Source organism: Molossus molossus, unplaced genomic scaffold (assembly GCF_014108415.1).
Source record: "Molossus molossus isolate mMolMol1 unplaced genomic scaffold, mMolMol1.p scaffold_m16_p_9, whole genome shotgun sequence".
Classification (NCBI taxonomy): domain Eukaryota; kingdom Metazoa; phylum Chordata; class Mammalia; order Chiroptera; family Molossidae; genus Molossus; species Molossus molossus.
The window spans coordinates 70,534,402-70,606,490 of NW_023425403.1; the positions used below are offsets into that span (position 1 = coordinate 70,534,402).

The 72,089-nt window shown below is 34.2% G+C and overlaps 2 pseudogenes; both read right to left on the bottom strand.

The window, feature by feature from the left end:
• Positions 1 to 35,352: 35,352 nt before the first annotated feature.
• On the bottom strand, positions 35,353 to 41,460 carry LOC118622405 (annotated as a pseudogene).
• Positions 41,461 to 44,246: 2,786 nt separating this feature from the next.
• On the bottom strand, positions 44,247 to 44,318 carry LOC118623142 (annotated as a pseudogene).
• Between the last annotated feature and the right edge of the window lie 27,771 nt (positions 44,319 to 72,089).

A 72,089-nucleotide genomic window follows, 5' to 3' on the forward strand; every position in this document is an offset into this window, starting at 1 on the left:
TTTATGTTGCTTTACTTTGATTTATGAGATGTGATTTGAGGAAACTTGCTTCTGTGTCAATAATTTTAATTGTACAATTTTTAACTAAATTTAGGTATTATTATGAATGTAATGCACTACTGTAAGTATTCTAAGTAACAGAAAAAAAATAGATTCAAGAGCATTATGAATAGAAGGTGACAAATTCTAAAATAAATAAAAGATAAAGGGATATTTGATATTGAAGGATTCCAGAGAAGAATTTGGTAACAAAGTTCTCATCACTCTGTTAAACAAGGGAATATCTTTTTTTAAGCTGTAGCATAAATAAGGGTTGAAATAAAGGGAAATAAAGAATAAAAGAGAAGAAATACATTTTTAAGCTCCTATATTAATTTTCTAAGAGCTTTCAGCTTTTCGTAGGAGTAAAATTAGACTAGAAAACAAACAAACAAAAAAAATCCAGACTGTTCTAGAATGTGGTTTAAGTTAAAATTTGTCTAGAAATTATGGCAATGTACCTACATAGAGTTAAGGAATCTTGAAGAGTAGTTATTTCTTAATAGGGACATGTATTATATCATTATGAGAGCAAGAAAAGTTCTACCCCAAGGGAAATATAAATGAGCTGACAATCAGAACAATGTCATTAATTTACCCCCTTTAAAAAGTATTATTAACCATGTCAAGAGTTATATACCTAATTTTACTCTTGGGAAGTATACATTTCTCAATCTATTTGCATCAATGTACTTCTTAATTGGTTTTAGCATATCTGTGGAATGTCAATTTTAAGTAAAACAAGAGCTAAAAAAGATAGATTATTCCCATATTTAATAATAAAATACATATGATGATTAAATAAGTAATAATTGCAAATTCTCAAGCAAGTGACGCCATTACCACCTTTGGGGGAGGAGTCCCATTACATGGAGTATAGCCAAGAGCATAATTTTGCCCTCCACTGGGGGGCAGCAGTCCCAGGATGTCAGCCTGTTGCATAGTTCGCAGGCCTCAGAGGGACCGAGAAAGACATAACTTACGCAGGGACTGGCTAGAACTAGGCTTTACTCACAGAGAGAAGAGAGAGAAGAGGACCAGCTCCGATAGTGATAATGAGCACTGGTTATGTTGTAGGTGGCGAGACAGGCACCAGGTGTTAGAGTGGTGGGGTCACACGAGATCTGGGTTCAGCAACCTCAGTGCTTGATTTCTGGCTAGAAAAGAATTTGGAGCCAATATTCCAACTATAAGAGAACATTTATTTGAAAAATCACGAGGTAGAAGTAACTTGTAGAAGAAATGGACTTAGGAAACTAGTGATAGGGGTAAAGGAAGGACCCTTGAAGCAAAGGAGTGAGGAAGGTAATGATAATATGTCTGGGGGGAGGGGGAGGGAACGCAATGGGAGTGCGCAGGCTGGGTCCCCTGTTCTAAGGGCTTTAAGAGTGGAAATTTTCTGGGAGGTCTTAGGGGAAGATCTTAATAGAATATTCATCAGCTTTCCAGGTGTGTTCTTTCAGTGTCTAGGTCTCCACTGATTGGTTGGTGCCAGGGCAGGGAGTCATTATTCAATGCAGCTGGTTTTGGGGTCAGTCACAACATTGCTTATCTGGTTTCTAGGCCTGGAGTTAAAACACAACTGAGGCCTAGATGTTATCTCTAGGGAGAAAAGCTCAGGTGGTCCAAACTGCATAACCAGTATATGCTAGGGGAGGAAAAGTCACCAGGTGGGTGAGGTCCCACCCTACATTTCTTCTTTGCTGTATTCCCATGATTTTCTACCTGGTGAACTTCTGTACCTGGCCCATTGTCCTTGCTCTGATCATGTCTATTTAACTACCTACCACAGTTCTCCTTGGCCAGGGGGTCTCCCCTGGGCAGCTACTGCTGAGAGAGGTGGTATGCATGCACCCCTGCTCAGGCAAAGGATCCATTTCTTCTCAACTGGAAAGGAATACGCAAAATAAAAAGTCCACATCAACTACAAAACAGGGGCAGATATTAAATAATCCAATATACCCAATACAGGCTCCTTATCTTCATATAAGAAAATGTTCTAGACCCAAGGTACACTTTCTTGCAACCAAACACACTCTTTTTGCAAGGGTCAACAGTCTGTCCACCATGCCTTACCCAACATTCCATTCCTGTGTCCCTTGCTTTGCCAATGGAAATGAAACTGCATAGAAACTTCATTTGTTTCTTTCTTTTTTTTTTCTTTAGATAGAGCAAGAGAGAGAGAGAGGAGGGAAGAGAGAGAGAGAAACATCGAAGTGAGAGAGACCCATCGACTGGCTGCCACCCACACAACTCCAACCAGGGCTGGGGACAAACTGCAACCAAGGTACACACCATTAGCGGGAACCAAACTCGGGTCTCTCTGGTCAATGGGCCAACGCTCTAACTGCTGAGCCAAACCAGCCAAGGCAAAACTTCATTTCATTAATATGACCTTTTCTCCTTTTTCTTTGACTAAAACTGGCCTCATCCAGCACCCTGACTCATCTGCCTCCTTCTCCCTTGCAGGACCACTCCCATAGTCATTAAGCCCTTAGGACCATTAGCTTCTAATCTGCATCAAATAATCTTAGTTTTGGCTAGAATTAACATCTAGTGTGTTTTAGTTCCAGGTCCACAAAATATGGCAAAACCAGATGAAATGACATCATGGCTGCCTTAAGGTCCAGATTCACTGATCAACTACCCCCTACCCTAGAACCAACCAATCAGTGGAGACCACTACCCTGACCACACCCTAACTCCCTTGGTCACCATGATTGGTTTTCCTCTACATAACCCATCCCCTGAAAGCTATCCAGAAGCCAAGTCTCTGAGCACTAGCTCACCTATGTCTCCAGGAGTGGGCCACTTTCTGGAAAAAACCCTTTCTTTGTTGCAAACTCCTGCTTTTGTCTTACTCAGCTTTGAGGCATGCAAGCAAAGGAACCTCTTTTAGTCTGGTAACAAAAATAGCAGATAAAGCACATCAAATTTGGCAAGAATAATACAATAATGTTGATCTATTTAATGGGTATCTTAAAGCAAAAGTCTTATTTTATATTTAGCAAGTAGATTAATTTTCTTGCTCATTATTTCCATTAAATTGGAAAATAATTTAGGTCAGTAAGTCTAGCAATACATATTTGGTAGCTTGTTCAAGTAATGCTCTTTATCTTAAAGTATGTTGTGATTTTTCTTTGAATACCACTCTCTCAGCCAGCCAATATATAATACACAAAAGCTGTAATTTTAAGAGATAGAAGAAAATGGATTCCAAACATACATACCAAAGACATGCTAAAATATTTCTTAAAGTTCTGTTGTACTGCTTGAGCATGATTTTTTGATATTGTGATTTATAAGAATCATAGACAGTTGACCCTTGAAACACACAGATATGAACTACAAGGGTTGACTTATATGTGGAATTTCTCAATAAGTATTATAGAAGTATTTTGTCTTATGATTTTCTTAATTACACATTCTTTTCTCTAGCCTACTTTATAGAGTACAGTATACAGTGATACCTCGGTTCTCGAACGCCTCGGTTTTCGACCAAATGGAGATTCGAGAAACTTTTGTCTCGGAATCCGAACAAATATTTGGAACTCGAACTTCCGAGATGAGCCGAGTTGAGCCGAATGGCGTTCATTCGGCCCAGCGCACCTTGCTTGCGTCATCAGTGTGAGTGCAGAGAGAGAGTCACGCTTTGTGGAGTCACGCTTTCCTATTGGGTTTCATTGCTTCGGTTCTCGACCGTCCTCCTGGAACGAATTATGTTCGAGAACTGAGGTATCACTGTATAACATACAAAATATGGGTTAATTGACTATTTATGTTGTTGGTAAGACTTCTAGTCAACGGTAGACTGGTAGTAGTTAAGTTTGGGGAGAGTCAAAAGTTATACGCAAATCTTTTACTGTGGCCTCACCCCTCCTTTGTTCAAGAGTCAACTGTATTTTGTTTTTGTTTCATTTCTCGAACAATGCTCCTAAAACCCTCAGCATTTACTAAGTGATGGAATAATGAAGGTGTCTTTTGTTAAATTAATGAAATGGCTTTTGAATCCCCACCCTATGGCTGGTCATCAGAAGAACCAATCACTTGATTAGAGGGTTATAACTTTCAGTCCTATATTCTTCCTCTGAGCTCTGGGGAGGGGAGAGGGAGTAGAGGACGAATAAATTGCCAGTGGCCAAGGATTTAATCAATTATTCCTATGTCTTCCTGCTGGTGTGGCTCAGTCCTTGAGCATCGACCCATGCACTAAGAGGTCACCAGTTTGATTCCCAGTCACCACACATGCCAAGGTTGTGGGCCAGATCCCCAGTGGGGAGTGTGTAGGAGGCAGCCAGTCGGGATTCTCTCTCATTGATATTTCTATCTCTCTTTCCCTCTCACTTCCTCTCTCTTTAAAATCAATAAAGGAAAAAAAAAATGTTAAAAAAAAAATCATTCCTATGTAAAACCCAAGAGGACAGGGTTCAGAGAATTTCCAGGCTGGTGAACATGTGGATATTTAGGGCAAGTGGGGGTTCAGGCAGAGTGGAAGCTCCACCCTTTCCCCATACCTTGCTATAAACCAAAATTAATTTTAGACTGTTATAACGAATAGAAAGAATTTATTTGAGCAAAAGATGCTACAGCCTGGAAAACACAGATTCAGGCAGAAGACTGCTGCTGCTGCTAAATATCATAATTAAAACAGTGACTCTTTTCCTGTAAAAAGACTTTGTTATAGGACTAATTTCACGAACTTGGCAGACCTGTCCACCGGTCACCCACAGAACTGCAAGAGCCAATTCCATTCAACATGGGTTCATTTCCTCAGGCTGTGTTCTGTATCTCCACATGTAACAACTTAGGCTGTTTTCATTCTCTGTTCTTCCACTGTATACTTTAAAATTGCTCTTTGCTTTCTTACACTTATGAAATTCTGGCTTTCCTTTGAGATTTCCACCTGTCAAGCATGATGATCTCTACCTGTCGGTCTCTTCTGAAGGGAAGCCTATTTTTTTCAAAGGGCAGGATTACACTTCTGGCCTTTTCTAGAAGAGGACGGCTGTGAGCTGGGTGGTGCATCTGGCAAACTGGCTTTTAGTTCACCATCCTAATCAACAGTCGGGAACCTGAGGGGTTTTGTGTTTTTTTTTTTTGGTTACTTGCAACATGGTAGACAAGGAAACATGTAGGTAGACTTTCCCCAAAGACAAGAAGTTCCAGGAAAGTATATCAAAACATCATGTGAATGCAAAACAAAGTTTCCTAAAGAATATAACAGGTTTCTCACCCCTATCAAATGGTAACAAGCAGTGGATCCCTGTTTTGGGGACTTGAGGGAGCTAGCTACTCTAATCAGAAGAATTGTATTATACCTTATAATAGTATAATATGATGGCCTCTTCACAGTTAATTCTTGTATCATTTACTCAAATTTAAAAATTATGTAACATTTTGATTGAAAATAGATCCAGAGACATGGAAGTAGAGAACAGACAGACAACCTCAGAGGGAAGAAGAGAAGGGGGGATGGTTGGGAAGAGATAGACCAAAGAATGTTTATACATATATGCATAATCAATGGACACAAGCAATAGTTTGGGGAAAGCAGGAGGTGGGTGGGAGCTGGGAGGAGAGGGTCTATGGGGGGAAAAGGAGGGACATCTCTAGTACTTTCAACAGTAAAGATAAAAAGAATAAAATTAAAATAATTAAAACCCTGTTTTAGAAATAAATGAAGTATGTAACATTTACATGTGTAAATCTCGTTGTTAAAATTAAAGTCTGTGAAAAAGAGCTAGATTATTTGGAAGTGGTCTGAGGAAGCAGAAGGAGTGGGAATAGGACTATGGGCAGCAAATGTGGAACAGCTACAGAAAGATGTCTGCATATGAAGTTAGCACCGCAGACTCCTGGGACTCAACACACCGGAGCCCTCCCAGCCTTTATACAGGCTTGTCTAAAGGACGAGAGGCTCTGTCATTTGTTTCCCCAACACTCATGTCTCTCCTCCCATCCCCCATTAGTTGAAGGCTATTGCTGGATGTGTTCATTGTCCCAAATATCAGAGAAAGCCTTAAGGAAGAAAAAGAGAAAAATAGAGTCATGAAGGACATGTGAGGTTAGGTTCTGTTTCCCTGCACAAAACAGTCCATCATAGGTAGTGGTGTCAGAGGTGTGTTGAGGGAAGAAGCCATAAAGAACAGAAAACGACTGCTCCACTCAATACTTTCCCATTCATCGCTGTCATCCCTTTGCAACTGTTCACATGCCGCCCATACTAAAAAGCTTGGAGGTGTGTGATTTTGAATCATTCACATTGATTTTACCTTTAAGAATACCAATTCTGTTTTAGCTCTTGCTAAATAAATAATATTATTCATTAGCTATCTCACTTCATGTGTAATGTCTACCCAAGTTTAGATTATTGTTTCCCATTCACAGATAAATTTAGTAGCCAGTTCGTCCTCTGTTCTATCTTCACTTCTGTCACTGTTATCACTGTTGTAATAATGTTGCCTCTTCTCACAGGTATTCATTTCCATGGTAACACTTTGCTCATCATAACAACTGCACCAATTTCAATATATTACATTCAGAAATCCTCATTCAGGTGGTACCACTTATATCACCAGGTCACGTATTATAATTTTATTAATTTCAATAATTCTTGGAGATATTGATGTATCAAATACATTAACCCCACAATTATTTCTTGGTTCATCACCCCCTTTATGTATTCAAAAATGTTAATGTTCTGTCTATTGCTCACTTGATCTCACTTTTAAATATCCCTATATTCACTTTTTTTCTTATTATACTCACCTAGTGATAACAAATCCAAGTTAAACCACAGCCTGAAACAAAGGAATTAAATGTTGATTTGGGTGTTAACATAGTACTTCCGGTATTTCTATTTTATAATCATATACTAAATCTTAACATATATTTATCATTTTTATTTAGCTTTTCCACTTTCCTGATTAACTATTTTATCTTTTTCTTTTCTCTGAAGAACTGTAACAGACTTTCTTCCTGCCCATAATCTCAGCTGATTTATGTTTCAATTTAGAGAAAATATGGAATAAATTAACTGGACACTCACTGAGGTTCTGAAGGCCAATATATAAACTGCCCCATGTCTGTCCTCCTATTTTCCATTTTCTTTCATATAGATGGAAAATATGTCACTGCCCCTTTCAAAGGAAAATGAATTCATTAGTGTCTGGATTCCACTGCTCTTGTTTTAATTTTCTTGCATTATCATTTTTTTCTCTCCCACATGAATAATTATCAGCAACATTCAACATTCTCTAGTATGTCCCATCTTGAATTAAAGAAAAATAATTAAATCCAGTAGTTATCCTTAAAGCCTTACCCACTTCTAGCTATTAGTTTCTTTCTCTCCTATCATTGACAGAATTGTTATTGGGAATTTTCTTTACTTATTGACTACTTTATTTAAATTTTCTTGATTTTAATATTCAACAGGTAAACTTTACTCCTTCAGTGAAATAGCTTCTTTTAAGATCAACAAAAACATAAAAGTTGTAGGTCCCTTAGCTGAAAGACTTATTATTAATTACAGTTAAATAACTATAAAATAGGATTTAAAGATAAATTTACATTTTTAGCAGCAACATTGCTAGGATAGATGGTTGTTTGGAGGAACACAAATTATATAAATATTAAAATGTATATAAATGTATATTTATAAAATATTAAATCAAGATACATTTTAATGTAAAACCATATTGCTTCACTATACTGACTCTTCATGGAAAGCTTATGTATATTTTTTAATTAATTTTTTTTTTTTAGAGAGAGAGAGGAAGACAGGGAGAGATAGAAATGTTGATGTGAGAGAGAAACATGGATCAGCCCCTCTTGTATGCTCCCTACAGGGGATTGAGCCTGCAACCCAGGCATGTGCTCTGACCAGGAATCAAACCAGGACCTCCCAGTTCATGGGATGATGCCAAATCCACTGAGACACACAAGCCAGGCAATATTTTTTTTTTTTAATTCTGATTTGATTACTAATAGGACATCACAATGTAAATGATCAAAAAGAGTAATTTTAACTATTGTCTTAAAATTAAAATGACAACTCAAACTGGTGTTACAATGTTGGCCTATGCAAGAGAAATGAGCCAGACAGAGAAATCTGAGTATCATATATTCTCACTTATGTAGAATCTAGTGATGGACAAAATAGATCCAGAGACATGGAAGCAGGAATAGACAAATGTCCTCAGAGGGAAGTGGAGAGGTGGTAGTGGTGGGAAGAGATAAACCAAAGAACATATATGCATAAACAATGGACACAGACAATGGTGGGGTGAAGGCGAGGGGGGGCAGGAGTGGGGAGGAGGGCATCGATGGGGGAAAAAGAAGGGGACATCTGTAATATATTCAACATTAAAGATAAATGAAAAATAAATAAATAAATAAATGAAAATTAAATTACAGCCATTCTGGCAGGTGTAAGGTGATATCTCATAGTAGTTTTAAATGGCATCTCTCTGATGATTAGTGACATTGAGCATTTTTTCATATGTCTGTTGGCCATCTGTGTGTCTTCTTTGGAGAGGTGCCTATTTAGGTCCTGTGCCCATTTTTTAAATTGGTTATTTGTCTTCCTTTTGTTGAGTTGTATGAGTTCTTTATATATTTTGGAAATCAACCCCTTATCGGATGTGATTTAGCAATCTTACTTCTAGAAACATGTCCTAAGAAGCCTGCAAAAACAATCAGAAAGTGTAGGTGCATCTCTATATTCACAACAACATTGTTTACAACAGCCAAGATCCAGAAACAGCTCAAGTGCCCATCAGTAGATGAGTGGATAAAAAAGCTGTGGTACATTTATACAATGGAATACTATGCAGCTGTAAAAATTAAGAATTTCTTACCCTTTGCTACAGTATGAATCGACTTGAAGAATATTATGCTGGGTTAAATAAGCTGTTCAGAGAAAGACAAATATCACATGATTTCACTTATAAATTGAATCTAACTAACATAATAGCCTGATGAACAAAATAGGTCCAGAGGCATGGAGATATGAAACAGACTGACATATCTCAGTGGGTGGAGGGGAGAGAGAAACTAAAGAAAGTATATGTACATATGCATAACCATTAGACACAGATAATAGTGTGGTGAAGGCCTGGGGTGGAGTAGGGCTTGGGAGGAGAGGGGTAAAGGGGGAGGAGATTGGGGGACATGCATAATATTGCCAACAGTGAAAAGAAAAAAGAAACATAAACCCTAACCAACATTACCAAAAATCAGAATGCTGAAGGAGAGCAAAATATTTACGTATTAAGATTTGTAAATTCCATAACAAAAATAAATAAATAAATAAATGACAGTTCATTTCTTGTTTGTTTTGGTTTATTTTTATTTATTTATTTATTTTTACTTGCCATATACTCCCCAAATGCTGCCAACACTCCTCAGTTATTTTGGAAATTTATCATAAATTTATTTAAAAAAATACAATATTTTCCTGTATATCTTCTAAAGTGAAATATTAACAGTATATTTATATTACACTTAAGATTGTAATTTGTTCTTCAATAATTGAAAAAGCATTCAAGTTTTTTTCTATCTAGGCAAATTGATGTGAGGCTATATATTGCAAAGTGTGTGTGTGTTTTTTTTTTTTTTTTTTTACAGAGTTGGTTGTCCTATATACACATATAATGAAATTCTTTAAAATAAGATACCGTGCACTTTTCAAAAAGTATTATAAGAAATTTAAAAACACACTATATTAATACTTCAATGTCATTTATAATATATTTTCTTAATGAAAGATTTAAATGTTAACCTTTTAAAAAGATATATGATAAAATATTTCACAGAAATGAAATGTTACTACATAGATTTTCTTCATGTTCTTAAAAAATTACTGGACATGTACTATATACTAACTTGACTAATGTATACCTGTCTTTGGAACACCAAGTATAAATTAACTTAATTGCTTAAAATATAAATTATTAAGAAATGAAACAGAAATCATAAAGACATAAAGAAAGTTACCCATCTTTATAACCTGAGCAGAAATTGCTCAATATTGCATTTTAGTAAATTGAGTGTAGGGCGTTGAAGGGACATTCATTGGAGCTGTTTGTAAAATCCCACATTTTTAAGATATCTTTATAGAGTGCTCAGATAGTTTGAATTTTATATACTAATAATACTGTCATATACAACATTTTTTATCCCTTTTGGTTTAGAGTTTACAATACTATGAATTTCAAATAATTTTTGACGCAAGGATACTATGGTAAATGATCTAGCTGCCATCAAAATGAGAAAAGAAGCAAACATGTGAACATGCTGATACTGACTTTCCAGCATCTGATCCTTTATGGATGAGCCAGTTCTTTTCCAGACTGATTACTCTGTCATTCACAAGAGCATATCTTTTCTGGGGCTGTCACACTTGCTCTTTGACATTAACAATAAGATTAGCAGCAGCACTGACTGTCACAACACCAGCCAGAGTCTAGAAAGATAGTAAGAAGCTCACTCTTATACAATTACATTTAAAGGGAGACCAGTAAATCCGTGAGTCCAATCATTCTCTAGCTATACCTGGGGGAAAAAAGATTGCTGAATTTATACATACTGTGAGTTCCCTGATCAAGGAAGTAATATCTTATTCTATTCATTAGAAGCAATTCACAGTTTCCCCCTTAAGTCAGGGATGTGGCCCATTGAGGATCACTCTAGGCTTGGTGCTACACACTAATTTTGAAGTCGTGTTTTTTTTGAAAGTTACTATGCTTTTAAAATAGTAAGAAAGATGAACAAACAGATTGATATGACAGTTCAATTTTACTCAGGATATAAGCAAGTTTTTAGAACAGAAGAATGTCTAGTTCAGGGAATTTCAGAGGGTAAAATTCAGCCCTACTTTATAGTTGGAACTTTGTGTGTATGAAAAAAAAAAAAAAAGTGTTTTAAACATTAAGTATACTGTGAAGGGTAGAAACTGTGCTTTATTCCATTTGCTCTTCAAGTTTGACTCTCCATTTTTCTCCATAATATTGTGCATCTCAGGAAGCTAAACATCATGAAATGCATCAATGGACACATTGGTCATCTGGCTTCCGGTTGGATTGGGTGAAAGGGAGGTCCATGAGAAAGATCAGAGTGAAGAAGGACAGTGAATCAGAAAGAATAACTGACTTTAAAAATCCCTTCCTATTGTCAGCCTGTTTTACAATGACCACTCCCTCTTTCTGCCTCTACAGACCATGGGTTGGTTTCCTGTGATTGTTAACTATGCCCTAAGCCCTTATTAATTTCCAATATCTTTGGAAATAATCCTGACAGGAAGTATTAAATTTCTGAATTAGATTGTTTATTACTCACATATCATCTTAGATTCAGTTTCCCATCCCCCAATTCTCGATGGAGTGACTTGATAAGATTGACATGTCCACCTGTTCCTTCAGTGGGGTTATACCACAGAAAGGGGATCCAAAATTATGAGACTCAGATTTTACTTGTGATGCTTGACATACTGGCCCAGCCTCCCTTCAGGAGAGAGATTTTCAGGATATGATTGTCATATCATAATTTTTAACAATGTTTTTTAGTGCTCTTACAAAAGAATGTTTAGAGATATTTGTCTTCTAACCTCCTTTATTCAATTTTTAGCACTTACAACTTTTCTATTTCCTGCTGGAGCCTTGTCTAATATAACTAATAAGTAGTTGAATTTAGACTTTAAGCCATACAACCTGGCTCCAAGGACTGAGTTATTAATCCCAATGGTTTATATCCTGAATCCATAAACATTATTCTGGCACCTACAACAAGTGAACTATTCACTTAAAAATTTTCTAGCTGGGACACTAGCAGGATTCTGTAATTGAGTATTATATTCAACATCCTTTTAACAAAATAATCTTTAAAAATGGGCATAAAATGAGAGATATAAATAAGTTAGAAACAAAATTATAATTCTTAACTTGAAATGAGATCAGTAAATTCAGTATTCTTTTATGGTTCCAAAACATTTAGTGTGACCCAGGGTCAAAGACGTCTTGTTAGTCTCTAACCTTCTATTGTGTTTGTTATAGGTGATTTTCTTCAATTCACTTTGCCTTCATTTAGACTTTAATAATAACATATAAATTATTTTACAAATAAAATGACTTTGTATTTTTCTGTTTAAGAATATTAAATAAAAATTTAAATGAATGGTAATAAGAAGAGTATTACTCATTTGTCTATCCTTTGGATAATCTTGTCTAGATTAGTTATCTCATTTCTTCCTTTTAGCACATGGAATGAATACTTTTTACAGCCTCCATGCATTTACTTTGGGGCCTAATGACTAGGTCCTGCCAGTGCAATGTGGTTGCAATTAATGTGCACCACCTCTAGATTTGGTCCATAAAAACACTTTGTCCTATGCTCAACGTGTCTCCAGCCAGCTCTCTATTATGGCAGTCTCAAAAGTTGGGTGGAGAATAAATCCCTAGGTCAATATTTGGAGGATATATGCCAGACTAGATTTCCCGACAGCCTGAAATATAACACAGTAAGAAAAAAATTATTGTGAAGCCAATGATGTTTGAGAGTTGCTTTTTAAAGTAAAAGTAAAACAAATTACTCTAGTTAGGCATCTCATTTCTTTTTTTACTATATTCCATTTAATAAAACACAAATATTTTGGTAACAGCTATAAATTAATAGTAGATAATGACAAATTAGGTCAGGTATTCTTTTTGTTTCAAAACACCCTTGAATCTGTATCATCATCATCATCATCATCAGAGGTAACATACTAGACCTCCCGAACAGCCAAATGTTCTACCTAATAATATCATATAGCTTCTTTGTCAATTGAAAGAACTGCAATATCCTGAGGTATCTCTTGTGTCATTCTAAACAAAGTTTACTGAGATCTCTTGAGATGAATAGTCCAGATGGAATCTATATAATTCATCTGGACTATTAGCCACAGTTAAATAGTCATTTTCTCTTCCTCATGTAACTCTTCCTCATCAATTGATTTCTCTCTTGACATTCCTTCACAACTGGCTCATTTAATGTTTATATTATTGAACCATCAGAAACATAATCATAATAAATTGAATTTTTTAATAAAAAATAAAGCTTATGGTTGTATATAAACCATTAATACAAGCACTCTAAATATTTTTAAACAAATGAAATGTTATATTTTCCCCTGAGGTAGTTAAATATTAGCCAATCTTCAAATATGTTAAACATTAACATTTCGATCAGTAGCTGTTATTCATGAATGAACATATTTGTATATTAAGAAAACTATGGTATGTGTTTTTGTATGTGTTCTTGCTTTTACATAAAGAACAATAACCTTTGGGAAAGACAAAGTCCTAAACACAAACAGACAATTACAAAAATTCAGTGAACTATATGCTGTACTTATAGGAGAAAGAAATGAATGTGGAGATTTTAACAGATATGCAAAATATCAAAATTAAAATAGAATGTTTATTGATGAAAACAAAATGTGTTGGCTGCAATAATGAACAAAGATTACACATAAACTAGTAGAAATAGAGTAAAGGGAAATTTAAGAGGTCTCATTGGAAAACTACTCTATGCTGAGATACTCTATTAAGTGATGAAGGGATTTTCTGAAGGATATGCAGAACCGTTATTTAAATCCTTTGAAGATAGACAAGAAAAACTTCCAAATAATTCTCTAAATAGAGCCCTGCTCAACTGCATATTGACAACAGTATAATTCTGAGTAAAGCTCTGAAAAAAAATGCTCTGAATATTTTTTCTCCCTTTCTTCAGTGACATTATTGGCATTTAACCCACTTCAAAGACATTATCCTTCCAAAATAAATGAGGTTAAGTGTGGTTTTGTTTTAATGAGTACTCCTAATTTCTTCCCAATGATTATGGGAATTTGGGGGAAATAGCAATCATTGAGTTAATTAATATGCTTTATAAAATCTGTATGAAGTTTTAAATGATACATCATTTTGTTTAACAACTGTGAAGCTCAGCCTATCACTCTACACTTGAACATATTTTGGATATAATTTATTATTTCTGATGAGGTAACGTATTTATGAGCAGATATCCCAGTGAAGGTATGTTCCAAATAAATACTTGGGCAAGAGCATTTTAGAAGAAACAGAAATTTGAAGTCTCAGTGATATTTGAGGTATGGACCTGCTTAACTTTCCCAAAGAACTGGGATAAAACGAAGCCAGAGTGATTACAACCAAGTGAGTGAGTGGGTGAATCAGGAACTAAATAGGGTCAGTTCCGGTTTCAAAATCTAAATCACGGTAAAAATACTAGGTTGTATTATGAGATAGTAAAGTTAGTAAGATTTGAGCAGACATATACTAAAAGATTACTCTGGTGTCTGTAAGAATAGGAGAGACTTGAAAGGCACGAATGGATACACGGAGGGCAGATAAGATGATGATATTATTCAGAAGAGAGATGATAGTTTTTCGGGACTCAGATGGCTGTGGTGAAGGTGAAAGGAGAAATGGTCAGAATATGGATATTATCAAAAGACGAGGCAATAGAATTTCCTTATAGACAAATCATGCATGTCGAGAAAGTAAAGAATACTTTTGTGTTTTGGGGCCTGAGAAGTGGATGAATGCAATCAAAAGTAATTGAGATGGAGAAATTGAGGCAAAGCAGATATAGAAGAAAAAAAAATTATCTTTGTACATGTTGATTTTATCAGACATCCAAGACAAAATTTTTGTAGGCAGTTGGATATATGTATCTGGAATTTAGGGAAATGGACAAAGTTGGAGATATAAATTTTGTAGTTATTCCCATATAGATGCTATTTAAAGATTTCTGTAAAGATAATATCAACTAGAAGATGGGTATAGATCTATAGATAGAGCAGAAGCAAAGTCTAGGACTAAGCCTATGAAAAGGAAAAGGAAAAGGAATAGTCAGTATTTGGGGAATACTTATAAGGAAAGTTATTCTCCTTTGATTGCTTCAATTCTTCAGTAAATTCAGTAAAAAGCAGCTGAAAGTGTGTATCTGGGAAGGCTACTAAAGATTTAGTAGAGTGTGAAATGAATGAAATATTGGAGTGTAGGAGAGTATAGAGTAAGGAAATGTAAAGTGATTGGATAGCAGCACTGAGATACCCCCTTAGATTGTGTAATGAATGTAACGTCAGCATGGTTTTGTGTGTGTGTGCATGTGTGTGTGACTGTGTGCATGTGCATGTGTGTGTCTGTGTTTGCCAGTGTTATCCAACTATTTAGCAACAGATAAAGAAAATAGGAAAATTTAAATTATTGTTGCTGCTTTGTCCAAAGTGTTTAACAGACAGTAAGGGGTAAGATAGTTGCTTATGTATTTACATGAGTAATTAGAATGATAGTTTTTGAGAGAAGAAAATGAATGATGTAGTGGGTGTGGAGGAGGAGAGTGGAGAGTGATGGGCGAGAGGAAGGACAGAGAATGTAAGGACAATGGATTTGAGGTCTTGGTAGAATTAAAAATTGTTTAAGGGGGATTCTATAGTAAGTAAGTTGGAAAGTTAATATGTGGAACTCTAAATGACAAATTCTTGAAGCTGAAATTTAAGACCTTGCAGATATAAAGTTCTAGAGTTTGACCATGGTAGTGGATTAAAAGATAAGACACTGAAGGGAGAAGACATCTCAGACATAAAAAAATAGGATATTGAATAGAAACATCTATAGCAATTGATATTTTAATAATAATGCAGGATAAATGGTTGGAAAGGAAACGTGACCCCTAGTAGATGGTGGTGGTGGGTAGAATCGATTGGTACTATATACTTCACAGTGAGTAGATGAAAAGGTTAGAAATCAGGAGAAACCAACATTGAAATGACAATAAGGAGTAAGGAGGACTTGTATTCTATCTCCATGCTTTGCCATATGTAAGCTATGGGAGAGAAGGGAAAATAACAGACCACTTATGGAGGTTGCATAGGACACACTAATGTTAAATAGCAACCTGTTTTGGGTAAGGCAATAAAATGACAGTAACATGAGAAACCTATAGAGTATATTTTAAAAATTTGCTGTTGATAGAGTTCAGAGGGATAATGAATGCTTTTCAAAAATTCATTAATTTATTTTTTAATTAAATTTATTTTGATGATGTTGGGTAATAATATTATATAGGTTTCATGAGTACAATTCCACAATACATCATTTGTATATTGCATTGTGTAACTTTGTAAAATGTGACATGGGGGCACAAAAGTGTATAGATATAAGAGTGGTTCAACTCTTGAATTTTTTTATGAAAACTGAAGTGAACAGAGGTAAAGCTTGATTGGGTTAATCTTGATGGTCTCTATGAGGGGCATGAATAATCAGTTAACATTAGGTCTTCTTTGTTGGCATTAATCCCTTAGGCTAAACATCAAAACTAAATTGTGTTGTGTTTTTTTTTTAACCTATCTTTGTTAAATTCCTTTCTTTCTACTTACAACTAATTTGCATACATTATTTTTATCTTTCTTAAACAGTAGCTGAATAACACTACTTAAATCAATGGAAGTGCCCTTTATTAAATTACAGTTCAGTTTCTAATGTACTCTTTGTTAAATCATATTTCCGCACAAAATATTACTACTCAAGTATTTTCTCAACTAACTAAAAATTCTAAGGTTTATTCATATGAGAGAAAGAGAGCAAGAAGTCCTTGCCTTTAAGAGAGTTACAGTATCTTTTTGTATAAAGAACTAGCAACTAGTATCAACTGTATCCCTAGCTGTTTTTTCTCTTTGTATATTTTCTTACTTTTAAAATGTTTTTTCTTGTTTCATGTTGTAGACCCTGTTTATTAATCATTTTCCAAGATTCATACTTTTGTTTTATTTGACTATGCTACATTTTCCTGTTCCCTTCTTTGAAGTTTTTTGTTCTTATTTTTATCATTTCCTTTCATCTTTTTATTTGGCTCTACTCTATTGCTCAAGCTTCTAGAGTTGAATACTTAGACTATTTTTAAAACTTTGTTCTTTATTTCTGATATACATAACTAAAATATTAAAGAAGCGACACTGTCACACAGAATGTTTTTGCAGTATTTTAATTGCCCTTACACTTTAATTATTTTGTAATTTCCCTATGCTTTCTTATTTAGTTCAAGTGATTTTTATATTACACTTTTAAGATAAATGTTTTCAACTAATTATGTTTCTTGAGTTTTAATTTAATCAGATTTACCGTCAGAGAATAATCCTCTATGGATAGTTTTGAGGCTTCCCCCAAGACCTAATACATGGTTGACTCTTTAAAACATACATTTATGATCTAAATATTGTGTATATATATATATATATATGATTGTTTGGTTGGAGTTACATACAACATGAATACATCTTATAAAACATTGTGGAGTAAATTAAAAAAACAATACAAATTAGATTAGCAAACAGATAAAAATACAACAAAACAACTATAAGAAAGGGGCATTGGATGGATTGTCATAAATCGTTAATAACTTCACCTGTATTATTTACTAATTATTGATTGAAAACTGGGAAGTGTAAAACCAAATTCAAAGATGCATAGACACTAAGTGTTCTAATCAGGATTCTAATGCTTATACATTTTGTTTTACAGCATACTTTAGGAAATACACTAAAATTTTAATACTATCTATATGACGGTTATGAATAAATGCAGTTGTTACTGCATAAATTTGCATGTGTACCCGTGTGAATCACTATTCAGAAAATTTTACATAGCTATTCCATAGTGGGATTCACTTACTTTTCTGTTGACAACATTTTTTAGCATTATATACTATTAAGAAAAAGAATATTTTTAGAGATTGTGAACCAGGACCGGAGAAATCAAATTGACAATGGCAATCAAGAATCATTTTGCTAAAATGCATGATGAACTTGGTTCCCAAGTTCCTCAGGGTAATGCCAAAACACAAAAGGAAATGCATGTCATGTATCAGGACCACAGGAACACTAGGGGATGTTTTAGATTTTTATTAGTGATTATTTTCCTTAAAAATAATATAAGTAGTTTAATGCTTACATAAGTTTAAGAACTGGACTGTATCTCAGCATGTGCCCAGCAAGCTCCACATTACTTTGAGCTGTTGGGGAATACAGTTGGCTTGACTGGCCCTCAAATTCTTCTTCTGTGTAATGTGTAGCTTGGTGGGCACACACTGAGATACAATCTAGTTCTTAAATCCTTGTTCAGTAAATTTATGTGAGCAATAATTAGTTCTAATAGGAAACCCAGACTTATGTCCAGAACCTTTTTATGGTAATATTAAGCCATACAAATAATAATTACCCTTGCAAATGTTTAGACTCTTTCCAATACAGAGTTCATGCCCTGGATCTAAAGACATAACATCCAATTGCCAAGTGAATTTATGCAGCTTTTCTTATTTTTTATTCTATAATTTTGTATTGATATTTAGAGAGAGGAAGAAGAGAGAGAGGGATTCATTCATATTCCACCCATATATGCATTCATTAGTTGCTTCTTGTATGAGCGCTCAAAGGAGATCGATTCCTAGCACTTTGAGACGATGCTCTAACAAACTGAGCTACCTGGCCAGGACCTATGGCAAAGTTTTTAATATTCACTGGCCTTCCACATTTGTATTTGGAGTCAGAACAATACCCCAACAAATTATGTTATTTAATTTATTCTTCCCTTTTAACTGTGATTTTTTTTTTTAGTAAAATTTAAAAAAAAATTTAAATATGTGAAAATGGTTCCTATACAAATTCAAGACCTTAAAAGCTTTTGAAAACTGTTGTTATGGGTTCATTCACTATAGATATTAAATTTATAGAAAAACTCACCACTTAAGTAATTACATTTTATTTAATATTAGTTCTGAATGCTACTATCTACTTCAGTAATTTTAAAGCACTTAATTTTAACCAGAACAATTTTATGTGTAAAAATCTGTATAATATTAAAATGACAAAAAAATCTACCAGTTGAAAAACAAGTAGGAAAAAAAAATAAACAAAATTGCTATATAATACAGGGTGGAGCAGAAGTAAGTTTACAGTGTTTGTATGGAAAATAATATAATAATTCAAGAACAAAACTTTTTTGCATACTCACAACTGTAATCCTACTTATACCCCAACCTGTATATTAGTTAAAATACGGGATTATAGCCCAGCTGGTATGGCTCGTGGCTGAGAATCAACCCATGCACCAAGAGGTCGCCAGTTCAGTTCCCATCTGGGCACATGACCAGGTTGTGGGCCAAATCTCCGGGGGGCGGGGGGGTGCATGCAGAAGGCAGTCAATCGATGTTCTCTCTTCTCATGTTTCTATCTCTCCCTCTCCCTTCCTCTCTCTCTAAAATCAATAAAGAAAAAATATTATTTAAAAATTATATATATATGCATATGTGTATATATATATATATATATATGAGATTATGTATACTAATATAGACAGCTAGTATTGGTATTTCTTTAAAAGATATATTTTTTTCTAAATTGCTAAAAAAGTTGAAAAAAAAAACTTTTAAATTTTATTCTAGTAATTATGTCACCCAATATTTAGACTCATAAATCGTGAAACATAAGTTTAACCTTGACCAAGTAGCTCAGTGGGTTAGAGTGTCATCCTGATATGCCGAGGTTGTGGGTTCAATCTCAGATCAGGGTACATGCAAAAATCAACCAATAAATTGCATAAATAAGTGGAACAACAAATCAATTTTCTCCTTCTTGCTATCTCTCTCTAAAAAAGAAGAAAAAAAAAAAGCATATGTTTATATCTCATTATAGCTTATTATAAAAAATATTCAAACTGTTTTGAGATATGTTTTGTGCATATACATTTTACTATGGTACCTACAAATTATAACTCAGAAAAATTATAATTATCTTATTAATTATATAAATTATTACAATAATTTTCAAGTATACTGTTTTTACACAGTGAAGTAGAAAAGATAGATATTTTATAAACCTCACTGTATTTACTTTTCATGTATAAGCTACAATTTCTACAGCTAGTTAAAACTCAAACCCTTTAATTAAAATTAAAAAAAAAAAAAACATTTAAAAAAATTTTGGGGGGTATGTGCCTCTAGCAGAAACTGAACCCAGGACTCTCTGGTCTGCAGGCTAATGCTCCAACCACTGAACCAAACCAGCAAGGGCAATTTTAAATTTTTTTTTTTTATCCTCACCTGAGGACATTTAAGCATTTATCTTGAGATAGAGTGGGAGGAAGAGGAGAGAGAGAAAAACATCTATGTAAGACACATTAAGTGGTTGCCACCCACCCGACTTATTTTTGTTGTTGTTAATCCTACTCAGGATATTTCTTTTTATTGCTATTTAGAGAGAATGGAAAGGAGGGAGGAAGAAAGAAATATCGAAGTGAGAGAGACACATTGATTGGTTGCCTCTCACACTTGCCCAGCCAAGGCCTACCGGGGATGAAACCTACAATCCAGGTACCTCCTCTTGACCAGGAATCAAACCTGAGACCCTTAGATACTTGGGCCAATGCTCTAACTGCTGAGCCACACTGGTGAGGGCTAATTTATAATTGGATATTTTTAAGTGCTGAAACATTAATTTATGGTGATTTTAATACTTATGCGTAGAGCTGCTTTTTGGGTCATCATTCAGTACATTAGATGTCTTGAAATGCTATATGACTCAACTTTAAGATCAATTCCCACATTATTGCTGATCCTTTTCAATGCAAACACTCTGAAGCTATATGTTCTGTTGAACAGTGTAGACCATTTTCTACCTAGAGAAATAATCACTGCCCACATTTTCTAAATTCAGTATCATTTAATTGCTAGTAAGTGTTCCTCAAAAGTGCCATTTCCTGATTAGTAGTAGGTAAATACAAAATGGTAATGTTTTATTTGCGTGTATAGATGGCTAAAAATATAAATAATTAACCAATGCATCTTTATCTCCAGACACATACTGTGTTGCATATGATAAGATGTATATGTTTTGTCAAAATATCTCAAAGGAAATACAGGAAGTGCTAACACTTCAAGGCACTCACCGTAAATTCCCATCCAAGGACCCTCTTTAATCATTATGGGCAAGGAAACTCTCCCTCTCTTCATTTCTACTGGGTTCTCTTTTGCTACCTTGGTTGACAAATATTCTCTTGCTCATTTTTAAATAGACAAAAAGTTTGTTAAAATTATCAACCTGTCACGAGCCTAATTTAATAGAATTTTGGAGGGGGCAAAGCCCCACCCCACTGCCACAAGCTTTGAAATATCAGAAACCAAAAGGTTGGAAGGTGGGTGAAAGCCACACTGACCTTAAGGTAAGAGAGTGTGAAGGGTAATAACTATAAATGGTGAGATTTGGAAAGTCTAGTAAAGAAAAAAAAAAATCCACTATCTCATTTTCTCAGCATCAGTGATATTGAAAGATTTTTTTTTTTTTCTGGGGAGTGGATTATATTACAAACTTCTCATATCTTCGTCTTTAGTCTCCCATTCTCTGATATGAACAATTAAAAATTTTAAATCTTAAGTAAAATTTAATCAAAAGCGGCTTTTAGACAATCCCCCTCACCATCCCTCTTCTCATTCACACTTTCAAAATATTTGTCAATTTTAGAATGTCCCTTCTGTAGACATTTGCTTCTGAAAGGCAGGCTCTAGGTTTCCATGTGGTAAGTTTGAAGTCACATCATCTGCTACCCGAACTTTCAGTCTAACACAATGATGTTTATATATTCTAATTAAGTAAATTGTATTATTATCATGTTATAGCATGCCTTGTTCTCAAATACTTCCATGAAATTGCCCTACTTGCAACTGAACTAATCTGCTATTTCCTAGGAGAGTATAAACAGGTGCAGACACCGGGGACTGGTCCAGACAACCCAACAGAGTACAGACTAATAAATCTATCCAAGTATTGAGTCCCCATAAAATTCAATAACTTTAATATAATTGGATATGGTCTTCAGCATACTTCGTTTCCTGGCTTGATAGATTAAAATGCGTTGTGAATGAGTGTCTGCATGCGTGTGGGTGGTGCGTGTGTGTAAACAGAGAGAGAGAAAAAAGAATGTTGGAACTGAATTTTTTCAACTTCAAATTTAAGATGGTGCTGTAAATTTCCTATGCATCCAAAATGTATTATTTTACCAGCAAAAAAAGAATTCGTGCAAGTAGGGAAAGTGGCTTCTTCTGCATAGAACAAGTCCTGCTCTAGCACCTCAGGTCCAGATTTGCATTAAGCCTGAGTGGCTAGTACATATACCATCCTCAATGATAGGGATGCCTTCTGCACCTCGTTCTCTTCCATGATAGCTGATGCTCTAGAACCTTTGAAATTCAAAGAAGTTAGGAGGTCATTTTCATTCTACAAGGAGACGTCTTGGCTTCTTGTAAAAGTTTGGACATCTGTTTAGCAAGAGCTAAGGAGATGGTTGGTTTTGACAAAAATAAAACTAAGAAATAGAAAAAAATCTCATAAAACGAAAGGACATACTCAAATCCTTTCAAACTGTTGCTGATGTCTTGTTAGTTCATTTATTTGCTAGATACCGTGACAATGAGTTTATATCAATTATAGCATTTAATAGGCACATCAGAACTTCAGGTAGAAACTATTTTTATTCATAATTTACTTTGGTTCAAAGAATAAGATGACTGACTGTTTTACTTTAGAAATAAGAAGCAAATTTTTAATCAAGTCAGCGGCCTCTGGAGGCCACGTTCTCTGTAAGACAGGAGTGGTTAGCAACTTTTAAAGGGACGTCTTTCTTTTAAGGAAACACATGTAAAAATTGTTAGCATCAAATATTCTACCCCACCATATTTTTTTAAAGAAAACCTATTTGTACATGATTCAGAAGCAATTTTAAAAATTATGATTCATGTTATTCAATATAATCAAATGTTTCAATTGATAGGGTTTTCCGTCTTTTTGTTGCCATTCAAACCAATCTTGTTACTATAAAAGTTGTAATGAACCAATGGAAAGAGACCACATGCTAATTAGATCACCTTCTTTTACGCACATGTGATGTTAATTATTCAACAAATTTTGCAGAGTTATTAACTAATACATGTTTAGCTATTAAATAGCAAAATACTTAGTCCCCACCCCCCAATTATCTCTCTTCACGACAATTAACTTGTCTTTACTGGATTGTAGATACAGAGGTTATTGTGTTTCATTATTATAGTCATTTCAGGCCTTGCTTATAAAGAGAAGCTATGCTTGAAAACTGTTTCAGAATTATCAATACTTACGATTTAAAACACACACACATTTTTGGTTAATAATTGCTGGTAACAAATCACCCCAGACTTGAGACACAGAACAGCATTTATTTTATCATACTCATAGTCTTTCGCGGGGATTCAGGCCAAGTTCCAGGTGCTTAAATAAGGTGCCAGATGGGATTAAGATGTTGACTGGGTTGGGTGGGCTGCAGCGTCCAAAGAGGCTTTGAGCACACATTTGGCCTATTGGTGTGAAAGAGTGGATGTCTGAGCTCAGCTGGGCTGCTCTCTGTTCGTATTACACACGGAGACTTTCCATGTGGTCTCACCATCAGCATAGTTAAACTTATTGCATAACAGTTCAGGAAACGTTCTATGACACAGGGAGTTGAGGATCCTTTAGCCCATAAGGTCCAGGACTGGACAGTGCAAGGACAATCCCTCTGCCACATAATATTGCAAAAGCAGTTTCAGTATCTGTCCAGAATCAGGGGGAGGTAAAAGACCCAACTCTTGATGTATATTATATAAAATAACATAACCATCTTTAACCCACCAAGATTAACAATAAGGTAAGTAACACATTAGAAGTAATAGGTTGTTTATATCTGATATTTTGGTTGAATATATCTCTGTCTTGTTTTTTTTTATCCTCACCCGAGGACATTTTTCCATTTTTTGTTCAGATTGAGTGGTAGGGAGAGAGAGGAAGAGAGAGAGAGAGAAACATCGATGTGAAAGAGACACATTGAGTGGCTGTCACCCACACCACCAACCAGGGCCGGGACAAACTGTAATCAAGGTACACGCCCTTAGTGGGAACTGAACCTGGGTCTCTCAGGACCGCAGGTCGATGCTCTAACCGCTGAGCCAAACTGGCCAGGGCTATTTATCTCTTATTTTAAATCAAAAGAATCTGAGCATATGGATATGCATATAATTATACATCAAATTATATACTTTTCTTAATTATACTAACTATCCTCATTACATAGAAGAGATAAGATACAACTTTTTAAAATTTGTTGCTCTAGGTTAAAGTAATTTTATTGCTACACCATTTAAAAAATCATAGGTTTTATTTAAAGTTAATCTTATACATTATTTCAAAAAATATATTTATCTACCCATCAAATTATTCATTTTTAAGAATGTCATCTTATTGTAAAATAAGTTCCTGTACATATATACATAATGTAATTTTTACCTCGATAACAATACTTATCCTTGCATTATTTTGTAGACCTTCCTAAGATCTTTAGCAAAATTATTGTAATAGCTTCAAAAATACAGCTCTATCCTTCTTCCTCTAATTTTGTAAAGGAAGGAAATTATTTGGTTATCAACCAAAAGCAATGGAAGCTTCTATAAATCACTTCAATTTATAGGCATCTTTTGACATTATAAAGCAAAAATATCTGCTGACAGCAGACCAGAACTACTTTACTCTGAATGTTTAAATTAACATGCAGGCTAGTAAATGGAATCTTTAGTAAAAACTCATTCGTATGTTCTTAGGCATTTTGGGGGGGAGAACTATCCATGTACAAGAAAGTCAGCATCAGCTCCTGACAGCTGTCCTCTATATGCTTTTTGTAAACAGAAAATGAAGCAGCATCCCAGTCATTCTCTCCGGAAAGACAGCTTTCAGAGCTTTATGCAAATAATATGACCCTCTAGCCGTGGCACATTCTTCAAAAAGACACCCACCTTCAAAAGTGACAGCGAGTAATAATGTGACAAACGAGCATGCAGCCTGCACACGTGCCACATATTTCACCTCCAATCCTTGGATGTGATAAAATTAACGTGACCTCTATTGCCAAGGACATTATAATCAGCAGTACAGAACCCTAGGAGAAGCAGAATGGAGGGGTTGCGTCCTCATTTAGTAGGCTTTTAGTTAAAGCTTTTGAAATCAATTTTCCTTTGTATTTTATTTTGGGGAAGGGAGGAGGCTGAGATCCACTCACTTAGATAATTGCTATTGTCTTCATTCCAAGAAGAAGGAACTGTAGTCGCTGATTATCGGGAAGAAAAAGAGAGGGCGCATATGATGTACGCGAGTAATTAGACTGTAGGTAGGCAAGATAAAACTTTAATGAATATTGATATGAGGATTAAAGATCTTGGCCGGTTGTTAAGATAGCCTGCTATACCTTCTGCTTTGTTTTACAATTGATTTCCTCCCTCTTAAACAGAGAAGGCAAGTGTTACACCTTTCCCTTTTTACTGAGGAGAGGGTTATTCAAGGGAATACAATGAAATATTTCCCACAGGTTTTGCAAACTTGGTAATGTACAAATGAACTGTTTTCAATGTGCCCTCACACGTGCATACTGGAAGCACAACATGGAAGTTTTATTGTCTCTTAACTATAGCAATAAAAATTACGACAAAACAATAGGACACTTTTTCGGTCAACCTTAACAGATTTGGCAAAAATTAACAAGCCCTAAACTAAAAGGGTCGTTGTGGCATCAGGCTGAGACTGGTATGAATTTCAAAATGCAGCATAAGTCAACTTAGACATTTGCTTTATAATTATTTTGAAGCTACTGAACAGAATCAGATCTTTACAAAATGTACATTCAGAGTTCAGAGTTCTTGAATGTATGTGGAAAATGAATGAGAACTCACAGACATGATTACATTTTCACTGAGACGGTTGTGAAAGAAATTAAATTGAGTTCATCATAAAATAAATATACATTCAAAACACAAACAAAAATATTGTTGGATTCCATGTTCAAAATAATACGAGCAATAAATTTTTTTATATTTGTTGAATATATATATATATATATATAGTATTTAACAGGAGAAAAAGCTTAGGTTTTAATTATTATTTTAAAAATGACATCCGACCTTGGAAAATATTATCTACATACTCCATGGAAACAAAAACAAGTTTGTTGATTACAAATTAATTTTTAGTGTTACTTCTAAAGGACAAATGGCATTTGAAATTAAAAATTTGACAAAGGAATGGGAAAACTCTTCTCTGTTTTACTAGATAGTCCATCTGTTCATATATTTCTAACTATGCATATAAAGGAGCAGACAAATATTGAAGAGATTTGCTCACTTTATAAAGTATGTTTACAAAATTATGAAATATTTCAAGTGTTCAAAAGAGTAGAAAATTATACCTTTCCCTCACTATTAAATTTGACAGACATCGAATCATATATTTTTAGTTATTGACTATTATCTTTTATTACTTAAAATTGTGCATGCAAAACTACTAAGGACAAATGCTTCCTTTCATCCATGTTTTCTACAAGCCAGAGGCAAGCACTTTGGATTATTTTACCTGTTAAATTTGGTTTTGACTTTCATGTCTCTAACTAATATGTTTATTTCCTTATCTTTTAATTTTAGGCAATTTTCAAATATTTGCATTTGGAGAAAAGGTTTTAGATCTCTAACTTAGATCAACTCTTAAAAGATGTGCATAGCTCTGTCTTACCTTTCCAATGAAATTGCACTATAAATTTTGTGGAGTCAATATTTAGATTTTACATTATAATGGCTATATAGACAGTATTCACAAGTAATTCACTATAACTTATGTACACACTCTTCTACAGCTTGTTTTCCATTCTAGCATATATTTTTATACTTATTAAGTTAACATAATTTTTTAAATACTTATTTACCTTTCTATATACCACTCTTTTTTTTTAGAGAGAGAGAGGAAGGGAGAGGAAGAGAAATAGAGAAATATTGATTGGTTGCCTCCCATTTGTATCCAACTGGGGCTCAAGCCTAAAATCTGGATATGTGCCCTGATGGGGAATTGAACCCATGACCCTTCAGTGCACAGGACAATGCTCCAACCAGTTGAGCCACACCCTGCCAGGGTTCTATATACTCATTTTTAATGTAGCGATTTTAAAAATCACAAAATAATCCTCTTGTCACAAGTACTCTCATTTTTATTCTTTTGGACTGTTTAATTTATATTTTCTCAGCAAAAACCAGTTTCTCATACATTAAAGAGATACTTTCTTGACTTCTGTGTTGGTTTTATTTGTGTTTTGATATATTTTATTCTATGAACAATATTATTTTGCCTTTAATGTTTAAATTTATGCATTATATGTGTGAAATGAGCTTTTTAAAATTCCTATAATAGTCTTTTCTTGGAACATGTAGTTTCAATGTGACTGCAAACATTAAGGAGCAGCTCACACCTTTCTTCTATATTTCATATTTCCTTTGATCCTTACCTACGAAGTAAGGTGGAGGAAGATAACCTGTTTTATTAACAAATTTATTGACACATGTTTAAACAAATTTATTGAGCTCTAAATCACAAACTATAAAATTCATTCATTTAAAGTGTGCAATGGAATGTTTTTTAGTCTATTCATAAATTTGTATAACCACTTCCATGATCTAAGTTTAGAAAAAATTTATCTGTCCAAAGAGAAATTTTATTTCCATTAGCAGTCACTCCCATTTCCTTTCCCTCCAGCTTCTAAAAGCCACCAATCTACCATCTGTCTCTATAGATCTGCAGATTATGAACATCTCATATAAATATCGCATAGTAAATATCTTTGGTAACTGACATTTCAATTAGCTTAATGATTTCCAGTTTCATTCATGTTGAAAAATATATCAATACTCACTTTTTTTGCATTACTGAATAATATTATATTTAATAGATATAGTATATTTTAACTATTAGTTGATGGACATTTGGATCACTTCTTTTGGGCCATTATGGATAGTACTGATATGATATTTCTGTACAAGTTTTTGCACAGATACGAGTTTACTGTCCTTTTGGGTATATACTTAGCAGTATAACTGCTGGGTCATATAATTACTATGTTTAACATTTGAAGGAACTGCTATTTTTTTTCCCCAAATTTGGCTGTACCATATTACATCCCCATCTTCAATGCATAAAAATTTTAATTTTTTTCTATCCTCACCAACACTTGTTACTTTCTGGGGGTTTTTTTTGTTTGTTTATTTAGTCTTGTTTTGCCATTTTAATGTATGTGAAGTGATATTTCAGAGAGAGAGAGAGAAACATCAATATGAGAGAGACACATTGATTGGTTGCCTCCTGCACGAGCCTGACCAGGGCTGGGGACAGAACTGCAACCGAAATATGTGCACTTGACTGGAATCAAACCCATGACTCTTTGGTCCGCCGGCTGATGCTCTAACTGCTGAGCCAAACTGGTCAGGGCAGGGCAAGCTTTTTTAAATCAGTGATGCCCACATATTCTTTTTCCAGAAGGGTAATTTGAATTTAGAGCTAGACGACCGAGAGTTAAACCCAGTCAAATGAGAAACACAAGCTTTAAAATATATGGATGTTGCTAAGGCAGAATTTCTTAAAAGGGCCAATCAAAGGCTACCGAGGCATATATCTACCCCTAGACAATGGAGCCTCACCAGCAACCCACTTGGATCCTTTCCCTTCTGTGGGGAGTCTGTTTATTTTTCAAATACACTCTCCTTTCACATGCCACTTTGTCCATGAACTCATTCTTCGATTTTGTGAAATGCCGAACACAGACCTAATCACCTCCACTTGGTTTCATAATGATGGCAGGAGATTTCTTTAAGTATATTGAACTGGTAAATCTTCCACCTTTCACCAAGAGACTGGTCTGAGTTCGGGCATGCCTTTACTTCTTAGGGCATTTTATAATCTGCACTAACTTTCACTTCTTGCTTGCGTAGGGCTACAAGATTAGCCAACGTGAGAGATTGGGACCTGCTCAAGTCTTTCCTGTGAGTGCATAAAGCCCAGCACATGAGGGTGACTTTCTAAATACCCCAGAACAATGATACAGCTTTTCAAAGCTTCCCCTGTGAATATCTCATTTCCCAGCTCTTTCTTTTAAGTATTGTCCATGCTCTTTTTATATCACCAGGTCACAGAGCCTCAGGCATCTGGAATATTAAACAAATGCCACAGATTGTTTCCAGCTAGTGCTTTGAGTATAAGGTATTTTCCAAAACTGAGCTTTGAGTACAGACAAATAACAAGAATGTGCTGTGAATGGGTGTTTTTAATAGAGTTGCAAGGAAAGTCAAGTGCAACAGTGCTCTGGAAATAGGAACTTTTAGTAACTCCATACATTATCTGCTTCCTTCGGTAATTCCAAGGTTGCTGGTTTCACATCCACTGTATTTGAAAAGTGAAAGGGTGTGGGATCTGAAGAAGGTCAATTTACAACAGTATAAACCCTGCTGTTCTGACATACTCGGTAGTTATTATTGAATAAGCAGTTCTTAGATTTTTGAAAACCTTTGTTTAATTTGCATAGATCTGAAAATGTTGACTTGGACCATTTTTGTCAAGAGTTTTCCTTGCTCTCATGGAGGGATGGATTATGGAGGACCTCATTTCACCATTTTAGCTGTCCCATATTATTTTATTTTCAATCAGGAGTGTTATTCTGTTAACAATCTCTTTGCCACCAGTTAAATATTAAATAAAAAGCACATACTGTATTATTCTTTGTTATCTCTACTGCTATGCAGACATTTTTCTAGCTGGTTTTTGTTTACATTGTATCATCTTCAAGGTTGGTTTTATGAATCTGATTTGTTGATTGATAATAACTACAAGGTAATAGTTTATGTTGGATTCAATGTTTATATAAACAGGTTTCTAAAAATTATGTTTTAACTACACCTGGGGTAAAGATAAGGCACTCCCCTGAAATCACGGACAGTATTTATTTTTATCTCCTTTTGCACAACAGCCCTTTATATAGGAATCTCATAACACATCTTGTACTATATGCAGGCCAAATGCCATTGCTTCTATGCTCACTTGTCTTTTAATCCAACATCATAGCCCTTAGAATTTTAATTTTTCTTGAATCCCATTAGGTACCACTTCCTTAAATTTGAGTCAACCTTTTTTGTGGATTTGTTTCTTTGAATTCAGAGACATATTGAAATTATTATTGAAGTCTTTATTTTAATTTTAATGTGAAATACTGAGGCTCGTGCATAACCTTAGCCCTTCATGTTCTAGACCTCTTTTTCTCTATTGAAAGTATAAATTTTATTTTTAAGCCAAAATTTACTTCAGTAACTACTTATTCTTAATGTATATTTGGATATATTTGCCTGTGAGAGAATTTATCAATGACATGACTAATGATAGCCTTTTTGAGTTAATTTCTTAGAAATGCCTCTTTTTTCATATGTATTCTTCAATTCTGTTCTCTGGATCTGGGTTACATATGTTCTATTCCCTTCGATTTCCAAGAAAAATCTTGCTTTTCCAACCTTTTTCATTCAAAGACTTTTCCTTTATGAAGGTTTTGGCAAGCTTGACATAATGGCTTTTTTTCCCCAAATAACATAAATGTCATATCTTACTGACTATATTCTACGCTGAATCTGTTCTTTTGTTTCCAGTACTCATGTCAGTTTCTGACTTATATTACACACTGAAAGTATGTATCTGCTGAATAAACATATCAATGTTTCATATATTATATGATTCAGAAAACTGGATAATGATATAATGGAGGACAAAATAACATAAGGTACACTTGTTAATGGTTTTCATAATTTGCAGTGTAAACGAATTCATTTTATGGAAATTTATTTCTTCTCATTCATTTGCCTTTACAATAAATAGACTCAAATATCCAAGTAGCTACTCATTTAAAATATATTTTATTTACATATGAAGTGATCAAAATATTCTGTACAGAATGTGACTTATTTCAATAAATCTGACTTTCCTGGATGAGTGGCCATGTCCATTAAAGAATCAATTTTAACTTTATTAGAAGATTTTAGGAAAAACAATAATCAGACAATTCAGAGGTTAAGCATTTTTCACATGCAATATGTCATTTGAGGTTAACTAACCTTTAAGTTAATTAAGAGTAAAACAAATGGTTTGTGAAAGTATTAGATTTAGAATTATAGTTAACAGGGCAGAAAAAAATGTATGTCTACTTCATTTTATTTATTTTTTCTACAATTAAAAAAATAGTACTTATACCATAAAATAGTTAAAAATAGTATCTAAAATATTTATTTCCAACATCATGCCTTATAATTTCTATTATTATGGTATATATTTATCCAGGCTGTATAATTCATTAGATGTTTCTGTATTTAACTCTGAGTCAAATGCACTACTGGTATCATAATTTTCTATTAAAATATATTACTGGCATATGCAAATAATTTCAGCATTACTCTTAAGGTTTTTTATTATCTTCATTTATGTTTGTACCAAAATATAGTTACCTTATCCCTATTATTTGGTAATTAAGATCTCAATTATTTTATTAATGTAAATGATGTTCTGAAAAAAATTTATTGATGTGTATGACTCACAAATTATATAAATATTTGTGTGTATTATAATTCTGTATATATCCACCCAAACTTTCTATTTATTAAAACACATACTACATAGTCTGTAGTCCATAATATTGTGGTATATTTAACCTATTTGTATTTAGAACGCATTTCATTATTAATATGTTTTTTTCTTAGTAAATTAACTTTTTAGATATTTGTCAGTTTTATTGCATGTTTCAAAAACAATTGTTCTGTGCTTCCAACTCTTTATTTTGTTCTATTTATATATCCTTTATTCTTTTATCTATTTAATATTTTAAAATTAAATATTTGGGGTGACATTGGTTAACAAAATTATATAGGTTTCAAGTTTACAGTTCTATGATACATAATTTTTATATTGCAAATATCCTTGATCCTAATGTACATTTTCCTTTTAACTAACTAATTTATATTTTCATAGGGTACAACAGAATGACTAATGAAATTTAGCAGTAATTAATTTATTCCATTCTAACATTTAAAATGTGTCAGTCAGATTACTTGCCATTATATGCTGTCTTTAAAAAAATAATAAAGATTTATTGATTCTTATACCTATAAAATACATTGTTATTAGTAATTAGGATCATGTTCACACAGTTATCAGTAATTACATTATATTTTTGCTATGTTAATTAGACAAGATAAGTCATTTGAAGATTAGAATATGGATAAAATATTAAATAAGTAGCTACCATAGTTAAAATATTGTATTTATACACTATTATGATAAATAAAATTTAGAGCTCTGTAAATTTTTGACATATTTGTTTTTATTTATTTCAATATTTTAAACATTAAATTAGTTTTTGTAATTATTTAGCATCTATCCAAAAATGAAGATTCAATTTTTAAAAATGTCATTTCTACTGACACATTTAACTTAATAATATACTTTTTATAAAGAATTTACATTGTATAAAAAAGTATCAAAGCAATTTATTGCATCAAGGCAAGGAATTTATATTGAGTATGTCATTCCACAGAAAGAGTACAGATAGGCCCTGGCCAGTTTGGCTCAGCGGTTAGAGCGTCGGCCTGCGGTCCAGAGAAAGAGTACAGATAATACAGAAAATGTATACTTGTAGTGTTTTTAATTACTTTTGCAATAACTAATACTCATCTATGGTTAAACATACACAGACACACACACTTTGAAGGAGGAAAAAAGAAAAATAAATGAAAAATGTTAGCAGTGTCCATTAGGTACTCCGACCCTGAGAAAACCATTCTAATAGGTCGTTCTTCTGAATTTCCCAGACATCACATGTGGAGGAGAAAATGCATTGAGGTGAACCTGGTAATGTGCTAAATAATACATTGCCTATTTTTCTTTTGCTTTACTTAACTTTTTATTTTTTTTTGGTTATGATTCATTGTCAGAGCCTCCATTTTATTAAATTGTAGACAAATATAGTTTTATATGGAAGCGATTTAATATATCTAATTAGTCTTACATACAGCTCTATATGGAGAAATTTAATATAACTAGTCTTAGTGGACATTTAAAAATATTTTGTCAAATATCGCTGTGTTTCTCTTTTAAAGAATATTTTTTCAAATATTTACAAGTTTAAAAGTAAAATGAAATTTTACACTGCACAATCAATACATATTTTTTCAGTAGATATTACCAATTTTTTTTCTCCAAATATGTTAATATTTTAATTGCTATTAGGAATTAATAGTAGTGTTCATATTTTCATATCATCAACACAAAATATTTAATCTTTATCACTTTTTATTTGCCAAATAAGTAAAATGTAGGTTTTTGTTTTTGTTTTTTTTTCAAATTTTAATCAGGTAAGTATTAATTTGAATTTTTTAATTACGAATAAATTTTATAATTTATTTCATTTTTTCTTTATTGATTTTATAGAAAGAGGAAGGGAGAAAAAGAGAGAGAGAAACATTAATGAGAGAGAACATTGATTGGCCGCCTCCTGCATGCCGCTCACCAGGGATCTGGCCCACAACCTGGGCATGTGCCCTGACCAGGAATTGAACTGGTGACCTCTTGGTGCATGAGTCGACGCTCAACCACTGAAACACACTGGCCGGGCTGATAATCTTTTTAAACGAGTGAGTCATTTTGTTTACTTTTTGACCTATTTATATGTTTATAAAGTTATATGTAACTATATATAATTTTATATATTAACATATATTAACACAAATGTACATATTATATAGAATCTAGCAAAAAAAATGATTTTCACACTTAAATGAATCATCTAAAATTTCAGAATAAATGTATTTGTTATAATGATTGTCCCAGTTGATTTTATAAAAAAAATTATCGATGCTTTATCCACATATTTGACACCTCTTTTATTTCAGCATTTTTATTTTATTTTTTAAATTTATCTTTACTGTTGAAAGTATTACAGATGCCCTCCTCTACTTTGCCATTGACCCCTCTTCCCCACTGCCACTCACCCCAGGCATCATTGCACTGTTATCTATGTCCATGGGTTATGCATATATGTATATAGCTTCTTTGGTTAATCTCTTCCCACCCACCCCCACTTCCCTCTGAGATTTGTTGGTCTATTTCATGTTTCCATATCTCTGGATGTATTTTTGTTCATCAGTTTATTATGTACATTAGAATTCACATAAAAATTTGATCATGTGATACTTGTCTTTCTCTGGCTGGCTTATTTTGATAAGCATAATACTCTCGAAGCCTCTCCATCAACAAAATGAAAAGAGGTCTCACTGTATAGGAGAACATATTTGCCAGTGATATATCTGATAAGGGTTTAATTTCCAAAATATATAAAGTACCCATACAACTCAATAAAAGAAAGACAATCCAATTATAAAATGGGCAAAGAACCTCAATAGACACTTCTCCATGGGACATACAGATGGACAAGAAACATGAAAAAATGCTCAAAATCACTAATCATTAGAGAGTTGCAAATTAAAATGACTATGAGGTATCACCTCACACCTGCCAGAATGGCTGCCATCAACAAATCCACAAAGGACAAGTGTTAGTGAGAATGTGGAGAAAAGGGAACCCTAGCACACTGCAGTTGGAAATGCACACTGGAACAGCTGCTGTGGAAAACAAGATGGAGCTTACTCAAAAAATAAAAATGGAACTACCATTTGACCCAGTGATCCCACTTCTGGAAATATATCCTAAGAATTCTGAAAGAATATATTCACCCCTATGTTCATACCCATGCTATTTACAATAGCTAAGTTCTGGAAACAGCTCAAGTGCCATTAGTAGATGAGTGGATTAAAAACCTGTGGTACATTTACACAGTGGAATACTATGCAGCTGTATAAAAGAAGTCTCTCTTACCCTTTGAGACAGCATGGAGGAACCTGGACAACTCTTTTTTTGTTCAGATAGAGTGGGAGGGAGAGAGAGGAAGAGAGAGACAGAGAAACACCGATGTGAAAGGGACACATCGAGTGGCTGCCACTCACATGACCAACCAGGGCTGGGGACAAACTGCAACCGAGGCACATGCCCTTAGCGGGAACTGAACCCGGGTCTCTCTGGACCGCAGGCCGATGCTCTAACCACTGAGCCAAACTGGCCAGGGCTGGACACCTCTTTTTAAGACCTATTCTTTGAAGTATGTTTGAAATACTTGAATGTTTATACTTTACAGGAATTTATAACTTATTTGTACTATATATTTTTAAATTCAGAGTAAGTGACTGACAATAAATTTTGTTTTTTTTTGGTTCTCACATTTCATTCAAGAACTCATACAAAATGTGCCAGATAACTGAGCTTTAATCCTCGTTCTCCTCCTCTTCTTCATCCTGGTTTATCTGGAAGTAACGCAATCCTAACTCTCTTTGCTGTTAGTCACTACGTGCAACCAGTCATGTAGATTATTCTTCTTCAAATATTTTTTTTGGTGAGATATTTCAAATACCTTTTGGAACAAGGCACCTCAGACATTCCAGTGATCTTATTCTTGCTTCTTTCAGTGGTTACAACCCCTCCGCCGAGATTCCCAGCTTTTCTGTTCACTTTGATTCTCTCCTGAAGAAACTGCTCAAAATTGGCAGCATCCATGATTCCATCTTCTACAAGGGAAGGAGGGGGTTGCAGTCGAGGGTAATTTCAGAACCTGCTTCTTTTTGTTTGCCCCCTTCGCCACAAGCTTTTTCCACAGGAGCTGTGGCAACAGTGGAGGCAGAAAGGGCTGAATTTTGATTAAGGATAATCTTTTTATTTTATTTTTGTTACAGATGTTTCTCCTTTTTTACCCCATTGACACCCTCCTCCCCACCCCACCCCCATCCCTGGCTTTGTTGTCCATGTCCATTGGTTATGCAAACATGCATATAAGTTCTGTGGTTTATCTCTTCCCACTCTCCCCACCCCCTCTTCTGAGGGTTGTCAGTCTGTACCCTACTTCCATGTTTCTGGGTCTACCCTATTCCTCAGACTGTTATGTTCATTATATTTCATATATAAGTGAGATCATGTGGTATTTGTCTTTTTCTGCTTGGCTTGTTTCACCTAGGATAATACTTTCCAGGTCCCTCCATGTCATCTCAAAGGATAAGAGATCTTTCTTTCTTACAGCTGCATAGTACTCCATTGTGTATATGTACCACAGCTTTTTTATCCATTTGTCTGCTGATGGACACTTGGGCTGTTTCCAGATCGTAGCTATTGTAAATAGTGTTTAATGATAATTTTTGAATTCACAATTTAAAGTAATTTTCTTCACTCATTGATCAGTTGTACTGGGCTATTAATACTCTGTCTTTTTCCTTTTTAATTTATATCATGTAGGTTCATCTGGGTTTTGGAGTAAACCAAGTTATATAAACGTCAGGGAGACTTTTCAAAATAGTGTTAATTTACCTACCTGATAATGTAAGGGAGATAACATCACAGGAGCCACCTTATAGCCAATGCAAGTAAACACCTATATGTGACTATGTAACTGAAAAATGTAATGTACTGCTCCTTTGAAATGTTTCATTGCATGTTTGTTATTTTATTGCATAGTAGTGCACTTAAAAATTATGCTACTGATATTCTGCCGAGTATATATTTTACTCAGTTAAAAATAATATTCTTGACAGCTTAGTACTACTATGATTTGCAACAAAATGTATATGACACATTTACTATAACTCGAACTCTCAGGAATTTTACTACTGTTGCATTTAACGTTCCATGGAGGTGAACATTTATTCTGCAGGAAAGCTGGCAGCCATAATTAACAAAGCATGTTGTTAAAATTGACAGTAGTAACTTTATTTCAAGATGGCATTTTAACAGATTTCTCCCATTTGTAAATTGGACACAAAAGTTCCAGGAATAATATAGCCACACAAAACTAAGGATGAAATTGCTTATTATAACAGACATGGTAAGAATAATGTCATTCCTCAAATTTTAATAATACAATTTGATAGAATGGCTTGCAATAGAGTTGTAAAGGCGAAAGCAAGTAGTTCTATTGTTACTGTCAATGAGAATTTGGATATAAATAGCATTGCATTTTATGGTTTGTTTTTTTCTTAACAAATTAATTATTTTTGTCTCAGTCATTTACGGGTAAAAACATTACTATGGAGAAAAAGGCTAATAGCACTGAATATGGCAATGAGCTAGAACAACTGGAATTGGGACTCTCACAAATAGATGAAAATTTGGGAAAATTGTGCCATTTCTTTATAAAGAAACTTAAATATTCTTACTGTATGGTCCACAATTTTATCATTATATTTTTATCCAAAGAAGCAAAAATATATATATGTGTACCAAGACTGGAAAAAAATAATTATAGTTACTTTATTTATAATAGTCAACATTTAGAAACAACCTAGATAACCATCAGTTTTGTTGTGAATGCTGACATAAACTGTGACATACTTTTACAATAAAATGCTACTCAACCATAAACAAGAACAGTCTCATGCACACAATATGGATAAAAACGATGAAGAGAGAAAGAAGTAACACTGCACTGCCACAGCCGCTACCACCAGCCCTCTGATATCACATCACACTTTTAGCTTCAGAAAGTGTCTTTTACTTTCATTTAAAAAAATTAATCTTTCAATGATTTCACATTTACATTTAATTTATTTCTATTTACAATTATATTACAATAGACATTAATATTTGTGTATTTAATTTATTTAAAATTCTTATTTATCTTTATGTAGAATGTATTTATCACTGTATGCAATTTTTTACATGTGAAATTACACACAACTAAACAGCAAAAATCACTCCATGAATACCATAGCTGCAGCCCACACATATAGTGACTAGAAGATATAATATTTATGTCTAAATTTTACAAATTTTATGATTTAGCACCACATAAACAGCATACAATATCCTGGACAGATTGGTCACCTACATTGACTGATAGGAAAAAACAGAAACCAAAATATTGCCAAGCTTTCATTTAATTCTGTGGCTTATAAATGATGCATAGAATATTCTCAATTTATGAATTATATATACAATTCCATTTTAACATGATTAATTAATACTTAGCTTTAATGGTTCACATACATTTATTTATTCACTTATTTAACAAATATTTACTGAGAACCAACATTTGTATGTGTTTGTGTTTAGTTTTTGTTTTGATTTCCGTACTCTATAAAATCTATCCCTTAATCAGTTATAAGCAGTATGTGCAGTACTTTTGAGCAATTCATAAGAACATAGAAAACTCATATGTATTTAATGGTTTTTATTTTTTTTATTTTAAAGTTAATCCACAAAATAAAGTGTAGGAGGTTTTGTGCCTTGCAGTGGTGTGTGATGCAATTTGAACTGATATGTTACTTAAAAAAATAAGATATGTGTCATCATGGAGGTTAAAGAAAATGGTGTCAAGAAGTGACTAGTTAATAGTGGTAAAGCTTCATGCATTAAATCAGTGATTTTTTTTAGTAAACCATCTCTTCTCTTGGTCATGCTCTGTTCTTGTATGCCTTGGAGATGAGGGTGGGTCAAGCCAAGTCCCTGCCTTCACAGAAGTCATATTCTCTTTAAGAAAGAAGAAACATAGAGAAATGAGCTCACACATACCATGTAAAATGGTGATAAGTACTGTGAAGACAATGTAGAGGTGAGTTAGTGTGTCTTAAAGGAGCTTGCTGTTCTGGATAGGGTGTATGGGGACGGCTTTACTCCCAAGGTTTATTTTGGGAGAATCTTAATGAGCATAAGGGAGGAAATCATGTTGATAACCACAGGAAAAAATTTTAAGATAGAGCAAATAACAAACGCAAAGTTTCTGAGTCTGGAGAGGGCTTCTAGAATCTCAAAGAAACCACTAAATACATAGTTAAGAAAATTAGAGATTTTTCAATAATAAGATGATAAAAATAATGAATACAAGATTATAAAGGACTCCAAAAGCCTTGCTAAGGGTTATTGATTATATTCTGAGTAAGTTGGAAAACCAAACAAAGATTTAGGCAGAAGAGACCAAAGTATGACTGATTTTTTTTTTTTTTTTTTTTAAGCATGAGCGCTTGGCCGGTTCAATTCTTCCTCAGGGCACATGCCTGGTTGCAGGCTCGATCCTCAGTAGGCGATCCTCAGTAGGCGCCGTGCATGAGGCAGCCAGTCAATGTTCTCACATTAATGTTTCCACCTCTCTTTCCCTTTCTCTCTCTCTAAAATGAAAAGAAATAAAAGAGCATTTGGTTGCCAAATTGGGAGTAGACTGTAGTAAGCTGAGGAAGGGGGTAAATATCCCATTTATGAAGGTTTATCTCTTTGTCTGAGGTGTTTTGCATTAGACTTTGGCTATGGAGATGGTAAGAAATGTTTGGACTCTGAATTTATTTCAAGGTAGTACTCCATGATTTACTGAATCTAGTACATACTGAAGGATGGTATATACTAGATTTATTCAGAGTAGATGGCAAAACCAGTCTCTAAAATACTGACAAAAGTTGATTAGAAACAGTTTTAGTTTCAAAACAATATTCATTTAAAAATACATTTTACTGTTTTTTAAATCTTGTCCAACAAAAAATTATAATTTGTTTATAAGAATCCACATTGATTAATATTTTCTTAGTTATATAAATCACAGATTAATGTAGAGGGTTCATTAGAGTTCTCACAATCAATGAGAGTTTTCTTCAAATTTAAATAATGCCAACTCACTGAACTGATAGCATTTTAACTTAAAGCAAATATCTATAATATTTTACTTTTTTAGACTCCTCAAAATTAAATCAATTTTATTAATGGTTAGAAAGATAAGTAAAGGCATGCCACATACTATCCAGTTGATCCTAAAGATTTTGGACACTTTAGACTGAACCACAATAAAGCCTGAAGGACAAACCACTACAGACTCAGATGAACTTGAAAAATGATTTTAACAAGATTGAAAATTCAAGGAAAATTGAAAAAGAAGTGTGATAAAAATGTAACGAAAAATTTTAAAAGAGCAACTTTCTTTCCAAAAATAAACTTTCTTCATTAAAAAATGGAAACATAGATTTTTAAAAAATGTAAAATTAAATTCATAATGTGTTAGTTAAGCACACTAACAGTGTAATCTGTGTTGTACCCCCTAAATAAACTATCATTCTTAGCCTTTCTTAATAGAAACTACCATTTCCTAACTATAAGAAATATTCCCTTGTATTTTATGCTCATGAGTATCTGAAAAATATTATATTCAACATTAGATTCATTTATTTATGCATTTGTCTTCTAATTACTGAGTGTAGTCTATGTCAAGTCTCATCCTCTCTTCTGGGGATACAGTGTGTGTGTGTGTGTGTGTGTGTGTGTGTGTTGCCTTTGTGCACACATGCGTATCTACATACATACATCCTCATCCAGCTCAAAGTTATTGTCTAATAGTCAGTTCAGTCAACTCCTACAAAATATAAAAGAAGATACAACACTGACAATAATAAATGCATGTATGTGTAAGCTGTCCTTTCAAGTTGATCTCTATGAGTTAGTTAAAGAGTTGTTGTAACTAATAAAACTCAAATTCTCAATGATTTTACAAAATAAATATTTACTTATCCTAGAATATGATTGGCGGTAGGGTGAGAGGGGTAGATACAGGCTAATAGAAATTTTGTCATCTTAAAGTAAGGGCTGCCCACATCTCCTTTGCTATGACTGGCTGCCAACTGGAAAGAAAGGTTTTTAGTGGTCATTCCTGAAATTGTTGGCCAAGTTTTGCCTCCAGTCATTGGCTATGGCCCTATTACATCACCGCCTTTAATTTCAAGGAGATTGAGAAATGGAGTCTAGCTCTGAGTTCAGAAGGAAAGTGATACAAACGTAGTCAACAGTAACTGGCTTTCGTGATATTTGAATGTGCATGCCTTTAATGGTTATTCATAATTTGGCTTTAAGACTTTGTATATACATAAATTCACATTAAAAGGAAGGAATTATGTCTCTGAATCAAATTAAAAATTAAATCACCTTTGATAATAAACTAGTAATGAAATAATAAAAAAAATTTACAGTCTCTAAACAATGTAAAAAAAAATACAACCTACTGTGTTTGCATGACTGAATTGTCTCCTTTAGAATAGTCTGAAGTCCATGAATATCTTCCTAAGGGAAAAAACAAACCTATGTAATCACTTACCCTGAAATGTATTCTCATTTTTATGGTGTATGGGTTTAAAATTTTTGTTCTACAAATTGTGTGACACAACCGACTTACGTTATAGGTAAGAAAGTGATCGTTTAAGTGACGTTTAAGTGATAGGCCAGCGACAGAGTGGCAGAGGGAAGCGGACAAAGGCTGTCTCTGTAGCCCTTTAATCTTGTTCTTCCCGCTACTTCACATTATCTCACAATGTGACTGTTACCTGCTCTGAGCGGTGGTTAATGCCAAAAAGATATACCATGTTGTACATTTTTACTGCAGCAGGTGAAATGTAAAAGATCAGTGAGTGTCAAAGTAAAGTTTTTTACAGCATAAATATGTTTTCACAATTATTTTTAATCACTCATTTAAAAATATTTCTGCCAGAAACTGATTATAACAGGTATGGCTGCTATACACAGCCGTCTTTAACACACTCACACATTGAACTCACGTATTCAACATTTTATACTCACTCATACACATTGTTTGGGTGAATGAAATGTTAGTGTATTAAGTGAAATTAAAAATATATATATAATTGGCTGTTATAGTTAGTTTGTATCAGAATTTATTGATGTTGAATGGTACTTAATGTGTCATTAATGTCCTTCCTTAACCTTAACTTAAAAAATATAATTGCCTTCTCAGACTCTATTTAATGAAGCACTGTCTGTTATAGTCATTTAGAGGATTAAGTCTGTAAATCATCCTAAAGTGCAACAAATGGACATCTGTTGTTGGCAGAGAGGAGAGGTAGCTGATCTCTAGTTTCTTACATTTGAAATATTTCTGAGATTAAAAGATAGTATCAAAAGACTGTATATTTATTTCCTATTCATATAGACTGACAGACTTTTAATAAATCAACATGCAGTAGTTAAACATTTTATCTGCGTGGAAGATCCTGGGGATACAATGGTTAATAAGAACGATATTTAGCCTCCTGAGAGCTCAGAGCTCAGAAGACAAATATGATTCTAATTTCAAGTGCAGTGTTCCGTCGGAGGCATGCACGTCATGCTATGGAGGAAGAAGGCAGTAAGAAACTGCCTGATAAACTGGGATTTTCACAGGACAAGACACTTAAACAAGGCCTTGAAGACCAGACATTCAGCATAAGAAAAAAGAGGAGCTGACACTCAGAGCAAAAGGAGTTACACAAAAAAGGGAGCAAAAAGACAGAAAATCGAATGCTCTTTGCTCAAAAACAGATAGACTATCTGATGGTAATGTCAGATTATAGAAAAGCATGGAAGATATGTACCAGGTTTTGCAGCCCAGAACCATTCAATGCACAAACCCCTTTGGCTTATATTCCTTTGTGAAAAATGTGGTCACAGTTGGCCACGCTTAACCAAGGCTTGTTGTATGAACATATGACCTGTGGACCTGCTGAGGGCCCCTTGCTTAGAAGGACCTGGTGTTTGTTTTAGTTCTTGCCCTTGCCAACTTGACATTTTTAATAATTTTGACAAAGGACCCTGCAATTTAATTATTTAGTGGGCCTTGCAAATCATGTGGCTGGTTATGCATCTAAAAGCGAAGGAAAATAAGCAACATAGTCTAGCCATGTGCCTTTAAGAAAGGTGTACTTACTTTCAGTGAATATTGAGCAGTCCTCGCCAAGGCACACATGCTTTTTCATACAAAAAAGCAGTTGTAAACCCTAGTTCATCAGTGAGAGATTATGTGACATGCTTTTCATAATGAGCTTGTTTCTCTTACTCGAAGCCCATTGATTTGCTTTTCCTTTTTAAAATTGAATTTCTATAACTTTTTCCATGGAAATATAGGTAGTACTTGAAAACATTGTCATAGAAAAGTAATGAATTTTTTGTTTATTTTTCTTTTGTGTTTGTTGTTATGGTTTCCCTTCCCTTGAGAAAACTGTACAAAAGTGATACACAAAACAACAATTACAGTAAATTTACCCACCTAGAAACGGTTATTGTGTGAGTTACATTGTTAGACAGTTTTCCCATGTGTGAATGAGTTAAAAATTAACTTTTGTTTGATGAGTTAACTAATTCCAGCACACAATAAAAATAAGAAAATGGAGCTTATCTTAAGAAATAAATTAGAAAAGAGAACCGTTACTCTGTGTTTACATGAGAGAATATTGAAAAGAGATTATCCGTAATCAACATGATGAGCTAATCAAGAGGTTTAACTGAAAGCCAAATCCTCAAGTAAACATGTTGACAACAACAACAAGAAAAAGTAAAAGGAAGAATAAAAATGTAATTAAAAAGCCCAAACAAAAATATAAACAGGAGGCTCTAGTTACAGAGTACCTGTACTTGTTGCTGAATGTGAGAGCTGTTCTAGTTAAAGTAGCCTAAGTGAGGCAGCATCCTATGTGAGGGGATTCAAGAACAGACTTAGGAACTGAAATAGAAGGCCAGAACAGGAAAAGCAAAAGGAGGAAGACAGAAGAAGATATTTTAGGAGAAAAAGAATGAAAGAGAATGCCTCTAGGTATTCTTAGCTTCCCAAACATTTTCATGAAGATGCCCTCCCTAGACCATCTGGTGTGGCTCAGTGGAATGAGATTTGTCCCATGGACTGAGAGGTCCCGGTTCAATTCCTGGTCAGGGCACCTGCCCAGGTTGTGGGTTCAATCCCCAGTTCGGGGTGTGCAGGAGGTAGGAGATTGATATATCTCTCTCACATAGATGTTTCTATCTCTCTCTCGCCCTTCCCCTCTCTTTAAAAAAATCAATAGAAACATATTAAAAAAAGAAAAAAGATGCCATGCCTAGTCAACAAATCTCTTTTGCCATGGAATAATTTTTCTGTGGGCATAACATACTACACTTGTACCTAGCTGCCATCTAAGGAGAACAACACAGGTATATATGCACACACATACATAGTACATATAGATGTAATATACCACACGGATAAAACCCTTGGCCTAGATGAAGATCATTTACTTTGATTATTGATAGATTACTGAAAGAAAGCAAGTGCTACCAAAAAAAATAAAAATAAAATTGTATTCATTGTTTTTTTTCCTTCAAAATTTGCAGTCTTTTTCTTTAAGTACCTGCATTATAAATTTAAAAAACAAAACAAAACACAAACTATAGAAATGACCCCTGAAAGTATGTTATTCACAGTAGCGAACACATGGAAACAACTGAAGTGTCCTTCAATAGAGGATTGGATAATGATAGGTTACATGTACACAAGGGAAAACTACTCAGCCATAACGAAAGATTAAATACTGCTATTTACAACAACATAAATGGATCTTGAGAATATTATGCTAAGCAAAATATAAGTCAGACATAAAAAGTTAAGAACCATATGATTGTATTCATATATGGGATATAAAACTGAAAGCAACACATGAACGAATAGGAAAAGCAAATAAAGGAAAACTCATAGACACAGACAACAGTACGTGGGTTACCAGAGGGAAGGTGGGCAGGGGAGGTTAAAGAGAGTCACATACATGGTGACTGACGAAGATCTGACTCTGGGTGGTGTACACGACAATGCAATGTACAGGTGATTATGAGCATTGTACATTTGAAACCTGCATAATCTTATTAAACAATGTAACCCCAATACATTTAATTGAATAATGCTCATTCATTATAGGTCTTAGAAATATTCTGCTAAAATTCTTCATTTTATTAAAACAAATATACGTCCAGCCCTGGCTGATTCGGCTCAGTGGTTGGAGCATCAGCCTGCAGACCAGAGAGTCCTGGGTTCAGTTCCCCCTAGGGGCACGTGCCAAAACAAAACAAAAAAAACATATGTCCAAAATTTTATATACTGAAGATCATATTCAACTTTACACAGCTGTTTAGGGAATTGACCTAGTACCGAGCTAAGGAGTTCCTGATTTCTTTCTCTAAATTCAGGTCACTGTCCTGGAATGGAGATAAGGTCAGTTATGCAGACAGGTTTTAGATTATTTATGGCCAAGATGGGAAAGAGTTTAAATGTTTTGTAGGCATGTGATGAAGGAATGAAAGAGTTTTGAATAGCAGTGTTTTTATATTTCTGTAACAAAAACATGTCTGACTTTTTATTGTGAAAGAATATAGTGTGCAAGTAAGAGAGGAGTTGGAGGCTAGTCAATAGTCCAGGGGACAGATGACTGTGGTGAAGTCTAGCTGTAGAGTCCTTGAGGTTTAACTGGGCCAGAGCTATATTTGAAGAATAAATCCAAAAGGATTTGTGGAGAGATTAAATACCAAATAAAGGGAAAGAAGGGTCAGGTATGAATTCTAGGTTTTGAACTGAAAACTGACTGATGGTTCCATTTAGTCAATGAGGGTGATATTGGGGATCAGGAAAAAAAAAAAAAGAAAAGGAAAAGAAAACAGAAAAACATAGCAGCTCATTCTGAGATGCTTATTATACTTTTATATTAACCTTTCTATATGTTTAATGATGTTTATAATAAATTCGTGGGAAAAAGTATTCTGTTTTGAAAATACAATATAATCATAGTTAAATGAGTCCAAGATTTCAATTACATAAAATGTAGTATTCATACAATGTATCTGGCTTAAGTCTGCTGATAAAGGTGAAATTCAATGAATGGCATTATATCTGCATTCACTCTTTAATGGGGCATGTAATTGAAAATTGACATTCTTCAATGGTTTAAGGCACATGTGGGGCATCTAAGTCAAGTTGTGGAGTAGAGAGGTAATATATGAATCTAGAATGCTGGAATGAAGGGGAGAAATCAAGGTGTGGCAAGAGATATAAGCCCAGGTTTTGTTACTACAGGTCTTGGCTCTGCCCTCTGGAAATTCCTTCATCTTGCATCATGCTCCACAGCAAAGTCTGAAAAACTGACTAAAAATAAAACAATTAACCCAGCCAGTGTGGCTCAGTGGATTGAGTGTCATCCCATGGACTGAGAGGTTCCGGTATGACTCTCAATTAGGGCATATGCCCAGATTTTGGGCTCGATTCCCAGGAGGGGGCATGCAGGAGGCAGAGATTGATGGTTCTCTCACATAGATGTTTCTCTCTCTCTAAATAAATCAATAAAATATATTTAAAAAATAAATAAGTAAAATAAAACAATTAGAGGATATGTCCTTCGGGGAATCTGAGAGGCTCTCTCAACATGATTCTTGTCTGTGAAAATTTAGGGACCAAAAGCCTTCTTATAACTTGAATAATTTTATTTTCTTGTGATCTGGCTGTAAGTACTTTTAAAAATATAGCTTCCACAACATTTTTAGTTTTGAAAGTTAAATTTCAGTCAGTTCCATGTGCCAAGGGCCACATCCTCAATTACCTTCAGGACATGTTTCCCTTAAGACTACATTGTAGATCCTTTGAGCAAATTGGGCTGCTTGAGACCACATTTTTTTTTTTTTTTGGATCTTTTTATCCAGCTTAAAGGGCTATTTGATTAACAATTTCTTTCAGTATGGCAACTAAAGGTACTAGAGCAACACACCTAATTATGGCTTTTTTTCTACAATAACATATTTTATTTGATGAAAACAATTTTATTTTTGAAACCTGTTAGTTATGGGTTTCTATATTTGCTCAAAGTTCTGTTTGCAAATTGGCAAATACTTTTATGAACTTATCTCTCTGACAGTAAATTATGAAATACAGCTACTATCAACCAGCTCATTATCTCAACATTTGCCTCAAGACCTTCAAGCCCTACATTGAAAACACATTAGGAGTAATTTCTGCCTTTTGGAATATTATAAGCAAATTTCACCCAATATTTTGGCACCAAAGAAAATAAATTTCCAATTTTTCTACCTCTGGTATCACTTTCCTCACTTTAAACATTGGGTCCAAAATCCACAGCCATGTAGCCGAGGTTGTTTTTACCAGCATCAGTCCTATTTCCATTGCCAATTTTCATATTAGCTTTTACTACTTAAGAAAAGAGAAGCAAAAAAGAAAAGCTTCTAGCTTCTAGTAATAGATATTTATTTGTCTCATGGCTTTTCAGTTGAGCGCAGGAGTCTGCTCCCAAGTGCTCCCCTGGGGCCAAGGCTGAAGGACAAGAGCTCCTCAGCCACAGCTCTTCTAGAGGTGGCAGGTGTGCGAGATGACACACATGAGCACACAAGAACATTAAACGAACGGTTAATATCACATATGCTAACATCCCATTGGCCAAAGCAGTAACCTGGCTGAACCCAAGCTCAACTAGTAGTAAATGCATTCCTATCACGGAGTCCAGGGAGACCCAGTTATTACTTCAATAGTAATGTGCCTTACTTAGTCTGTTCAGGCTGCTGGAAGAGAAAGCCATAAACTAGGTGGCTTATCAACAAAAGACATTTATTTCTCACAGTTTTGAAGGCTGGGAATTCTGGATTAAGGCACCAGTAGATTCAGTGTCTAGTGAGAACTCGTTTTCTAGCAACTATCTTTTTGCATCTCCTCTCACAGTGAATAGGATGAGGGAGTTTTCCAGGTTTCTTTTATACAGGCACTGATCCCTTTTTTGTGGGGTCTATGCTCATAACCTAATTACCTATCAAAGGCTCCTTCCCCCAGTACCATCACATTAGGGTTAAGGGATTCAGCATAATTTGGGTGGACACAGATATTCTGCCTATAGCATAACGTAATCTTAACACAGTGCTACTGAAACAAAGTTGAATAAAATGTCTTCAATGACATTTTTCAAGAGTGCAAACCAATAAAGTCAACACAAAACAAGTCTAGGTATATACTAATAAATTGTCAGCAATTTGAAGTGTCATCCATTTATAGACAATTCTTATTAGCTGGAATTGTAAGAGAAAAGAATTGTTCATTTCTACCATCATATAATGGTATGAAACAGCAAATACTATTTATAGGCAAGGAGCTTCTTGTTGGTTTTATTTGTAATATTTTCTTTTTAGCCTTACATGTAGCAACATGAACGTATTTCATAATATTTGACTATAACATAATTAAGCTTTTAAAAAATATTGTTTTTTTTTTTTTTTTTATTCACTCTTATTGTTAGGGAGGTACTGGGACTTCTTCCAGCAAAATAAGACAAAACAAGAGACCTGTGAACTGGTGGGTGAAAACAGAAGACCAAATGCATGCTTAGAATCATGGGGAAGGAAAGCTCCAAAGTGCACCTGTGCAAATAATTCAGTGTCAAATAAACCCTGACAGGAGAGGCAAACAGACTGCTCTCAAGGAATATCTCCACGGGGGAAAAAGTATGATAGAGCCTTCAGTGTGTTAATTTTGAGAGAAATTATTGGTTTGGTCAGCTATTTTATACTCTCTTAACAATGTATTATTTATATCTAGAAATCTTGCCTAATTTCCCTTTTATTCATTCTTTACCGGAATTTTACCGTGGGATATATAACTGATTTTTTTTTTCTGTTAACTTTGATGTAATACACCCTTCTTTTCTGAAGACTCAATTTTGCCTATAGATCAGGTAAATAATCTTTAAACAGAAATTTTCTATTTCTCATTCCATTTTGTATTCTCTTTTATAGATTATCTATTATCATGGTATGATACATAGATGTACTGGCATGCAGCTTGCTTTTCTCACAATGATTTTCTTTAAGACTGGAGTTTAGATTAAAAGTTCATATTGGACACCAAGATAAAATAGACACAATATTTCAAAGATAGTTGCCAAATAACCATATACTGATTTTCAGATAATATTGACTGCACTCTGTGTCTTTGATCTTGAACACCCTCATATACTCTGGGAATACTAAAGTTTTGAGAGAATGTGTAAGGTCATTTTGTGAGGATGGTATTTTAGGAGAAATCTTTGCTGTTCCTTCTACCTCCCATCATGGAACTCTAGAGCTAGCCTATTCACCTCAAATAGTGAAGACCAGGGCTTCCACAGGGTCCTAAAAAAGCTGAGTAGGTCACAAACACTGGTTGAGTTTAAGTTGGTCTAGAACCTGACTTTACCCTAAAAAGCATTGAGGACAAAAGTATTTCTGACAGTTTTGGTGCCAGAGCTGGGAACCATCATTGCTATGGGATTTGCTGACATTCTCATAGATTATTGGGCAGGGGTATGCATGCATTTCCAGAAGTTGAAATGTGGTCCCCATGAGAAAGAGAATCAACAGGGATGCAGGACCACACAGATGGGTATAAAGAACCCAGTAGCAAGAAAGTGGCAGTGAGTGAGCTGCGACTAAAGAAGAGAACCAGCTGACCCCCTGGAATACAGAGGAATCTGCCACCGTGAAGTTCCCTTACACCAGACTGGTAGGAAATGTTCAAATAGTCTCAAAATTGTGTCCCAGGAGACAGAGTCATATTTCAACTACTGTGAGGCCTATAGAGAATGAAGTTTAGGAAGTCTTAACTATGATACTGCGGTACCTCTCTTTCCACAGGCTCAATGGAACACCTGGTAAGAGACAGCAGTAAGGGGAGAAGCCAATAGGGAATTATAGGAGCAAGAATGCCCTTTCCCACTGTAGGTGCCCAGCCTAAAGCTGCCTCAGCTGTGAGAGGGGTATACACTTGTCACTTAATCAACTCAGAATATTGATTCATATATTGATCTGACATTTTAATGATCAAATTGAATCTATGTTTAATACTGTTATCAACAGAATGTCTGCTTCTTGAGATAAAGTAGACAACCTATAGGAATTGCCAGAATTTTTATCTGGATAAGACTTTTTTTGGGGGGGTATACAGGAACAATGAATTTACTTTATTTAATAAACTAAAGGGATGTTGAGAAGTCAATGTAGTGTGCTTTAAATACATTATAAGTCCCGCTTCTTCGATATATTCTTTCATCTGTGTTAGAATTTATTCTGGGTGGTATAATATTTCTTATATTTGATCAATCAGTCTACCTTGTAGAAATAGGGGTTTGGTGAATGAATGATTTGTAACTTTGTGATATGCATTTTCACAACCTGCCCAGCCTACTAGCAAAGTGCATGTGGATAGACAGGTTTGACTGGAAGGCAGGAAAACCACCTTGATTGCCTTTTGTGTGCTTTGTTTGCATGTGAATAGATAAGGTTTGCATGACAGAAGGTTGGAAGACCACCCTGTGAGGATAATAGGTCATGGATGCCCAGGCATGGCTGGGTTATTTTTTAGCTTTGATGTCTCTTTCAGCCTTAAAAATTGAGAGACAAGGCTTGGCTGTATGGTATGAGAGGCACTATCTCAAGAAAATAATTTACCTAAATCCACATATTACTTGGGGAACCACTCTACAAATAAATTGGGCTGCATCCAGAGATCTGGAGCATTTTGTACCCTTGCTATGCTCCCCCTCACTCCTACCAGCGTGTGATTGTAATTCAGTGTGTTCCACTGAACCCCTGCAGGCAGAGAGAGTTGGCACTACCTATCTATTATCTATCTATCTATCTATCTATCTATCTATCTATCTATCTATCTATCTATCTATCTATCATCTATCTATCTATCTATCTATCTATCATCTATCATCATCTATCTATCATCTCTACCTATTTATTATCTATCTATCTATATATATTGTTCTATCATCTATTTATCTATCATCTTCCTATCATTATTATCTCTCTATATATATTTTTACGCAGCCATCTAACAAAAATTGCCATGGTTAAAATAAATAAAATTTATAGCAAATTATAGCATAAAAAATTAAGATTTGAAAAGACCTAAGGTTCTGCTCAATCATTCTTCTTAAGTTTTTACATGCTTTCTCCATTTTCTGAGCTGATAACTGACCTGACTTTAAAAATTTATAATAAAGGAGCAGCCTACTTTTGAAGATAGTTAAGCCAAAGGTATAATAGGGTCTTCCCAATATTCAACTTAATTGGTCTCCACATATTTTAGCATTTTATTTTTTAGCCATATACTTCCGGTTTTTCCTCTGGGCAGTGTATCCAATTATTGGACATAAAAAATTTTAATCAGCTGAGATCAGCTGTCTTGTCCTTGTACTATTTCTTTGCAAATCTCTTAATCCTGATTTTCTCATAGTCATGGTTTCACACTCCATAGGACATATTATCTATGTCTATCTTCAATTATCACAAATATAAATGATTCAGTACTTCAGAGATAATTTTGGATAATCTATTTAAACACATACATCTATTATTATTAACTAATTTTACTTTTATTCTGTCAATCAGTGGAAAACATAGCTCACATTGACTTCATCAACTTCTGGGACATCAAGTCTTTTTCAAATAAGCTATTAATCCAAGTTCAAGCCATGTTATACATATAAATTAATGTAGTGCTTTTAATGTTCATTTAAAAATGCTATCAATTGAGCTTGCTAGATTTAGCCCATCATTCTAATATTATGAAGCAGTTTTAAATTCCAGTGCTTTTATTTAACTCATTAGGCACCCTTCAACTTTACAGCAACCAGAGTTTTGAAAACAGTATCTCACATTTGAATTTAATAAAATTATAAATGACATGAGGCTACCCATAAAATAAAACATGAGACCTCACTTAACTTCCATCTTAATAGTTTTACAGCATTTTTATATAAATGGCTGTAGTCTACTATACATTTTGAATATTTTCACAAGAATATCAAAAGAGATTTTTAGTAGTTTGTTAAGGACATCAATTTTGTTCTTTTAATGTCAAATTTAATAAAATTTTCATCAGTTATCTTTCTTCATAGCAGAATTGGACAGTATTTGATTAGTTAACACTCTTTTGGTTGCAATAGACAAAAACCAATTTCCCAGGAGTGTAGGACAAAGAGAAATTTATTGGATTTTAAATTTCTTCTTTTTTTTAACATTTTAGTCTTTCTTTATACTTCTAGTCTGAACCACTGTCATTTATTGGCTTGACTAGTAAAATAGCTTTCTAACTAGTTTCCTTTCCCCCATTCCATTCAGTGACAACTGAGAGCTTTGTAAAACAAAAAGCATATCATTGAACTCTCCTAAAAGAAATGTCCCCAAATGGCCTTTGATTGCCCATAACATAAAGTGCAACATGATTTCAAAAATGCTGATTCCTTGAACATATATTCTACTCTTATCTCTCTGCCTTTCTACACCCTCCACCTAATAGCACTACTCTGATCACAAATATGTTTCTTTTCAATGCAGCTCTTCTAAGTATACTGTCATTTAATATCGGCACCCCCTAGCTGGTTTCTAGAAACAAAACAAGGAAATTTTTCTTAACTAGCTTTCTTCTACAAATTCCATGCTTCTTATTTTAGGATTTATTCAAAGATCTCATCAAATAAATATTAAGCTCTTTTATTACAGCCCCCTGGTTACTGCTTCTTTATCTTATTTAAGAATAGAGTACAAACAAGTGTTGGAAAAATTATATAATGTAGTCTTTGTTTATCTGTAAGTCTCCTCTACTGCACAACAATGTAGGCCATAGGAGACTAGTGTAGAGCTAATATTTATTCAAATTTGAAAATTATTCAGTTTTGAATAGGGATTCAATAAAGACCTACCATGTACTGACTATTTACTAAGCTCCAAGAACTCTGCTAAATTTTTTGCATGAGTTCTTTAATTACTTATCTAAAGAATATTACCAAGTTGATATTATTAATGTTTCAGTTTTGTAGATGATATATTGAAATTGAAAGAATTTACATTTTTGCTCAAGGAATGTCTTGCAGCTATTAAGTATTTGAGCACTCTGGTCAAATCATGGTGAAAATTTGATATAATATTCTTGCTCTTCTGGTGGTGTATTCATGCATCAGTCAAAGTTTTTAACACTGAATACATAATTACATAGTAGGATACATGTCCTGAATCAAAGAATGGATTACTATGATTATATTGTGCTTTTATATTTGAATTCATGACACAGATTACATGTATTTGTTGCACAATGACATCAGCCATATATTTGCAATCTTGTCTTATGTTCCTGTGTGCATAGCAGAACTATCCATTATAGATTAGTTTTATTTAAATCATAGATGCAGATTACTTCTAATTTTTAAAAATCAGTCCTATGTGTTATTTTCATTGAGAAATTCTGTGTTTTTGGAAGTAATATCTGTTAATATTTACAATATTTCTGACTCATTGTGTTTGTCTCCCTACCTTAATATTATAATTTCAAAAACATCAAACATATATGCAAACATTTTATTAAAATAATTACTTAAAATGAGATTTTCTTTTTGATATCCTTTTAGTAAGAGTGCACTCGGTTTCTTAAGAGAAATGTTTTTGTAGACTTGTCCCTATTATTTTTAGTGAGTGTTTTATTCTCACTCTTTAAACTTCACACTTATCTACTTTTGTTTTTTATATAAACCAATGCATGGGGAAATCGGTTAAATATATTTTTGCTATTATCAATGTGTCTGAATATTGTGGTTGTCCCTTAATCCTATTGATCTTATTCTTAAGTCATATTTACTTGTTTAAATCAATATAAATTGATTAAAACTGTCAACAGTGAAAGTGGCAGACTGGTTTTGCTGCTTAGAGTTAATTTTCTGAGTGGATCTATATCTCTGGTAAATCTACTTTTCTAAAATTATTTTACCAATGTTTATAATGGTAATTACATAACCATTTAGGACAGTCTAAAAGTAATAGAGTGATGTTAACAAATTGTATAATTAGTAAAGTAAATATTTTTTAAAAAATAACTGCTATCCCCCAAAGCAAGAAAAAAACAAAACAAAACCTTTTATGAATAAAAGGATTATTGAGTTTTGTCTTAAATTTTCAAATCTCATTATTCTGTAATTGCAACCCAAAAGTAAAAAGTAGCCAAATAAATGCGAACATTTTTAAGTGCAACATTTTGACCACCCAGAAATAAAGACAATACGCTCAGGAACCATATACAGTATAAGACAACGATAGGTTTAGAAGTCATTGAGTAAGGGATAATTAGTTTATAAATGAATTTGACATGTGCCACTTTTTTTTTTTTTTTTAACTTTATAGTTATTGTTGACACCATTACAGATGTCCCAATTCCCCGCCCCCTTTTCCCACCTCCACTCAACCAGCAAACCCCTTTCTCTCTGGCCATGACCAAAATGTTCACTGTGTCTGTGGGGATCCATATATGTTGTTTGACAGCTGTCAGTCTGTTCCATGTATCCATGCCTCTGTTTCTATTTTGTTAGTCACTTTATTTTGTTCATTAGATTCCACATATAAGTGATATAACATGGTATTTATCTTTCTTTGACTGGCTTGTTACCCGTAGCATAATAATCTCTAGGTGCATCCTTACTGTCCCAAAAGGTAAGAGATTTTTTTTTTTTTAATTTTTATTTATTTATTTTTTTACAGCTTCATAGTATCCCATTGTGTATATGTACCACTGCTTTTTTATCTGCTCATCTACTCATGGACACTTGGGCTGTTCCAGATCTTGGCTATTGTAAATAATGCTGATATGAATGTAAGGATGCATATATTCTTTCTGATTGGTGTTTTAGGTTTCTTTGGATACATTCCCAGGAGTGGGATTGCTGGGTCAAAAGGCAGTTCCATGTTTAATTTTTTGAATAAACACCCTATTGTTTTCCACAGTGGCTGCATCAGTCTGCATTTCAACAGTGCCCAGGGTTCCCTTTTTTCCACATCCTCACCAGTACTTATTTGTTGATTTATTAATGGTAGCCATTCTAGCAGGTGTGAGGTGCTATCTCATTGTGGTTTTAATTTGCATCTCTCTGACGACTGGTGACACTGAGGATTTTTTCATGTCTTTTGGCCATTTGTATGTCTTCCTTGCAGAAGTGTCCATTCAGTTCCTTTGCCCATTTTTGAATTAAATTTTCTTCCTGGTATTAGGTTGTATAAGTTCTTTATATATTTTGGAAATTAACCCCTTATCAGATGTATCATTGACAAATATGTTTTTTTTAATCCTCACCCGAGAACATTTTTCCTTTTTTTTTTTTTTTTCAGACAGAGCGGAAGGGAGAGAGAAGAAGAAAGAGAGAAACATCGGCAGGAAAGGTACACATCGAGTGGCTGCCACCCACATGACCCAACCAGGGCAGGAGACATAATGCAGCTGAGGTACATGCCCTTAGCGAGAACCAAACCTGGGTCTTTCTGGACCGCAGGACGATGCTCTAACCACTGAGCCAAACTGGCCAGAGCAACAAATATGTTTTTTTTCTATTCAAAAAAAGCAAACATAAATCCATATCTTATATGATATGCCAAATTTACCCTTAATAAAGACATTCATTGAAAATAAAACATGAAAATGTTAGTAGAATAATGATGAGAATACTTGTAATATCTTACAATGGTGAAGATATTTTTAAAGTAAAACCTTTGCCTGTGCCCTCTCCCCACAAAATACTCAAAAGCAAACTGGGATAGTAGCAGCTCTTAAATTATAGCTCATTTTTAAAATAAGTTTAGGAAAGTTTCAGTTCATGACTCTAATGTTTAATACGTTCCCTATAATTTTTGTAAGAAATTATCAACAAAGTATAAAGTGACTTATGAATATTGGAAAATTATAAAACTAAAATTTTAAAGTGAGTTTAAATCGTTGGATTTAGACCTGGCCAACATGGCTTAGTTGGTTGAGAGCCATTCTGAGCACTGAAGGGTGGCCTGCTCAGTTCCTGTTCAGGGCACATGCCCAGGTTGTGGGTTTGATTCCCTTTTGGGAGTGTGTGGGAGGCAACTGATCGATGTTTCTCTCTCTCATCAATCTCTGTTTCACTCTTTCCCCATTTCCCTTCCTCTCTCTCTAAAATAAATTTTAAGGACATATGTAAATAGTTAGATTTAAATCATTGAATGAACTATTATGTCAGGGCTCTAATCAATGTTTCTATTCTTTGAATAACCAATATTATATTAATCTCCTTTACTGGTAATTCTCAAAAAGGAGAAAAACAAAACCTTTAGTTCATTATTTATCTTCCCAGTATGTCTTAGAATCCATAATAGAAACTGAAAGTATGTGAATACCACCAAAAAGTGTTATTTTATTGTTATGTGATTATTCTCTTTAGTTCTGTATTGTTTATGGCATTTTATTTTATTTTTAAATTTATTTTAAATTATTGTTAACATGCAGTATTATGTTAGCTTCAGGTGTACAACACAGTGATTAGACATCTATGTATTTTACAAAGTGATCACCACGAATTTAGTACCCATCTGGCACCTTACACAGTTATTACAATATTATTGACTATAGCCCGTATGCTGTACTTTATATGCTTGTGATTAATTTTATAACTTGCAGTTTGTACTTAATCTCTTTCACTTTTCCCATCCACCTCCCTTTCGTTTGGCAACTGTCATTTTGTTCTCTGTATCTATGAGTCTGTTTCTGTCTTGTTTACTTATTTAGATTCCATGTACAAGTGAAAGCATACACTATTTGTTTTTCTCTGATTTCACTTAGCATAATACCCTCCAGGTCCATCCATGCTGTAGCAATTGACAAGAATTTATTTTATTTTTGTTTTTGGCTGAGTAATATTTTATTGTACATAAGTACCACATTATCTTCATGCATTTACCTATTGATGAACACGTAGGTTGCTTTCATATCTTGGCTATTATAAACCATGCCGCAGCAAGCATAGAGTTGCATATATGTTTTTGATTAGTTTTCTTTTTTTTTTTTTAGATTAAAACCTAAAATTGTGATTTCTGGGTCATATGGTAGTTGTATTTTTAATATTTAGATGATCTTTATCATCAAAAATTTTTCCTTAGTAACACATGGGATTTTCTCCACATTTCACCAACACATAGTCTTTTTTTTTTTTTTTTTTTTTTTTTTTATAACCATTCTGACAGATGTGAGGTGATATCTCATTGCCATTTTTATGATGATTGGTGATATTAGGCATGTTTTCATGTGTCCTGGCCATCTGTATATTCTTTTTGAAGAAATGTCTATGCAGGTCCTCAAACCATTTTTACATCAGATTCTTTGTGGATTTTTTTTTAAAGGTTGTATGAGTTCTATATATTTTAGATAACCCATTATTACCCTTTCTTAACAAAGTAGCAGTTCTTTCTACCATAGTATTTCTTTTTATGCCTTGGAAAGAGTCTAATTGCCTTTACATAACTGCTTTGTCATACTATTCTAATTGAAAACTAATAATGTTACTGGTCTGTAGCTATACAAAGCATAAAACATGTAAATTTCTTCCAGGTTTATAATTGTCTTTTTCCCACCTTCCTTCACATATTGATGAACAAAAGACAACGATTGTTATCCTGTCTAATCTAAAATGTGTATAGCAACACATTTTATATTGTCATTAGAGGATAATTTGAAACAATATAGTCTAAACCCTAGGTTTACCTTAATAATGTAAAAAATAAAAATGATTCTTCATTAAAGAAATTAGGTGTTTCTTAGAGATATTCATTTCATACCCCCTTTCGTAGCTTTGACCTGAACAGACAGAAGCAAATGTTATACTAGCCTGGTATGCTTTTGTTATGGATTATTTTTTTAAAAAGCACAGTGAGCATGAAGATAGAATAGAATGCATAATGTATGGGAAAATGAACAGTGAATAATACATTTTTAACTTAAACAAGAAACTATTTCTCTCCAGGCTCAATAGTTTGATCAAAACACTGTGTTTTAAAATGCAGCTTATAACCAACCTCAATGAAATAGGTAGCAGAATGTGTTTCAGATAAGATGGGAATTAAGAAATCTCATCCTTTGGTTACATGTCTCAGGGAGTTGGACTTTTCCCTTTAATAAATATTTCAATCTAAAGAGAGACGCCTCAGTAAAATGAAAACAAATGACAGTGCTATCTCCAAAGAGACAGTGTATTATTTTAAATTGGATGAAATGGCCCATGCTCTGCCCTATGACAGTTAGTTGCTCAAAATGAGACAGACAAAAATAGAGTTAACTCATTCCCATAGACATGAAATTGAGTCTCCAATTTTTGTTCTAATTTGAGATGAAGAAAAGAGAAAGAGCACCAAACTTTAATATTTTTACAAACTACATAAAACAATAACTAGGGACATAGCATGATCTTAAATAATGTTATTATGACTTTGAGCTAACCTTATTGATTGGTACCCTGATATTCTTTGTTACAGTTATTTAAAATATGAAAAACTATAGTTATGTAGTTACTAATAGATAATTAATTATTATAAATGAACTAGTATTATCTGGGTCTTTATACTTCAATATAAAATGTTTATTAGAGGATAAACTTGGAATTGAATGTGAAACAAATACAATCACAGAGCTTCATATATACTTCTGGTATCATGCGACTACATTGTTTTATACACATCAAGGATCCCCACAGCGCCAAGGGTCTGCCACATTTATTTTGTCCTGAGAAAATTAAAAAACTTTGGAAAATCTCAGGACAACTGTACCTAAATTTTTTTCATTAGCCACCACATAGTAGAAGCAATTTTGTGGAGGAATATATCCATGTATATAAATACTTGACGATAGGATTTTCCCCCTCCTTTTCATTCTCATTTCTTCTTCTTGGTGAAGAGTACTTTTAAGCATTTAAATGGAGCCAATTTAGGCTATAAGAAGTTATTCTTATTAGCAAGATAAAGTGTGTTTATCTTTCAGATTTCTGTTTTTGAAAAATATGAACCTAGGGTAACACACATTTTACCTTGTCCTTAGGAATTTACAGTCCGGTGGAGTTAACAGGGGAGTGATGTTGCGGTGAACAAAATTACAACACAGCAAGATCGATTCCTTTTTGGGAAAAGCACAACAAACTATGAAAGTATAAAATATAGACATCAACTAAGACTCCGGAATCACTGGAGCTTTTCTGGATGAGTATTAATGATTCAAACAATGGGAAACAGAATTAAAGTTGTCTAAGCAAAAGAAACTATGGAAAAGACTTGAGAAAAAAACAAGCATTGCTCTTTGAGGGAGTGTAGTTCAATTAGCTTGGAAGAGGTACACAGCATCCAGGCAATGAAGAACTTTCATGGCCCATGAGGGGATTTGGATTTTTAGTCTAAGGCCAATGGAGAGTGCCTAAAAATGTGTAAGCCAATCAGTGGGGCTGCAATGGGAACCAGGGGTAGGAATGAGTTACAGGAGATAGGGAGAGGCAGGGAGGCACATTATATGATGGTGCAGTAACTGGATCTTCTTGTAATCATCATTTTTCTTTATACCAGTCGTCTTCAAGTGTGACCCTTGGGTCCCTGGAAGTTTCCGAGGTAAGTTCATCAGGTCCACATGATAAATACTATTTTGGGGGTAATGTTAAGACATGATGTTCTATCTTCACTGTGTCCACATTTGTGCAATGCAATCTTAGGGGGAAAACACAGTTTTATTTTAAAAAGTCATTGGTAAAGAATGAAAAAAATTAAATATATTATATCTCTACCTTTCAGTCACTTCTTTTTTATATTCTGTATCATGAGGTAAGAAATTCACAGAGAGACAGTTGAGCTGCATACATCAGTGCGAGTTTTCTGAGCAGTATCACTTGCACAATTCTTTTTTGAATTGTGAGCTGAACTAGCAACTTTTGTGTCCATGGACCATTATATTTCCTTAAAAGAATGACTGAAGACAAACTATAGTTTTATAAGCTTATTTATTTCTAGATGTTTTCTCAAAAATAAACAAAATAAGCCTGCCACTTCAAAGAATACAACTTATAGTACTTGTTGATCTAGAATATAGTGTGTTCAGAACAGTCTTTACTTCCCTATTTCTAGTTCTGCTCAGGATAATAGCATTCAAGTAATTTACCCCCAATTTACACTGCTAGCATATATTTAAATAGATTAAAATTTTAAAATTATTTTAAAAATATTTTTTATTAAAATTTTTAGTATCAGAAGAAAAGAAATGATATACTATTGCTCTTATAAATTTTAGAATTGCACAGGTTCAGCATTGAGCTATCACACATAGGAACGATGAAATGAACTAGATAGCGTTTTTTTTTCCTCTGGGAAAAAAACGAATATTTGGGCTCTACACTAAAGAATTCTAAATTACTTTTTGTGTGGTTTTTGTTGTTGTTGTTACTGTATTGCTTTTGTTGTTGTTATTTTATGCCCTAGGTGATTGTAATGTTTTATCAGGTTTGTGAAACACTGGCTTAGATTTTGGTTTTCTTGAAAGTTAATTAAGCTATGTGAGCTAGCAATAATAAAAACTTTGTCAAATTTGATTACATCTACAGATATTTCAGATTCCTGTGAACTATACATTTTTTTCCTTAATTTTTCATTGAAAAAATTTAATGTCTTTGCAAGTATCTTTTATACAATGATGAATTAATTACTACTTCCATGATCCAAATCCCTTTCAAAATAACCAATCTCCCAAGGAGATTAGATGCTAGACAACTTCTGAAGGAGGACTGGATGTAATGAAAAATGTATGATTGCAAGCCACTAGCCAATAATATAACTTATCGACTTTTGAATTTTTGCTACAAACTGTAAATTACAGCCAAATGCTCCTCTTAGATTGACTGAATTACTTAAGAATTTTAATCACCTTGGCAAAAGCGAATTTGTGGTTTAGAATAGATTCTTTTTTTTAGGCAAAGATACTAACCAGATTATTTCTCTACTGACAAAAATAAAGAAAATGAAATATTTCAAATTTTTATTAGCTATTTAACTTTTGGAACTGCATCAATAACATTTATATTCTGCACAAATCTAACACTGCATGTCTATAGCTCTTACACAGGATATATACATAATGTATATTCATGAATTAGTTGCACAATACTTAAATGTATCAATAGTAACAATTTTGTGTTATTCAACAAACATTCCTTTACCTATAGTTTGTTGATCCATTTGCAATTCTTTTACTGTTTATTTGTTTTTTTTTCTTCTAATTTTCATATTCTTCCTGATATGTCAACATTGCTATGCTATTAATTTAACTTCAGGATTCCAGTCCACTAGACAGCTTAATGCTCTTGTTACACAATTGCTCTTGTTTGTTGTACTATGACTGCAATTCTATGAAATCTTGTAGTACGTATGAATATGGATTTAGTAATGAAGTAAATCTATTAATATATTAATGCATTCAACTGCTCAGAGTGCATACTTAGTGGAACACACAGACAACTAATATACTAGAAAATCTTTGAGAATAAAATTAACTATCTGTATGCGATTTAAACTTTTACTTGAGAAATACATCTTTCTATCAACGTAAGATGAACCTATTTTTTAAAAAGAGTACACAAATTTAAATTTCAAAAACTAGGCATTTTACAGACACAGATTTAACCATATTAAATTAAATGAAAGTGAGGTACTTCTGACATTCAATTTATCTTAGTTTGCAAGAGTGAGCATTTCAGGCAGTTGTTTACTGAGTATAGAAAATACGTGACAGCATTCATGGATGTGTATTGTACTAGTGGTTAAACAACAAGTATGAAAAATAACTATCCACACAATGCCTGCATCCCTTTAACATTAAAGAAATATCCATTGAGTGTCTCCCAAAAGAAGAATTTAAGTTAAAAATTACAGATGCAAGTTAAGCAAGCTCACAGTTAATATTCAGGAGTTATATGTAATAATTGTTAGTCATGTATCAATTTACCTTCTTGGGAAAAAACTGTTACTGAGATTTTATTTATCTACCTATAAATCTATAAGAGCATGATGTCAATTTAACTTTAATTTTCTATTCTATTAAAATGTAAAATATAACTAAATAAATAATGCTTAAAATATTTGTCTGAGTGTGTGTAATATTAGTTGCACTTAAAGATGAGAAAAGTGAATTCCTCAGAAGAAACAAACTTTCCCAATGCCACGTTGACTAAATCAAGACAGAAATATATTTACAAAGTCCCTGGTTTGTATAAGATGCACTATAACAAATCAACTAAAGAGAAGTTTTTCAGAGTAATTATGACATTGTATCAATTTTAAGATGTACTTTTAGCTCTACCATAGATTACAGGTATTTATTACGGTTTGGTTTTATTTTTCCATATTAGTGTCAAGTTGTTAGAGAAGATTACCAAAATATTTTGCATAAAGGATCTATCCCAGATTATAAAAAATACAACAAATATATAATGTACCTCCATTTAAAACTCTCTGATTCCTAAGCAACTGGTTTGCCTGATAACCAGATTCTCCATTTTAATATACCTTTAAAAGTACAGAGTTTATATTATTGATGCTTTTTATTTATGGCTTTGTATGAAAAAATATCAAGTGACCTACTGAGCAATTTGAAGTTACAAAAAATAATTTTAAGTAACTACTGTGTTTTAGTCTAATAGCTGCTTTTGAATTACAAACAAGGAGATCCTCTCTCACCTTTCCTATTAAACAACATACTAGAAACTATAGATAATAAAAACTTTTTTTAAAAAAAAAGAAGTATACAACTTGAAAAAAAGAGAAATAAAAATAGGTTTATTCAAAGAATTCATGATTGATTATGTTGGACATGCCAGAGAATCTATAAAAAATATCTGGCATCAACAAAAGAATATAGCAAGATCATTAGCAACAACATCAGCATACAAAATTCATTTGCTATTCTATATGCCAAGAGTGAATACTTGGATGTAAAATATAAAACAAGTACCAGTTAAATTGATACTATATATTGAAATAATTTGTAATATATTTAATAAACTATAAAGAACGGTGAAGAAAAAAAAAAGACTAGAGGGAAGAAATAAAAATATATACAAACAAATGAAAAGCTAGTCCATGTTGATGGCCTAGAAGACAATAGTTTTCAGAAGTCAGTTTTCCCTAATTAGATGAAAAAGTTGGAGAAACACAATATTTTTTTCAATAATTCCTGTAAAGTTTAATAATAAAGACAGTTTGGTATTGGCAATACAATGGACGCATAGATCAAGGCAACATAATGAAGATCCAAGAAAATAGACTCACACAAATGCATCCAACTGATTACTTACAAAGGCGCAGAATCAAATCAGTGGAGAAATGGGGTAATCATCTCAACAAACATTGGGAATATTTATAAGTTTATATAAAAAAATAGGAGATTTTACATACAACAGTAAAAGCATGATACATGAAAAATTAATGTTAGACTATAATAGAAAAGAGAATGAAAAGGCAATCTACAAACTGGGAGAAGGTATGTATAAAAAACATATTTTATAAGGGATATTGTAAATTTTGTATGTCAACTTAACTGGCCATAAAGTGCCCGGATTAAATGTATATCTGGGCATGTCTATGGGAGTGTTTCCAAATGAGATTAATATTAGAATTGGTGGACTCAATAAAGTAGATTAATCTCTCTAATGTAGGTGAGTATCATTTAGTCCACTGAGAACTTGAATAGCATGAAATATAGTGGAAGGAGAAATGTATTCCTTTTTCTTACCTCACTGATTGAGCTGGGACCTCTCATCCCATCTCTGGCCCTCTAATCTGATTAAATTTAAATATGCTAATGACTATTTTCAGTAGTAAAGTGAACACTGATAGTCAATGATGTGAACTATTTCTAGGTGTGCAAGATATCTGCGTTGGATATTTATAATTAACCACTCAAAAGAAGCAATGAGCTATGTGACTTTGTGTATGGTGCTTTCAGATATCTTTGAAAATTTATGAATATAATGTCATTGGATGATTATTCCTACTGTTGCTGGACAAAGTTGGGAAAGAAAAAGATGAGTTTATAGATTCAAATTCTTAGCTAAACACTGACCTGCGTGTTTCTATGTTTGTCCTAAAGGAAACTTATCTCCTGTAGCCACGAGACTGAAATTGTTGAAAATCAAACACAGAAGCTCATCATGCCACTGGCTGAATTACAACAAAAGTTGAACTCATGGCCTTGCAGGTTGTCTACTATTAAAGTGAGAACACTGGTTGGACAAGAATAGCACCCTACAAACTGGCATGTGGCCATGTAGTAAGCCCCATTGAAGCTGGGTACATTAAGCCCTAAATTCTGATGAGTCTTTTTTTGCTAGTGGAAGAGGTCTTCCAAATCAAGTGGCAAAATAATTCTTACTCCCTATGGAAATGGCCTTTCTGTCCCATGTGAGGGGATTAATCCTGAATTGCATAACGAAACTCTAGTAGTCTCCCCAAATTAGGTGCCTTGTAAAACCATGCTGATTTTGCTCAGGACACACCCTATTACCACTCTTTGTTTCTAGACTTATAACTAGATGCAAGTTCAGGCAGACCCCTTAAGATGAGGTACAACGTGTGACCCAAGAAGAGTGTATTATACCCCAAAAGAACTATTTGTGTTTTCTAATTTTTACAAATAATAGTCCAAAGAATATATAAAGGAATGTACATTAAAGGAGTGGGATAATGGTAGAAGAAATATCAACTGTATCAGGCCAAATTTATTGACATTAACTTACTATGCAGTGATTCTGCATTTCATGCTGCAACTTGAAAGTCAAAAAAGGTTCTAACTATTAGGTTAGTTAGTTACTGAACTATGAACCAACTAATGGCCCACTATGAGCAAACTAGAATTGACAGAAGTGCCTTAGTTTAATGTGGAGGAACAAAGTCAAAGGCTTGGGAAGTTTAGACTGTCAGAGTGACAATTAGAATTGTCATTTAAGACCTGCTCTCTACACTGTGAGAGTCCAGTAGACATACCTTTTACCAATACTGTGAAGAATACATTTATGAAAAGAACACCAGCATCCTTGATGAACTCTGTGATCACTCTTCTCTGTAGGTAGACCTCACAATGGCAGCTGCAGTCACTAAAGTGGAAAACCAAAATTCAATGGGAGTAATTGGATTACAGGGTGGCAGGAGTCAGGTGGGGGCATTCAGCTGCCCAAAGCAATGTGGCATGGTTACTACAATGAACAGTAGAGTCAAAGCAGCATCAGAATAGTTTTATTCCCCCAGACCTATGGCATTGGCTAATAAATATTGGTATTCCAAGGAGCATTGCTTCAAATCGAGTGACTCACTTCAAAGCAGAAAAAAATAAGGCAAGGACACCATGCATGTGGAATTCACTGGTTTTACCATGTTCCCCACCATCCTGAAGCAGTTAGCTTGATAGAATGGTGGAAAGGCCTTTTGGAGACTCAGTTACAGCACCAACTAAGTGGCAGTACCTTATAGGGCAGGGACAAGGTTCTCCAGAAGGCTGTAGATGCTCCGAATCAGGGTCGCCTATACAGTGCTCTTTCTCCCATGGCGAGGTATCATGAGTCCAGGAATCAATGGGTGGAAATGGGAGTGGCACCACTCACTGTTACCCCTAATGACCCACAAGTGAATTTTTTGTTTTCTGTTCCCATGACTTTAGGCTCTGCTGACCTAGAGGCCTTAGTTCCAGAGGGAAGAATGCTTCCACTGTAAAACACTAAGAAGATTCCATTGAACTGGAAGTTAAGACTGACACCTGATCACTTAGGCTCCTCATGCCTTGGAAACAAGAAGCCAAGAAGGGAGTTACACAGTTAAGGACTTGATCCTGACTATCAAGGGAAAATTGAACTACTACTTCACAACAGAGGGAAGAAATAGTACGTCTGGAATATAGAAGATCGTTTAAGGCATCTTTAGGATTACCATGCCTTGTGATAAAGGTAACTATGAAACGACAGAAACAACAAACAAACAAATAAACAATTCAGGCAGCGCTCCTGATGGCCCATACACTTTAGCAGTGAAGGTTTGGGTCACCACATCAGATAAAGAATCGCAACTTGCAGTAGTGTTTGCTGATGACAAAAGAGATAATAGAATGGGTAGTTGAAAAAGATGGTTATTAATACCGGTTATAACCATGTGACCAGTTACAGAAATGAGAACTATAATTGTCATAAGGATAACTTCTTTATTTTGCTGTGAATACATGTGTGTATTTTTCACTTTTCTTTATTCTCTTATCATATAACATAAGATTTTTTGATTTTATGTTATAGTACTCAAGTACTGTTAATTTTTAATTACAATTTCATCACACAAGGGCTCAACCCTTCTGAGGAAGGGATTAATGTGTTTTGGGTAGTACTAAGGATATTTACATCATGTTAGTGGGATTATGACCTTATTATTGCTTTAATTTGAAGATAAAGTATGGTTTAAGGAGATGTATGTGGGTGCCAAGTTGGAAGAAGTACATTTGTGATGGTTAATTTTATGTGTCACCTTGACTGCCACAGAGTACGCAGATTAAATATTATATCTGTGAGGATAGTTCTGGATGAGATTAGCATTTGAATTAGTGAACGCAGTAAGTGGAGTGCCTTTCCCTATATGGCATCCAATTTGATGAGGGCTCAAATAAAAAAAAAAAATAGTAGAGAAAGAAAGAATTCATTCATTTATTTTCTATCTCACTGTTTAAATTGGGACATTTCATCTCTTCTTCTCTGACCCTTGGAGAGAGGTTTTCTCCAGTGGCTCAACCGGTTCTCAGGTTTTCAGACTCAGCTTCTCTGGGTTGCCAGCTTGCAACTGGCATATCATGGGACTTCTAAGCCTCTGCAATTGTGTGAGGCCAACTTCTAATAATAAACCTATCTACCTACATATTTATCTATGTATCTACCCGTCACCCCTGTATCTATTTTCTATATCCGATGGGTCGGTTTTTCTGGAGCGTTCTGACTAATCCAGACACCCATTCAAAATGCAAAAATAATTTTTAAAATTTCACAAATAAATTTAAAAATCCAGTTTAAAATCTATAAAAGACATCTGAAAAGACATCTGACCAAATATATACAGATGGCAGAGAAGTATCTGAGAGGATGCTCACTATCATTTGTCATTAGAGGACTGAGATTAAAACAAGGAAATAATAGTATAAACCGATTAGAATAGATGAACTTCCAAAGTTTTGGTAATATCAGTTTCTGCCAAAGATTTGAGGTAATAGGAGCTCTCATTTGTTGTTGCTGGGAATGCAAAATGGTCCATTGGTAAGACAGCTTGGCAGTGTTTTACAAGGCTAAATTTTGTCTTAACATATGATTGAGCATTCATGGTTATAGATATTACCCAAATGATTTGAAAATATATCTACAAACAAAACCTACACATGAGTTTACAGCAACTTAAATCATAATTGTCACTAATTGGAAATAACAAAGATGACCTTCATAAAACAAACAATCAGTAACAACAACAACAAAAGCCTTCGCAGTACAGATAAAGTGCAGTATTACTCAACATGGGGAAAAAAGGATTCACCTGTGAAGCCACACAAGAATATGTGTTAATGTTAAGTGAAAACTGATAAGTGAAAAAAGCCAGTCTGAAAAGGTTGTATGCTGTATAGTTTTATTTATATGACATTCTGGAAAAGGAAAAAAAAAAACAAAAAACTACTGAGCCATTAAACGCATCAGTGGTTGCTAGGAGATGAAAGGACTATGTTGAATAGGTGAAGCATATGGGAATTTTATTTTTAGGATAATGAAATTATATGACACTGTAATTGGCTATAGATGACCCAATCCAATTAACAAAATCTACAGAATTTTGAAGCCCAAAGAATGAACTGTAATGTGTATACATTTTTAAAAAATTTAAGAAAATCAGAAGATCACAGGATCAGACAGTGACCAAAAACAAACTAGAAAAATATAATTTTATTATAAATATATGATACAATCTTACTGAACTGGGTGAGGAAAAAGGATCCAACATAATTGTTTGGAACTGAGTGGAGTATGAACAGCAAAAGCAACACTAGATCAGTACTGCAGTCTGGTTGCTAACGTGTTTTCCATAGGGGTTCAGGCTAACAATTCTGAAAACACTCTACATCATACTGAATTTAAACAATTAAATAAATGTATGTTGTAAGCTAGATTTTCTCACTTTGGCATGGATAGTTACAAATAAGTCAGTGGACAGGCTAAAATATTCTATTTGTAATGGATCAGAGTTGGAGAAATAAGTATTAATTTATGTTCAGCCTAAAATAAAAGCAAATGATTGCATATAGAACTATCTATAAATATTTATTTATTACATGTATGAAGATACAACTTCAGGCAATAGTGGAAAAAACACTTGTAACTTCACAAACAAATCATAACCAGTTTATCCATATTCTATTTTAATCACTCCTATCCCACATGTTTAGAAGCTCAGTGGATCATTTGAAATTGTTATTTAGTTGAATATTCTCATAAAACTGAAACTCATAGACACAGACAACAGTAGGGTGCGTACCAGAGGAAAGGGGGAGGGGCTAGTAAAGAATAAAGGGGTCCAACTATATGGTGACAGAAAATGATTTGATTTTGGGTGATGGGCACATGATGCAATATACAGACAGGTTACATATCATAGAAATGTACACTCGAAACCAATATGATCCTATTAATTAATTTCTTCCGAAAAAATTTAACAAAAAAAATGATAAATTATGTATTTACATTCTCTCTTTTTTTTTAAATCCTCACCTGAGGACCTTTTTGCACTTATCTTTAGATAGAGCGGGAGGGAGGGAGGAAGAGAGAGAGACATCAATGCAAAAGAGACACATCAACTGGCTGCCACCCATGGTGCTGAGGACAAACCACAACAAAAGCACGTGCCCTTAGCAGGAACTGAACCCGGGACTCTCTGGTCTGTGAGCTGACACTCCAACCTCTGAGCCAAACTGGTCAGGGCTACGTTTTCTTTTGAATTAAAATGATCCTACTTAAAAATTTTCAAAAAAGAAAATATTTTGTATTTTTTAGGGTTAAACACTGTACTTTACATATTTAGATGAGTTATACAAGGCTAATTGTTTCTATACAGTTATAATTAGAAAACAAACTCTTGGAAATAAACCTTAGAAAGAATATTGACATGAAAAATTAGAAGATACGTTGAACTGATACATTGCGTTATTTTTAATTTTACAACTTACAGTCAGGATTCTCCCATTTATAAGAAAGATTTCAAGTTTCTCTTAAATTCTTAAGGCTTCCCTATTCTTCCTCTTTTTCTTTTTCTTTTTTAGTTGTTGTTGTTCACATTATGGATTATTCAAATTAGAAGGATTACTCATGCCCAAGATGGTGTGTTACGTTTTCATGAAGAAAAGTTCAGAAACTCAGGAGAGTAGATGAGATGGAGACACCCCTTTGGAGCAAAGCACAGGGTAAGTTGAGACTGGGCCAGAAGATGAGGGGGTCGTTCGATCAAATGGTGTGTTTCTGTACATCGGGCGTTGGTTGGTAGCTCAGAGAAAATTAACATGATTTCACATTTTGGTGATTTTATTCACTTGACTATCAATTGCACATGAGCAAATTACTTTGTTATAAGTAAATGTTACAAAAGACTGTGTTCTGTAGTAAATTCCACCAAGACTCCTGTGGACCCCCAACTCCATTTCTTAGTTAGGGATTGTTTTAGGGTGGCCGCCTCCTTCTGGGCAACAGCCATGGACGTTCTTCCTTCTTTCTCCCTCACGGCTCACATTCCCTTTCTCAGAGTACAAGAAGGAGGATAATTTAGATTGGCAGACAGATGATATCCACTTTACTTAACTACTTGAAGAAGCTCTGTGAACTCTAAGGCATGCCAGATATTTAAGAATGACTTTACACACTGTGTGTAATTTCGTGGGTTCTTCAGAGACTGACCCCACCAGAACTTTCCAGTTGTGTGGGCCATGCTTTTAATTCTGCTACAGCTCATTCCTCAGGAATTCTCTTGCTTCTGGGTCCTTTGCTATGTCAGGCTTCCCTCTTGGTCAGGGTCCTTTCTGAAATAAAGCCCAGCTGATCATACTGCAGAATTCATATTAGTCATGGGGTCCATGCACTTGTCAACTTACTCCCATAAGGGAGAAGAGTTATTTCCCAGACGCAGCCCTTACCCTGCTACTCCCCAGGTCACGGTATCTCTCTAAGCATGCGTCAGGAAATGTCCTCCGTGTCCTCCAATTACCAGGGCACGGAGCACGTGCTCTGAATTGTTCCCTTGAAGGCCTCCTTACTGTGGAGGGAATTAGAAGTCTCATTTTTTTTTTTTTTTTTTTATCCATACCTCCTGTTTTTATTCTGAGAAAAGCCACACAGACCTCTTTTCAAATAAATTTCTTTTTGGAAATTCCCGTCTTTTAAAAATATTTTCATTATCTGTCTCAAGAGTGCTTGGCTTTTATTTTCATGCTTTCACTGAAATTGAGATAGAAAGAGTCACATTTTAATATCAAGTTACGGTGATTGGCTTTGCAGCGGAACTGTTGTTTGGCTGTTAAATCTCCTCTTACAGAAATCCCTCACTCGTGGAAATAAATGCACAGAAATTTTTAAAAATTCTTGTTGCAATTTGACCATTTGCTAATTTTGTAATTCAAACACTGCAGATCAATCTCATCTTTAAATGTTAGAGGCTATAAACTTCCATTTATAGCTGGTATGCAAAATTGTGAAGCCTCTCCTTAATGAATGAAGCCTTAAGCATTCTCTCTGGAACATTCATATGGCCAACATGATGCATGATCGACAACGCCACTACAGAATGAAGAAAAGTCATAATCCCATAAACATACTTAAAGGAACTGTAGTGGATTGAATGGTGGTCTCCAAAAGATATAGCCACATCCCAACCCTGGAACCTCTGAATGTGACCTTATTTAGAAAAAAGAATTTTTTTTTTTTTTTTTTTTTTGCTGATGTGATTATAGTAAGGATCCTGAGATGAGATTTTCCGGAATTATTACGTGGACCCTAAATCCAATAATGAGTCCTTATAAGAGACACACAGAGGTGAGATACAAGAAGAAAAGTAGCTCATGCTAGATATGGAAGCTGAAGTGGATGCTGACAGCCCCCGAAAGCTAGAAGACAGAGGAAGGATGCTCCAGGGGGAAGGCAGCCTTGCTAACCCCTAACTTAGACTTCTGGTCTGCAGAATAATTAGAGAGTAATTTTCTGATATTTTAAACTTCCCAGGATTTGGTAATTTGTTACAGTCACCCGAGGGAACTAATACAGGTATGTTCCTTGAAAACTAGTTAGCTGAGGTTACTCTAGTCTAAAAATAACCCATTTATGGCTCAAATACCATTAATTTCTATTTACTATTAATGGAACAATCAGGGAAAGGTGATTAGGGCAGAAAGTAGCTTGTCTCATATGCACAACCAATGGGCACAGACAATCGTGTGGGGAAAGCAGGAGAGATGGGAGAGGGAAAGAGGGGGTCAATAGGGGAAAAAGGAGGGACATCTGTAATACTTTCAACAATAAAGATTAAAAAAAAAAGAAAGCAGCTTGTCTCCACACATGCAGTTCTTTCATCTTTTGTCTCCTTTATCTTTTTTTAAGTCTTTATTGTTGAAAGTATTACAAATGTCCCCTCACCCTTTTTCCTCCTTGACGGCCTCCACCACGCTCCCCCCACCTCCTAGGCTTCACTGCACTGTTGTCTGTGTCCATGGGCTATGCAAATATGCGTTTCAGTTCTTCTTCTTAGGGTAATCTCTTTCCACCCTCCTGGCCCCTTCCCTCTGAGATCTGTCAGTCTGCTCCATACTTCCATGTCTCTGGATTTATTTTGTTCATCAGATTATTTTGCTCATTAGATTCCACATATAAGGGAGAGCATGTCATATTTGTTTTCTTTATCTCTGATGCTTGCTATGGTATTCATTCAAGCCAGAGAGGAGGGAAAGAGAGGGTGGAGAATGCAATACACTCTGCGAAGAATACCCCACGCCAGGTCTGCTCCCGTTCCGTAGGGTGCCCATCTAAATGCAGTAGAGCCCAAGGAATGTTTCTGTCATGTGCTTGGCTATACTTTTATAACTAGGGATGGAGAAAAATATGTTCGTGAATGCTAACAAAATTTGCCAAACTTAATGTTTGCTAAAATTAAAATCAAATTAATATCTTCAACATTATGTCTAATAATGTCTAATAATATTGACAACATTTTAAGTGTACATACAAAGATGTAGCTTTCATGTCCTTCATACAATGTACTGTGATTTTCAGAATCACAT